At 39.3% G+C, this 72,089-nt stretch overlaps 1 protein-coding gene across 1 annotated transcript; it reads left to right on the plus strand.

Moving 5' to 3' along the window:
- Positions 1–13,736: 13,736 nt before the first annotated feature.
- dselb (dermatan sulfate epimerase like b) lies at positions 13,737–49,013 on the plus strand. Its single transcript, XM_085173075.1, has one exon. The coding sequence runs from the start codon at positions 21,371–21,373 to the stop codon at positions 25,025–25,027; it is 3,657 nt and encodes a 1,218-aa protein (XP_085029201.1). The 5' UTR covers positions 13,737–21,370; the 3' UTR covers positions 25,028–49,013.
- Positions 49,014–72,089: the final 23,076 nt, after the last annotated feature.

Here is a 72,089-nt window from a genome sequence, read left to right on the forward strand (position 1 = left end):
CCTTGGTGCAATATTTTACTTTAGAAATGAGTGTTGCTGCTGTTGAACAACACAGACTGCTGCAGTACTGAACAAAGCTTGACCCACAGCTTTACTGGTCAGGATGACATCCAGAAATATTCTAGATAATGGAATATTTTTGTCAGGGATAATGGGATTATGAGGGCCGATGCAACCTGGCAGGGTAGGATAAGCATTCATTGTAAAACTCATAGGTCTGGCACGGAAGGTTAATCCGCTGAAGTGTGAAGTCCGAGTTCAACTGAAGGATAGAGCTTTAGAAATCTTTATTCGCCTCCCCTACAAGTCCTTGTAATGCATCGAGGCATTGCACATAAACAAATTGAACAAGAGACATTACGCTGCATCAGAGCACTGCAAAGGACATAACACTCACTCTACAGCCTTGCACTTGCCTAATGATTGTCATGTCATCTTTCTCTCCTTAATATCCACCCTTTTTTTTTCTCTTTGCCAAGGCCATCCGAGTGAATGGTTTGGCAAACCCCCTAGGTGCTAGGATTCCTGTGCACCTACTGAGGGCCCCTGCTTGCTGCATATCCACTAAGCCTGTGGAAAATTACAAACACACACAAGGTCACTGTGGAGTCGAGCCAGCCTCCCACAGAGCCCATCTGATCCAGTCTGAAACGCAGCAATTACCACCCTCTGTGTGCCTCCGTGTGGGGCTGCAGCTATTTCATTATTTATTTGAACAAATAGGATTACGGTTGGTCTGCGGTGGATTGATTGTGACGAGGGATGAGAGGCTCCGGGGAGCTGGGTGCTGTGGCCTGGGTGCGCTGAGCCACTCTGCTGTGTCAAGCTCACGGCTGATCTCCTGTCTTGGTCTCAGCGACTCCTCCACTTTTCCTGGACAGTGGAGCGTCGCTGCGTTGACATATGCCATCCGCTCTACTGCATTCTCCCCAGCGATTGATGGGGAAATGTTTTGGCTGGTTTGCGTGTACCAATTCTAGGAAAATATACTTTTATGAGACCATAAAAAGCATCGATCTGTGATATCCTCTGCGGCATAGAACTCACATTTGACATAGCACATTCACACCGAAGTAATGAAGGCTCTCTTTAGGTGCTCTTAAAAAGATTGTCAGTCACAATGTGTGCATTTTAATTAGGTTTGAAATGAATTTGCATCTAAATAATGAGGGGCACGATAGAAGTTTGCAATTACTTCCAAATTAATTGGCTTAGAAGTGCAATTAAGTAAGCAGCGATTGAAATGGAAATATGAACAGTTGCAAAATACAGATTTGTTGGCTTTAGCAAATTGCACCCAACAGATTATTAGCAATATACCTGTCCAAACTGTAAGTGGACCTTATTTAGATCATTAAGGGATATGGTCTAAGAAGCAAAATAACATTCATCTAGTGTAATACTCAATTGTACACAATATTGTGGTATCTGAAATCAATTTTGTAAGGTTAAAAGAGCAAGCCTGAGAATAAACAAGAAAAACAGTTTTGGGAAACATTACCATCAGTGATCAGGTTGATTCAGTGCAGACTGTGTGGCCTCTGTAGCTAATAGCTCATCCCAGATGGAATCTGACCTGGCAGCTCCCCCCCAAAATACCCTCCTTTGAAGTGATGAAGCTTCAGGTCTCTGAGGTAGACTTATCTGCTTCTAGAGATTGATCGAAGGTAATTTTTTTGCCCCAAGAAAACCAAGGAGGAATGTGATAGATAGCTCAGCCCCACTATCTCCCTGATGGCGATATTAGTCCTGATTAAGACAAATGGGCCTTCTCTGCCTATCCATGCAAATGCGTGCTGCTGGTGCAATTTATCTGAGAATGTGAAATTGGAGAAACAAGGAAAGCATGCTTTCTTCACCTGATCTTTGCCTAGAAGTTTTTCTTGCTTGTATAAATCACAAAGGCTTCTACAATCATAATGGAGCCAATGAGGTATTCTTTATATATGAGTGGCCATGTCTCTGTGATTTGGATATTGAGGATTTGAGGCAGGGAAGGGCTGTTATCCTAGTATAAGCAACTCTGCAGGTACAGGGTGAAGAGAGCATTTAGTGGAGTCTCATCATAGGTGGGCCTAAGCTGCTCTAATTGATGTTGATTAATGAAATCAGCTGTAGAGAAGGCAGAAGGACAACCTTATCAAGCAGGAGGTTTGACCTCTGTGCTACAGAGCATCCTGACGAATAAAGAAAGACAAAAGATGTGCTACAGTAAGCATGATACATATGCTAAGTGAATGGAACTGCAAAACACAACAAAATGTGTTAATTGATGTTAAGTGCAATCGATACGCAACGTTAAAAATCACCCTCAGTTTGCACATTTTGCAAGAATATTGATATTGTTAATTACGCAGCAGTCTTTTTATCAGGGCTCGAAGCAAGAATAAATTTACTGCCTTAAATGTGTTATGGAAAAAACACATTGGATTAGATTAGGTTTGATTACAGATAGATTAAAGTGACTGATGATTACCTAAAAGCACAAACGTCGCCTATGAAAACATATATTAATACATTTTTACATTTCTAGCAGACTAATAGCACAGTGAACTGAAAACTGTTTCTTTTTCTCCACCAGAAAAGTCTGGCCCACTTACAATGACTTTTTACTGTGGAAATGTCTGTATTTAAATGTTATTAAAAATAATATCATTTTTTAATTATTAAAAATAATGCAATAATACACTTTACCTCTCTAATAGTTTAAAATATGTATTTTTATTTAGACAGAAATTATCCCTGTTGAGTCTCCATCTGTCATGTATTTAGAAAAATAATTACTTTCAATGAATTTATTAAGTCTGAAGACACTAATCACAATTATTGTTTATTGTTGCAGCCTCAGTGTAAGTATTTATTTAACTTAAATAAATAGTGAGTATATATTGGATGCTGTTAAGTACAGTGTCTGCATCACATTACATTAACTTCCTAATGGGCTGTAGACGTTAGCTGCTTAGATGCTCAGCCTGGGTGATGCCTGGAGCTGGAGAGTAGCACGCAGCCTGATGCTAGCATAGCTGTTATCACAACACATCATTTGTAGTGTCTGTCTGGGCAGCCAGCTCATAATATAAGCTATGTTTGTGCCACTGTGTGAGAAGGAATGATTGAATGGATGGATCATTTGCAAACTTTTTCAGATTATCATTAAAATCCCTGAGGCCTATGGACAGAACCGCTGCCTGGGTTGTGCTCTGGTTACCTCCCACACTCCGAAGAAATGCATGTTGTGTTAGCTAGTGATTTGTAATTGGTTGCAGATGTACATGTGAAGTGAACTGTAGTCTGTCTTCATGTATTATCCCTGCACTAGAGTGCTGACCCCATGAGAGTGTACCGATCCTTCAGTCCAATATTAGGAATGGTAGGCTCCAGTGAGCAAAGTTGAAAAAAGTGAGAAGAAGTGTTTACTATTTTATATCGCCCACCTAGTATTGTTACTCTTCAGTATGATCACGCTGGTACTTATTGTGACATATTTCAGAAAAGCTACAATGTAGTCTTAATTGTCACTTTAAAATGAAAATTGTATTCATATAGTGGAAAATGCAGGATGAATGAAGTTGAATTAATTTATAAAAAATGCAGGTATGATTCCCAAACAATTCCCGAAACCACCATAAGACTGACATTTGAAGTTTTGAGTGAAACGCTAATAAATATCCCTTTTTGTAAAAACCATAGTAACTCTGTTAAACTTTTGACATGACAACTTATCCCTGTTTATTTTTTCCCCAGTCTTATTAAAGAAAAAATACCTGCAAAACGAATTTTCTCAGTCTTTGTGCTAATTAGGAAATATAGGCGTGCTGCTATGCTAAGTAAGATGCGGTAAATGTGTTTGCTAGAACTAGCATGTTTTCATCGTCAATATCGTGTTGCCTTAAAGCGTGTTGTGACGCCTTACAAAATCTAGGCCATGTCCAAAGGTTTCTACACATCACTTCTGCTACATTTGTGACTAGGATATGACTAGTTAACACAAAAAAACATTATCTTTGAGTATGGCAACATGGTGAGTTAATTCAACATATCATGCGCCCTTTAAATAACTCTAAAAGGTAATGAATGTCTAATCCTTATAGTCAGTAAACAGATTTCTCCACTGTCAGCTCTCCTATCTACCCCTTGTTAGTCTTTTCTGTTACTGTTGTGACGTTTATTTTTGCCTGAGCTGTGTTCTTGGGATTAGTTAGCGGATTCCTAAATAGTTTAATTAGCCAAAATTGCTGAAACTCTCAGTGTAGAGGGCCATGCAAGTTTCAAAAGAGGTTAAAGCATTAAAATCATCAAATTGCGTATGTGACATTTCCATAAAACAGAATGCAGTGATGCACAAACTTTTAATTGTGCAGTGTTTAAAAATTCATTGTCAATGCAACCATTAGAACACCATCTTTGCGTATCGTACTAAAAAGCAGATCAGTAATGATAGTAAAGTATGAAGTTAAGTATGTGCAGGGATGTATTCAGACCTTTTGAAACAGTTATTGTCGGGTTGTTGGAAGCTGGGGATTGCAGGATCAGTGAACAAAACTGCTAAACTAATATTGAAAATTAAACCATCCCACGTTGTGGTGGAGAAATGCTGAATTCTTGTTTATTCTTATTTGAATATGATCTTCAAAATGGGAAGTTTTAAATTGTAGACTCTCATAATGTTGGAAACCGTTCCCTACACCTCATCAATAAGGCAGTTAAAATGACCTTGGTATCCCCAGTGGTAGCTGCAGCTCCAATGATATGAAAATATTCATAGCAAAATCCCAACTCGGCTTTATACATGTTAAAATTTTGTCCAACTTTTTCCTGTTCTGTGGTCTGGGGAGTTCTATCAGTGGAGCACTTTGACACATGATACTGTTACCCTGCTGAGTGGTGCAGAATTGAAGCTGCCAATCAAGAAGCAGGAGCCCGAAGCTAATCAATGCAAGCAGGCCATGATGTGTTTCTTTCTCTTTTTTTTCCTTGTCAAGGTTTGAGCAGACTGACAGCCTGTTGGATGCTTGGATTCACTCACCTCCTGCAGTGTGTGCAAATCACAGAGTTACTGTAACACATGTAAATTTCTCCTGCTGGCTCTATTTAAAAGGCCTTCGTGCTGTTGTTGCTAAGTTTACATAAAAAAGGGAAGTAAATGAGAAGCGTGTAGCCTAACAACAACACTGTCTGTCTAAACGGGACCAGGGGCTGTTTGTTTGACACGAAAACATTATTGCAGTGCTGTAATTTTAAAGTCTGAAATCAAGATTCATGCTTATTTTAATGACAAACTGTAAAGAAAAAGATGAATAGATTGAAATGATCAAATATGTCCAGAAGATTTACTGGAAAACCCCTTAAGTCAAACGAAAGACATGGCTAAAAGAGCGTTGTCCTTATTACAGACAGGCACAGATGGAAAGCAAAGCACCCCAAAACCACGGCGCTCACTTCAAAAATGCTTCACACTTGGGGGGAGATTTTGATGTTGGTGTGCAGTGCTATTTGCCATCCAATGAAGTTAACATTTTTCTTCACTATTCTAGTGAAAAATGTGCCATAAATGCAGTAAAACTATCCATCGGTCCTTCACAAACTGGAGCTCTTTAATTGCTAAACTGGGAAGAGTAGTTTTTATTTTTCCCCAATTGTAGGCATTTTGTTCTGTTGTGGATTGATGGACACCCAGGTGTTTAACAATGCCTTTGTAGCCTTTTCTAGCTTTGTTCATCTCTAAAATGAGGTTTCTAAGGTTCTGTGAATGTATTGATTAATTAATTTTAGGGGTTTCTGGAAACAGACTATGTGTGCCTCTGCAATCCACACTTCTATGTGTTCTTAATTGGAAAACCTATTGTTTGTCTAGTATTGCAACTTATGAAGGTTACATCCATGTCTGTACAGTGAAATAAAATTTACAACACAATTATGGTTAATATCTACCCTGCTGTCCCTCATAGCAATTGAATAATGGTTTTGGGGGGGAGGGGGGGTTCAAGATCTCTGTCTAAATAAATAAATAAATAAATAAATCTGGGTAAATTCCCCGATGATTAAACATGCAACTATCTTGCTGGTAATAACTGAAATGAGTAAAGAAAGTCAAAAGCCTGTTTATGCAAGATAATTCATAATTTTACTGGGTGGTTATGTTGGCTGGGTCTGATTATTCAGGGGGGGGGGGTCATAACCCCCCTAACCCCCCTGGAAATTACGCTCCTGGAGGGCAGTGTGAACTTGACCCAAAATCTTTTACATAGGAAATTTAAAAAAAAAAAACCTTTTATCATTTGTCCTATTCGAGAGTTGCGTGACTTTTAGTCAGGATTTGGCATACGAATTCTTGAAGCCAAAAACATGTTTTCTGAGGTCACAGACATCTCAGATCTTTAATCCAGCAGTCCCCAACCACCAGTCCGTGAGTCATTTGGTACCGGGCCGCGAGAGTTGAGGCTCGGGTGTGAAATTTATGGTTTTCAGGGTTTTTATGGTTAACTTGGTTTCCCTGGGTCTTTTCCCGTGTTGTCTGTCTTATTTTGAAAGAAATATTTATATTTACACGTTACCAGAGAGCATTAAGGGGCGGAGAGGAGGATGTTACTCTCAATGTTGTTGGCGCATTTCAGGAAGATGCTGCTAATAAAGTTACACAATTACACAGTGGATTCACATTTATCATTATGTTTACAAAATGCCACAGTTTTTGTCTTGGTCGTATCATTTTATTTTGCTGTATTTATTTGCAACACCTTAATGGAAATATTGGGGTAGGTGGGGTAGGGGTTGCATGGAGACTTTTTTCTTCTTTTTATTATTTGTTGTTGCCATACCACATAAAATTCTTTTAAAAAAAATCTTCATTTTCTTAAAGAAAACAAAGCAAGACAAAAACAATAATATACCCGAGCAATCTTGTTTTTGCTGTGATGCAAAAGTATATCTGTGTGTATGTCAGCGCACTGCAGCAAAAGTGTGAACAAAACAATATAACATTTTGTTTTATTTATTTGTTTGAGGAAATATATTACATTCTGTTCACCACTTTAAGGCACACGAGTTTAGAAATATCATTGACTTCATCCAATTCCTGATGGGAACTCTTGGCAGAGGATGGTTTTAATGTCAACAAGGCACAAGTGTTTGTCCCATGAAGAGCTCAGCAGTATTTGCCAGAGCGGTTTCAATAACAAGACCTGATGCAAATTGAGCATTTCTGCATCTCACTGTGAGTCTGACAATCTGTTCGAGGCACACTATCTCAGCCAGTGATATCCTAAATATGGAAGGCCAAGATTATGTTGCTAAATTATTACATAACTTGTAATTAGAACTAGTCCTGCTGCCAGAGAAGAGTAGATCCAAACCAAGGCAGAAAAACTGTCTATGGAAGTCATTTGCAGTACATATTACTGGTTGACACATTTATTTACTTGATGCTTTGTTGTATCAAGTCATAGCAAGTTACTTTAATGTTTAGCAAGAAACCTTTTTTTTTATGTGTTATTGCCATAATCTGCTTAAATTAAATTGGTGGTATTTTGCGACTGAATTAAGACATCCTCTTAAAAGTCAAACCACATCACCAAAGGATGTTCCCCGCAAGGGGAAAGTTTCTGTGTTTTTAAAAGAAACTTCAGAATTAATTAAAAATCACATCAGGAGATGTCAAGGGATTTACTTCAAGGCTCAGGAAGGCAGTTCTTTTTCTGGGGAGGCATCCTTCAGTGAAGACAAGCCTGTGTTCATAATTCCATTTTTCATCAAAGTGTGTTTTAATCTCAACATTCTCAGTATGCTGCAGACACATCTTTACAGGGAATCCACTGTCCTTATCACTTTTTGTTCCCTACCGGTCTTACCTAAGCAATTTTAAACCTAGAAAAATATTGATTTTCACCAACAAATTCAAAGACAAGACTGCTTACTGTGCATAATTATTTTTCAAATGCTCATAATTGGATGATTTAGCTGTTCGAGCATTAAGCATTTTAATGAACCCGTGCTGAGAACATCACTTGAAGAGCAACACGCTGTACTCTCGTGAAAACTTGCAGCAACAACTCATTGCAAGACAACATCGCGCTGCCTTTGGGTCAGGCTTGCAACCTAAACAAAGCGGGAAACATGATTGCTCAGCCTTACCAGAAAATTATGCAGGAAGCATTCAGCTCCTGGTCACTCCTAATGCTGACGCTCTTTGAAGTCTTTGTGGCCTGTAGTGCTGAATCTTCAGGCCAGGTCTCCAAGCGCTATTCTGTGTCTGCCAGGCAGGAAATCAGTCTGGCTGTCTGAGAATAAAGAGAGGCTGGAAACCTCATAGGATGGATGGAAATGAAAACAGGTCAGTGGCTTTCGTGTATTATCCTGAGTGTAAATGTGTGCTCTGTGTTCACAGTGACAAAGCTAACATTGCTGGTATGTAGCAGGTGAAATATTGAGCATTTTGATTTAGCGTATTAGCAGGCTTTTACTACTTGGCACTGCACTAATAATACAGCCTTTCCTGGTAGAAATGCCATTCATGTTTGGGCCAAATTTCATGGAAATCCATCCATTACCTGAAATATAGCACTGAAATACAAATAAATGGACCATCAATTTAGAGCAGATTCATCTAGAATGCCTTCACAGGATATGTGTAAACACGGACCTCCTGCAGGTGTGAAATGGGCAGCTGGTAACTATGAGGATTTATCCTCTGGGGATCATCACATTTTTGTTGAGATATTTCTTTCTGGGAAAATATATTGAACAGTCTCACACTGCCATTCAGGCAGTGGAGCAACTGTGCAAGCATTCTGAAAAGCAGGATGCAGAAGCGTGCATCGCTGCATGTGATGATACCCCTAAAAAAAGGTTGCAGAAAACCCAAGTTGAGATGTAAAGTCTCCGTAGCATGACTGTTCATCTACAGAATTATTTTCTGGAGGGGAAGATTATTTGTAAACCAATGATTTTGCCACCACTCAGAATGCGTTTGCTGTTGTAAGAATCCAGGAAATCAATGAGACATTTTGCTGTGAACTGCAGGTGAACTTGCACTTCAGTTGTTTATGGATTTTAATTAGGGCCAAATAGTCTCATGAATTTATGTAAAACTCTCATACACCACTCAGTGTACATCACAGATGGAGTTGGGGGAATAGGGCCAGAGGCGCAGGCTGCGGACGAGGTCTGCTCTGCTGCCAAAACATTACATGATGTGAAGTACACAGCTGCATAGTGCACAGTTATCTCTGCACTGCGTCTCATCTTTCAGTCCCTTTTCAGAGACTGTGCAGTTTCCCACTGGATGCTGCTGTGAGTGACACTAGAAACTGAGCAATTCCCATGCTTCACAGAGACACATCAGCCACAGAAGCTGACAAGATGTAGAACCCAAACTATGAGAAGCAGTTTGCCCATTGAATAATGTGCACCTAGGAGAACAGAGATTCTCCTCCAGACTCTTTGATGTGTTTGCTGTGAAAAGATGACTCTTGACAGCATTGGATTAAACCCCAAACTCTGTAAAAGTAATACAAAAAAAATGGGGAGAAAAAAAAAACGTAGCATCTCTGAAATTGTAATCTCAACCCGCAAAGACCTAAACCACAACACAGGCAGTTAATGATGTATCAGTCACAGTGGGATGCTTAATTTGGTACCCTCTGAGAAAATCACATGTCAATCTTTGAGGATTGGGAATTAGTTCACAGGGCTGTTTATTTGCTTTTGTACAGAGTCACTGTGTCAGGTTAACATACCATTTCTGTGTGGTTGTAGCGGTAAAAGTGTGTGGGGAGGAACAAAATCAGTTCTAGCAGAGTGGGCACTGTGTTTTGCAGCAGTGAAGAGAACTATTGCTAGCTTCAATGGGTTGTATGTTTGGTTCGTGCTGCTTTTAAATAGATTTTACAATCGTCTTCTCTTTTCCTGTCACCTCTCATAAAAGTGTGCTTTTTTAAAATTCAAATCATCCTCTGGGATGCCGAAATTAGCATCTTGAAATATTCATGCCTAGTTTCAGCACTTGTATTTTGCACCTCGGAGGAGCCGAACAGGTACTGTATCAACACAGCCCCTGTTTGTAAATTTTTCATGGGCGCTGTGGAGCTGAACTCAGATCAGTAACTCTTCAGTGTGCACAAATGACAGACGCAATAATATTCTCCCTTTATTGTCAAATTGGGTATCTATCAGAGCACAGTATCTTACAGTAGAAGTGTCCTTATGCTCATTGCTGATGTTTAAAGGCTCATTCCTGATCAGTAAAATTTGTGCTTTCTTTTTACACTTCACAGCTACCATATTTGAATTCTGGTATGATGATTCAAGTTGAAATCAAAAAGTTTTGTGAAGCAGAATAAAAACTAAAAACTTACCTGATTTAAATTCTGCCAAAGGCTTTTCCTTTAAGGTTGCTCGCTAGGAAACCTGTTCTCACCACTTGCGTATGTTCACCTGCAGAGATCAGCTTGTTCTGACCTGACTTCTATGTTTAGAATCATCACTACTGATCAGAGCAGGGTTACTGTCAGTAACCCTGCTCTGATCAACCCTGCTAACCCTGCTGGAGTGTTCAACCAGTGTTCCCCATCAGTCAGGCTTTCAATACAGAGTCCTACTGTAACTTCTCATATGCCCATATCTTATTCACAATGGAACAAAGAAAACATGAAAAATTAAACCAGAGATTTCCAACTATATGTTGGCACTACATGACCATATAACTATATGATAGGAGTCTGAAAAAAACTCAACACTCCTGGGACTTCTATGATGTATTTTTCATTTTTTGTTGCTCCAATCATTTTCAGTTGATGAATGGTTTGGACTGCAATCAGGCCAGATTGGCGCCCAGACTCATAATAGTATCATAATAGTATAATGGACTGTAATAGTTACAGTATGCAGTTTAGCATTGTGCTGAAATTTACAATGCCTTCCCTGGACGTCATGTGGATGGGAGCGTATGTTGCTCTAAAACCTGTACATGAATCTTTCAGGCAGGCAGCTTGTACATCTTTCAAGGAAGCTGCCAATTTCATAGTTTGTAATGTGCCACCATAACATGAGAGATGCTGGCTTTTGAACTGAGTGTGAATAACAAGCTGCATGTTCACTCTCCCTTTAGTCAATTTATGTTTTCCACATTGCCTCAGTCCATTTTAAATGAGCTTTGAACTTCCCTGTTCACATATGGCTCTGACTTCAGTAATTTATGGAAGTGTTTCTTAGTCCCTTCAGTGATTTCCATGATAGAATAATGCTTGTTTTAAGGGCCTGAGGATGATGGGCATCCAATATTGATTTTCAGCCTTGTGCCTTGAGCACAGAGACTTCTCCAGATCTGTTGATGATATTATGTACTGTAGATGATGAGCTGTCATCTGATTTGCATTTTTATGTTGTGGAACATTATTCTGATATTGCTCCACAGTTTTTAGATGCCATTTACAAAAAGACCTCTGCCTACTCTTACTTTTCCAACCTTTTGCTGGGCCCATCCCAATGTTTTTGAGGTGTGTTGGTGCTATCAAATTCAAAATGAGCTAATATATTTTATTAAATTTTACTTTTTCTCTGTTCAGACATGTGATATATTTTCTATGTTCTACTGTGAATAAAATAAGTGTTTATGAGATTTGCAAAACATTGAGAAAGTTTCAGAAGTATCAGGATGTTTGTAATGGTGTGATTTTTGCTAATTTGGTTAACAAACATTTTGATCACACTTTATGCATATTTGGAAATACCACTACTACATAATCTGATGACGCACAAATTATGAGCGTTCAGCCTATTAGATGGTTTGAAAACAAGCCACAACTTATCCAGATTGCTTGATTTACAACTTGGCCTGATTTGAGCTCAATATTGTGGCAAAACTGATTGTATGCTGCATCTCATCAACCAGTTCAAAAAGTACAAACACGACAAAGAGAACAAGACTGAAAAACTCACTTTTAGTTACAGAAGACAAAACTAACGATATATGTTCAAAAGCATATTTTGATCACTGAGATTTTGTGGAAGTAAACAGTTAGCGATGTGCTGATGATCTCTTACAGCGATAATCACTTACATCATTGGTAGGCTTATAGGAGTTCTTAACTGTGCCAAATCTTGTCCCCCAAAAGAAATATTTTTACCCCCGATGAAAGCTTTACCTAAAACTACTGTATGTGCCAATGTAAACAAAACAAACCTAATGAACATCTCTCTTCTTCTGCTAATACTACAGCTCCAAAAACATTTCACATTCCTCCCAGAAATGTAGAAAGCAATGAAAGCTGCAACTGCTGCATGTCGTACTTCAGTAAAGAACTACAAATGTGCTAATCTGAGAACATGTGCACCAGATAAATAACAGATGAATAAAACAATGTAACATACTTCAGTGGGCTGGAGCACTAAAATCTCTGCATTCTTTCTTTTAATGCGGAGAAGTACCGGAACTGTACTTATCAAAATGTTGTGATGTCATGAACCATCAATTTAGAAAAAATATATAATGAACAGCCTTAGATGTCTTAAGACAGAAAAGCCCAAATTCAACAATATGTCTCCATTTTCCACACTCCATCAGTCTGCTATCATTACAAAGAATTGCTGCCCTCATTAGTAAGAAAAAAAGGCCCAACACAGTTTCTTAGCTTCACCATTTACTTCATAATGTCAGATAAAATGATCGGTTGAAACAGCTGCAGACATTGCTGACATGATCTTTTTTTATTGCACACAACACAATTCTTTCTTGAAAAATACAGTGAAAAGTCAAAAACACCATGATATGACTGAATTGAGTTACATGACTTCTAATTAATAGAGTCCAAACTGTGAGCCAATTTAACTACAGCACTGTTCAGCTCGGTTCCTAATGGTTCAGTCACACTAGAGTGAAAATAGGACCACAATCTCCTTGCACCTATGAACTAGACAATGTAAGTTGCCTGATGACTGAAATCTTTGCTGTCAGACTGATAACACATTGCAATCAATGTCGACTTATCTACAATCTGGCTACGTTCACACTGCAGGCGAAAGCGCATCAAATCCGACTTTTTTGACCCTATGCGACCCATATCCGATCATGGTCTGACAGTGTGAACGGCACAAATCCGATATTTTCAAATCCGATCTGGGTCACTTTCGTATGTGGTACTGAATCCAATACATATCTGATGTTTTAGAAAGCGACTGCTGTTTGAACGGTCATGTCGCATTAAATCCGTCTTTTACGTCACTGACAAAAGACAGACGCCAATTATCAGCTCCGGAGAAGACATCGCGAACGCTTCCTGGCCATCCAGTGTAGATGTCAGTGAAACTGTTGGGAAGACAACGTTGTAGAAACGTGAACATTTTATTTGTACTGTATAATCTGCAGATTCTGACAGAAATCTGCAACTATCCTTTGAAGCACCGCTCCTCTAAAACAGCAATAAGGATAATTATTAGGTTATCTACATTATTATGTAAATAACAAAATAACTTAAAGCAAAAATTGGGAAACGTAAAGTCCGAAGTCTTTATATTAAGGGCCATCAGTCAAACAATATTGTTTGCTCTGGGTCTAAACAGAGCGTGTTGTGTGTTACATCTTCTTTTGCGCATGCGGGCCGCTTTGAGGGTTCACACTAGAGCGCGTTTGCTGTCACATTTTATTTGTAGTGTGAACAAGCAGACAAAAAAATTGAATTTGATCAAAAAATCGGAATTGAGCATTAGCACCTGCAGTGTGAACGTAGCCTCTGTCTCTTTGCCACAGGGAACTGGATTGAATCTCTGTTTCAAATCTATGACATTTTTTTGGATTCTCAAAGTAAGTTGTTAATGTGAATTTCTGTGTATGTAGATGGCAACATATGTCCAAATGACGGCAACAGATTTCCTATTTTGGCTGAGTTATCACACTTATCATCATAAACAGATCACATGTAATCGTCCACTTGATGCCATTCAATTACAAACTGAAAGCAGACTGATTCTGCTTTATTGCTCTTTAAGTGCCATCATGATGCACTATAGGCGCTTTGAAGACAGCAGCTGAGTGATTGCAGACCTGCTCCCTGTGTTTGAAGCAACCATTCCCAAAACACATGGTCACAGTAATTTTGGTGTCTTGACCAACATTTTTTTGTGTGACCGTTACACAAAGAACTGTGCTGGTGTTGAAAAATTGTTCCAATTTCTGATCAATGGGCTAATCTATTGTTTCCACACATTTTCCAATTTCATCTAATTTAAATTAACCACTTCTGAATTTTAAGATGACTGTAAAGACTAATAAATTTTGCAAGTTTAAAGACAGAATATCAATTTTAATATCACAACCATTGGTGTATAAATGTATGTTCTTTGAGTTGGATCTTTCTTCACAATACAGGTCAAAGCAGTCGAGCCAAACACGGGTGTACTTTATGTCAACTATGCATGTGCTGATGTATGCTCACTGCACAACATCTGTAAGCATAAGTGTGTACTTGGCATTTGCATCTGTCGGATTTTCTCACTAGTGAATGTGAGCTGCTAAATCGTGTTGCTTTCAGTTGATGGATGCCACGGAAGTGCACATATCACAAAGGATGTGCAAAGTGCGAAGAAAAAAAACCAATACCTGAGACAACTGAAAAACATGTGCAAACAGAAGTGACACAACTGATGTGCAAATTGAAAAGGGCGTAGGGAATGATTAAACAATATCCGCAAACAGAAACTACAACAGATGTCTTTCCACACTAAGCAGCAGGTATTAAGGCCATCAGACAGATGCAAACCCCAGTAAAAGGTAACAGTGCAGCAAAACCAGTTGAGAAAACAATGTAATGCACAGTATGCAAATGTATCTGAAAGAGCAATATTCATTAAAATCTTAAAGTGTTATTAGCAGCAAAATAACATCTACGAGGCACTTAAAACCCTAGAATTGCTAGCAGCGCCGCTCTTTACCTCATATTTGCACAGGTAAAATCCAGGTAAATTGGTTTTACAGCTTCATGAACATTGTTAAAAAAAAAAAAGAGCACATCAGAAAAATAGTTTCTGTTTTTGTCCATGTGCATGCTCTTTAAAATAATGAAAACCCTTCTGTCTTTCCCAAAGAACAACAGCATCTATCATTTCAGTTCTCAAATCTGTTATATTGACATTTAAATAATAACGCTATCGAGATGAGGCTCTGTTATTACACAGCACAAAGAGCGTAGGGTGGACGGATGAGTATAAAACAAGACAAAAAACAAAACAGACTTTAATGCGGGACATCACTTTTTCATTTTCAGATTCAAACCATTTTCAACTGACAATCAACTTTCTGAAAGAAAAAAAAATACTTTTCCTGAACCTTAACTGTGTATTTAGTATTGTAACCATGACAACAAGGAACCCTTGATGTTGAAAAGGATTAGGCTTCAACCCAAACTCCATCATGTGTTTGAAATCTAAACAGCAGGCTTGTAACTGTAATATTTATAGCAGTAAAGATTTTTATAGGTATCCACTAATCCACCATTTCTGTATCTAACCATGTGTGAAAAAAGGGCACAATCTACGTTTCCCCCCTTAATTATGGCTTTGAATAACTGGCATTGGAGCAGAGCATTACTTTTTGACCACCAAATTCTAATTTCCTCTCATAAACCACACAAATGTTTTTGTCAACGTTGATGAAATTCCCACTGACAATAATCAGATGATTGGAACAATATTGGCACATAATAAAATGTGTTTTTATTTCTGATTGCAGATATATAAACTCTACTGTACCCATTTAGGAAGCACGGACAAGCAATATAGTTTGTGATTTATGTTGGATGACCTGATTGATTCATCATGTTTGGTTCCTATTCTCTAGCTGAGACTAAAAATGACTCTAGAAGAACCCACAGAATGCAGAAGCTCTATAGTTTATTTAGAGGAAGACTATTGTGATTGACAGACAACTTGATAGAAAGTACTGAGGCCATCTTTGAAACTCAAACAGTTGGAGTTTTCCTTCTGCCTCTACCCACAGGACAGGATGCAGGACACAGGCATGCTGAGCTATCTGAGACTCTTGGGGGAAATTGAAATTCTCTGCAGGGAGAGAAATAAGGAAGTCTTTCAAGATCCTGGTTTGCACCTCCCTTTGCTCCCAGCATGACATATTTTTAATAAGGGCACTGCCTGTCAGCAGACACCACTCCTTTCAATATGTATGGCTGGAGGTTTGTTCAGCTTAAGCAAAGCCAAGATTTGCAAAGCTTCAAACAGACAGCATAAACAGCAGGAGAGTCACAGTAGGCATGGAGACACTAGTTGCCACTTGTCAATCAACAGTGCATTCAGGAGCCACGTTTGACGCAAACTTGGCTATCTACTATTCATCCCTTCTGATCTGACGCTGTAAAGAAACTCATGCTGAGCAACAACTTGAGGACCTCTTGCTCAACCTCGGTCCCAAGCAGCTGTGGATGAGAGTGATTAGAGTGTTAGTTTACTGTGGTTGACATCATTCAATCATTTCATCTCACTGAGGCGTCCTCTAATTAGGATGCCCAGCTGCATTCGTTCTCCCCAATACAAGTCAGGCGGAGAAGAATCCACAGGCGGCCTTGTGGTGATTAGAAGTTATTCCAGTTTGTTTTGGAGTATATCTTCAAAGAATGGTGGTTGTACGAAACAAGAAAATAAACCATTCCCCTGGCACAGAGCCCATTTGGAAGAGTGATTTTCCAGTGAAGACAGGACATAATGCATATGGAGGCAACCGAATGAAGCTCAGATTAGTCAAAAGTACTCTGCTGAGAAACATGGGAGGTTAAACAGATGGACAATTAATGGTGAAGTGAAAGTTTGGGTAGGCATACACCAGAAGGGTCCACTGCACACTACAAAAAAGTGTCTGTTTGGTCCCATTTTTGTTAGTATTAAGTAAAAGAAAAAAAAAAAAATCACCAATAAGTGCTCAACTTTCTGTGACCGCGCATACCGCTGACGACCATGAAATTGGTGTCAAAGGACTGCCCCGATTACTCCCAATACTCAGCGAGATAGAGCAACGAGTCAAACATATTGATAAGAGGCTTCTTTTGTTGGATATTTCTATGTGAGCAGATGATGGAATGCAGCAGAAATGTAGTGATGCCCTTAGGCTGACCTACAATTCAACTTGGACCTTTTTAATATACAATTGATAAAAACCACTAAAACTAGTCTAAGACTTTTTTAGCAGATACAGAAAATTAGAAAAGCGGGAGGGAGGAGGGAAGCATCATGTCTCTCAGAGTTCTTCTGTCGCCACTTAGGTAAGGCAGCAATTTTGCAATTGCAGAGGAAAACTGGAAGAAGACAGATCGGCCTTGACATCACAAAAGTGTAGCAAGATGTGGTTAGCACTTGTAGTCGGCTAAAACCCAGCTATACTTTGTCGAAGAAGGATTCCAGATAAAGGGACTGATTTCAGTGAAGGAAATGAATGCCTTTTAAATGCTGAAGAAGAAAAGGTGGTACCTTTAAGAGATTAGGTGGGTTTTTGTAAGATTGCTTTATTGGCTGCTGTCCTTTTTTTCCAGGTTGTAGTATTTCTGCATTTGTTTGTGTGGTCTTTGCAGCATTTATAAGCTAATACGGCAACTGTAAAAACACACTACTAAGCATTGCATTGGTGTTCTGGAATATTCTGAAGCCAATATTTGAGCTTACATCTGGGTGCTGTCTGACTGCCAGAAAGCGAAAAACAAAAGCATAGATTGCCACTGCAATGGAAATAAAGAGAAACCGTTATCTTTCAGAGATTTAATACAATTTTTGTGTGCCTATGGGACCTACGGTATGTCTCGGACTAAAAAAAAAAGACCTGGAATGATTACGATTCTAGGTTTATGGTTTCCATTTCTCCTCACTCCTCGCAGCAGAGAGAAAATCATGGTACAGGTGATCTGACTGCTGTGTTAGACATAATAGGCAGTCTGGGGTTTATTATATGACGATATCATTGCCTCGCCATAACAGGCAGCGTAGTTAGTGCTGATCATAAAGTAAAAAACCCTGCCAATTTTGTCTATCAATAAAGCCAAAATGCAATCCTCCTAAGAGTAACAACTGTGTCGTGTTATTTTTCCTTTCCAAAACAGAGCGTGACACTGCCTGACTCGCCTCTGCAGCAGAGAGGTGAGACACAACCATAAGCCCAACATAAACTTGATGAATACAAAATAAACGGCATACATTAATAACCATCTGTAGGCCTATATTAATCAGTGTGGGGGAGATTTCTGGCCACAGTGCTGAATACATAGCTACAAAAATCTCCAGAGCCATCACCGGTGACCTTTAGTATTACCACAATACTGGGGAATTCTACAATGGTTCCAGCCTGTTGCCATGGATATAAAAGGTGGTGTAGCCAAAAAGGCTTTATCTTCTACCAGTGAAATTTTGGGAAACTGTGGAGATATTGCACGCTACTTCTCTGCTCTCCGGAGTCAGGTTTCATTCTGATGGAATGAATAATCTGTGTTATGAAAATAAACCCCAGTCACCCGGCTTTTGCCAACAGATGCTTTTAACACTTTCTGTGCTGTAATAAAAACAGCCTCCAATGAACAAAGCTAGAAGTCTATTAACTGTGGTGGAGTATAATGCTTAAATGGCAAAGCTAAAAGGGTGAGCTGGTTCTGTGTTAGGGTGCTAAATCTTTTGACTATTTTTCTTTGGTAAAATCCTTTCATAAGCAGCATTTCATCTCTGAATCGTAAAGTGTCGCGCTTGTGGTTATGAAGCAGTCTGACTGACTTCAAAATGATCATTGGTTTTTATGTTTTGGCAGTTTTTTTGCAGCGCAGCTTTTCTCTGTAGAAGATTTTTGTCCTAAGAGAGATTGAAGTGTGTATTTCCTGTGGTGATGCCGATAAAGCCAACTTTGTGCCTGAAGCTTTCGAACTGTGGGGAGGGAAAAAAAAAGAAAAGAGGAAAACCATCATGCAACAGTGGTCCCTGTGGGACACAATGCTGCAGAGCACACGTGCAAGCTGCCTATGAGGAAAGTGATCTGTCGTTTAATGGAAATACTGCACGGAAATCTAATAAGGGATGAATGAGCTGATCAATGAGACCGTGGTGGGTTATGTTAGGGCAGGCAAATGTCACACATTTCTTGAAGGCGAGATGTTTTGGAGGCTATTGAAGGCCTTTCTGTTGCCTCAGGGGAGTCTTTTGCAGAGACATGCAATGAAGATTGAGGAGATTTTAGCCAAATTTCAAATGTAACCTTTACTGAGATGTTTTTCCATGATGTTTTCATTTGCTTATCATACACTTGCACTGAATTTTTACAAATACATGCATACATGTCAAATGGAAAAGAATGAAACAAGACTTGTCACGGTGACTTTATGTCAACTGTAATGATGATTTGTATGTTAAAAGCATAGTTTGACATTTGGGGGTGAAAATGCTCTTTTACTGAAACGTAAGTGTGTTCTCTGTTACTGCTGAAGTGTCTGTAAATTACATATGACGCTATTGTGCAGTGTTATAAGGTTGTTTGGAATAATGGATGGGAACGGAGGACAGGAGGGAACCCAGCATCAAATCAATCATCAGCAATAAACAAAAGGATCGACACTGACTATGAGTGGGATAAATGTCACCCCTGAAAGCATCAGCAAAGTGTTTTTGTTAATGTTTTATTCATAAAACATTCTCTAAACTTTCTCCTGTTTGTCCATCCTCCTGCACCACAACCTCTGCCACCTCTTTAACAGTGACTTTGACATACACTATTTATATATTAACGCATACTAAGAAATAGCCTCACCAACACAACCTGTAATTTCCAAAATTTTGTTGATAAAACGTTTTTTCCTGCATATTAAACAAAGCAAATATAGCAGAGAGCTGATTTTGCTCCATGGAGATGAAGTTGTGACTCTTGCCTCCACTTCTGGGCTACACATTATAGCTGCAACAGCCTTAAACTGAATGGACGAAAGCGAGCTCATTATCTGTGTTAATTCTCATCCTCTTTTACAAAAGAAATGGGGGCGGAAAGTATTTTACAAGTTGTCTAACTTTTCCTCTGAGGTGCTGTGAATTAAACTGTACGCCGACTGTTCCTTTCCATATCACTGTCTTTATTATTTTTGCAAATGCCAGATTAAATGACACAGTAAAAGAGTCGTGCAGATCACATTAAAGAGATACTAAAACGTGTTTTATCACCTGCTGCTGCCCTAATGTTAGGTAGAAACTTAACATCACTCAGGAATACGAAAATAAATAATAATGGAGTGAATATTAAGCCTCCCCACACTCTGTGAGAGATGAGATCGGGCTTCTGAAGTCACGGCTCCCTCTACAGTTTGTACAGTGGAAATTTTTCCATCCAGTGCAGGAAAACAATCAAACTGACTGTGCTGAACAGTCGGGAGGACACAACGGAGACGCGTCCGGGGATACACACATAATACACAGGCTCAGTTGTGTGCGTCTCAAACGCCAGCGGGAACACCAATATTCCCACAGATACGGCAGATTTCCACGTGGATTTTTTTTTCCATTCGGCGGGCTGATTCGCTGTTTTCTGCGGACAATCGGGGGAAAATGTCTCATTCTTTGAATACTTGAGGAGTGACGACAACTTTCCTCCTTTCGGACTTCACCCGCACTAATAGCAGAAGATAAAGCGCGAGGAGAGGAGAGGACTGCTTGTCAACAATGCAAACAGATCAATTACCCGATCAGGATTTGCAAAATTAAGGATTTGGCGTCTCTGCAGCGGAGGTACCAAGCAATGTTTGCAGCGGAGATGCGTTGTTTGCTGAGGTTCATGTCCGTGGATGTTGCGGCTCGGTCGGGCTGCACACGGAGCCTTTGGGTGGCTGTGATTGGACCGGACACAGACTGGGGCTGACTGATGTTTGTCCGAGAGGAAATGTTTTGGGGAGGAGATCAATATGAGTTACTGGCAAAGGGGGAGACGCCAGTCGTCGCGAGTGCCCATATTACTATGAAGACGAACGGCACCGTGCAGGCATAAGGATTTTTTTCTTGTATTTTAATTCAAAAACATAGCAGAAAGATCTTCTTACCATCAGAGATTTATTTATATTTATTTATGATGTGTTTTGCTGCCTTTGCAAACTGTTGCAAACATTGTTGTACTTGGATTTGGATAGTGCTTGCTTCTGCACGAAAGTTTTTTTTTTTTTTTAATCCTTCTTCTTGACTATCATGCCCAGGAATTTGATATTGCATCATATTGTCTTTTAAAATAAAAACGCCATGGACTTGTGCATCCCTAATATTTAAACGTAATCTGGACTTTCACTCTGAAAACTTATTTTTTCCGGGACATTGCAACACTTTTACTGAAGAAAACTGTCAGCTAATTACTTTTGAAATCCGGTAGTGTAAAATGTGCTCGCAAACACCTGGAAACATGGCTGGCAGCTGGGTTGTATATTCAGCTTTTTTACTACCATTGTTCGCAGTGGGCACAGCTTTCTCGGGGGTCTTCAACACCACAGACAGAGACGTTTTCACAGATGACTTGCTGCAGGTCAAGCTCACACAAGACAGAGCGAGTGAGCACTGGAAGCTCCAGTCTGCTGACTCCCATCCCAACCTATATTTTAACCAAGTGGATGTGTTACACTTGAGGCAAAGGTCCTCTACCACCCACAGTCACATATTTAAAGTCATCAGAGCTGCTGTGCTCACTATGTTGTCTAATGTTCCCTTTTACTTGCCCCCTGTGAAGCATGAGGAGTTTACAAGCAAGTGGAATGAGATTTATGGGAACAACCTGCCTCCCCTGGCTCTCTACTGCCTGTTGTGCCCAGAGGATTCTGCTGCTCTGCAGTTTCTTATCAAGTTTATGGATAGGATGGCCGAATATTCAGACTGGAAGGTAACCAGTGCACCGAACGATGAGGTGCCTATGGCGCACTCTCTCACTGGGTTTGCTACTGCTTATGACTTTATTTACTCTTACCTGGATCAGCGTAGAAAGGATTTATACCTCAAGAAAATTCGCGCTGAGACGGTGGAGCTGTATGAGCTCTCTAAGTACAGAGGATGGGGCAAACAGTATCTCCAAAATCATCAAACCACCAACATATTAGCCATCCTGACAGGTGCAATAGTGGTGGGGTCACATGACGACCCAGAGTCAATGATCTGGAAACAAGTGGCAGTTAACTATATGGAGAAAACAATGTTTCTTTTGAATCACGTTGTTGACGGCTCCCTGGATGAGGGAGTAGCCTACGGAAGCTACACAGCCAAGTCTATCGCCCAGTATGTCTTCTTAGCTCAGCGTCATTTCAACATAGACAACATGCAGAACAACTGGCTGCGGAGCCACTTTTGGTTTTATTATGCCACGCTGTTGCCGGGCTTTCAGAGAACAGTCGGCATTGCGGACTCAAACTACAACTGGTTTTATGGTCCAGAGAGCCAGCTCGTTTTCCTCGACACGTTCATCATGAAGAATGGAACGGGCAACTGGCTGGCTCAACAGATTAGAAAGCATCGGCCGAAGGACGGCCCCATGGGGCAGTCATCTGCCCAGCGCTGGGCTACACTTCACACAGAATACATCTGGTACAACTCCCACCTCACACCACAGCCTCCCCACGATTTTGGCAAAGCTAAAATGCATATTTTCTCAAACTGGGGTGTGGTTACATACGGAGCTGGGCTTCCCAATGGCCAGAGTAATACTTTTGTCTCCTTTAAGTCTGGCAGCCTGGGTGGCCGTGCAGTCTATGACATTGTCCATGACAAGCCTTACTCCTGGGTGGATGGCTGGAACAGCTTTAACCCTGGTCATGAGCACCCAGACCAGAACTCTTTTACTTTTGCTCCTAATGGGCAAGTATTTGTGTCTGAAGCACTTTATGGTCCAAAGTACAGCTACCTTAACAATGTTTTAGTGTTCGGTCCATCTCCTACCAGCCAGTGTAACAATCCATGGGAGGGTCAGTTGGGGGAGTGCGCTAAGTGGCTGCGCTGGACCGATGAAGGGGTGGGTGACGCTAGAGGTGAGGTGATTGCCGCTTCGTCACACAAGGATACGATGTTTGTGAGTGGGGAAGCCGCGCTGGCTTATTCACCTGCCATGAGACTAAAGAGTGTCTTCAGAGCTTTGGTTCTGCTCAACTCGCAGACTTTGCTAGTCCTTGACCATGTAGAAAAATGGGGTGATTCACCTATAAAGTCACTCAGTGCTTTTTTCCACAATCTCGACATTGACTTTAAATACGTTCCTTTCAGATTCATGGACAGATATAACGGCGCGATGATGGATGTGTGGGATGCTCATTATAAAATGTTCTGGTTTGACACTCAGGGCCACAGCCCTGAAACACGGCTACAGGAAGCAGAGCAGGCGGCTGAGTTTAAAAAGAGGTGGACGCAGTATATAAACGTTACTTTCCAAATGACAGGCCCGGTCAGCAGAGTGGCTTACGTGCTGCACGGACCGTATGTCAAAGTGTCCAACTGTAGATTTATAGATAACAGCAAAAATGGAGTGAGGCTTTCTTTAATCATTAATAACACAGAGAAGATTGTGTCCATTGCTACAAACTATAAAGACATCGGGGCAAGGTTGAGTTATTTGGGATTTGGAGGTCACAGTAAAGTTGAGGATAGATATCAAATCACCCGATACGGCCTTGGGACACAAATCCTCCCTAAACAAATCAGCAGTGATAATCAGCTGTTTGACTTTGGTTTCACAGTCAATGTAATAGCGGGGGTCGTTCTCTGTGTGGCGATAGGATTTTTGACCATGCAGAGAAAGTTTTATGTTTGCTTCAGCAGGCTGATGCGTTACGCACTCCTCACCGTGCTCATTCTGTGGATAGCCGAGCTGCTGTTTGTCTCTAACAGCTGCGATCAGCTTCTCTGTGGGGTAAAATGGAAAGGTGCGGGTGCCAAAAGCGAAGTAAACAAACAAATAAGATTGTACGAGCAGCACCGACTCCCCCTTCCCACTGTTGTCATAACGACCCTTCCCGGATCGGGATCGGAAATACTCAAGCACCTTTTTTACAATAGCTCAGACTTTGTTTATATAAGGGTCCCCACCGAGCATGTGGACATTCCTGAGACCGAGTTTGAGTTTGACACCCTGGTCGATGCCTGTGAATGGTCAAGGTCAGACGCCGTGAACGCACGGTTTAAGATTATCCAGGGCTGGCTGCATTCGCTAGTGCATAACACAAAGCTGCACTTGCAAAATATTCAGCTCGTAGAGGGCAGCAGGGTCAAGCAGACCCAGAGAGTCAGCGTCCCCAGGGACAGAAAGAAAAGATCCAGGAAGAGAGAACCAGCATCTGACCTGAAGGGCAAACTGAGGGCTAGTCTGGACAGAGATGCAGAGTATGTAAGGGAAATGAGAAGGCATGTTGCAGAGTACCCTAACGCCCGGGTGGTAATCAACATGCAGAGTGGAAGCTGGACACTCAAACTACCTTTCATTCAGGAGGTAGTGGGACTTTCCTTGAGGACAATATACTTGGTGAGAGACCCGAGAGCATGGATTTATCTCATGGTTTATAACAGCAAACCCAGCCTATACTCCCTTAAAAACATCCCACAGCACCTTTCCTTGATATTCAAGGAGGATGCTGTCAGGGATGGGTGCTCAGCTGTTGCGCCAGAGTTTAAAATGATCCAGAGGCTACTGTCCCGTTATGAGACAAATCCTGTTTTGATTCTGGCTCATTTGTGGCTGGCACACACCGCAGCCGCTCTGAGGGTCAGCGAGAGCCTTCCCGAGGAGTCCTTTCTCCGAGTGAGGTTTGAGGATGTGGTCAACTTCCCCCAGGAGACGGCAGAGACGATACACACATTTCTGGGGGTGCCTGTGTCACCCACAGCCCTCAATCAACTCATATTCACCACCTCTACAAACCTGTACAATCTAATGTATGAAGGAGACATCTCACCAGCCAACATTAACATATGGAGACAGAAAATGTCTCGAAAGGACCTTCGGCTGATAGAGGATGTGTGTGGAAGTGTGATGAAGAGGCTGGGTTACACTAGGTTTGCCAGTTAACCGCTGCTGGTCAGCTGATATTGAGCTGTCTTTGTTTACTGTAGCTGCCAGTTCTGTAATGTGTTCTTTTGTCTTTTTCTTTTTGCACTGAGCTGAAATTTCTAAAAAAGCAAGAAAACAATGTTAAAAGTTGAAGAAAAACTGTGCTGTCTCTCCGTCTGTCTTCAAGCTTTCTCCCTCAGTTGTATTTGTTTGGGTGTGTGTACAGTATTGTATCGACTACAGCGACAGATGTTTGTGAGGGAGGAATACGTTGCATTGGAACAGGTGGAAGGGAGCTCATTTTATTGTTCTTCTCCCTCTAAGCAGCCCTCTACAGTTACTTGTAGCGCTCCTTTTATCGACTGAAACTTTAGACCTGTCTTGTCTTACATACTGATGAATATCACTGAATTTCAACACGAATTTTATGTTACTACCCAACAACCGTGGTGTGAGAAAAAATGCTTTGTGCAAAATTCAAAGCTCTGGTTACTTGATTTTTTTTTTCTTTTTTTGGGAAGTGGCAGTACATTTATTGGTTTGGAACAGATATGTTATGAAGCTCATTAATAAGTTTTGAAGTTGTAGGAGACAGCTAATTTGGGTTGTCGTTTTCCTGTCTGAACTGTTGAGTGCTGTTTCCCTTTAAAACTGTATAAAAAAATGCTGCATTGTAAGGGGCTGAAAATGGAGAACAAGAAGATGACTGATGTTTTTTTTTTCTTACTCAAGTGATAGATTGTATTTTTGTTGTACGGGGGATTTTAGTTAGAAACTCAAAGATGTCACAGCAGTTTAGCACTTTCACAAAATCTGATTGTATGTGGGATTCAGTGCATTTTCCAGGGCTAACTTTACTGTATCTGCTTAATTATTATGGAAGCGTAAAATCTCTGAAGATATATAAAATATGTGTAGAAGAAAGAAAGTAAAGTATTTATGAGTTCTAAAGATATATATCCCAAAGGATCAGGAATGAATACCATTATTGTAACTCCCTTTAGCATTTATTGAATTAGATCTAAGGGATGTGCTTAATAGGGATCAAACTGGTAAAAAAAAAAAGAAACTGTCAGCCTTGACACATTTCTAGTCAAAGCAATTTCCAAAGCACCCCCTCAGCTAGTTATATTAATCTGCAAGATGCCGTTGCAGAGGCTTACTGTGTTTTATTGCTGTGATATATTCACTATAAAGGCCTGAAGGAAAAGCAAACAACACGCGTTTCTATTTCCAGTTGCAGTCACTCAGATAGCCAATCATATTTTAGGTTTTTGTCTTTAAAGAGTCCAGTGAGTCTTGCACTGAACACAGATGAATATGAAGTATAGGTAAAAAAAAAAAAAAAAAAAAATCAGAGACCATTTCTACTCTGTGATGTTATGCTCCTTGGCCTGGGTAAAAAAAAAAAAAAAAATGCTACTCAGTAACCTTTGATGCTGTCTTGCTTAGACATTTCTGTACTGTAAATGGATCACATGTAACATGCAGATGGTGCACTCGTTTCTAAGCTCGCCATCGCATCTGTACACAGAATACTCAGTGTTCATTTGGAAATATCCATCTTTCCTTGGCTAGAAGCAGTCCTGTTTGTTTTTTTTCTCTATGAACACTGAAACCCTTGACTGGCTGGAAAACCCGTTTGATGTTCGTGGTCTTTGAATGTGTAGACTTGGCAGACATGCTTTCACTTTGGTGTTGCAATCCTGTTACCAACTCTGTTTTGTATTTGCTTGTGGGGATATGGTTCCTTGTTTCTGTGGCCTTGAATTACAATCAGTTCTTTTTTGACAGTTTTCTTTTTCCGGAATCTGGAGCAGAAGGAGAAATTAATGTAACGAAAAAGAATAAATTCATAAATATATTGACAACCAGTCTTTGTTTAGGTGTAGTGTATTATTTTCCACAATGGCATAGGCCATGTGATTATAAGGCGTTTGTCCTCATTAGCTGCTTTTATACTCATGTTAAATTAGCTATTATCCTTCGCTACAAAAGACAGAACATAAATTTTAATTTGTACGTGCTCTCTTTCCGTATGATTACGGCTAACCTGCTAGTAATGTGTCTGTTTACGCAGACGCTTGTGCTGCCACATTTTTGCACTAGCACGATCTCCATTTTATTAGACACGGATGACAGAAGCCTAATTGCTTATATGGGTGATGTGCATGACGAGGAGGAACCAACAATTAAAAACATGTCAGGAAGTTCTAATGCCATGCTCTGACTGAAACTCCCTTAACAGGAGCAGGCTTCGAAAGAGCACATGCTGTGTCTTATGTCTCAGAATGGTGAGTCAGTCATTTCATTACTCATTTGTTCTTGATCCCTCCTGTAACACTCTAATGCTTGGCAGGGTCCTCTGTGCCTAATCCTTCCACGCAGAGGCACATTATTCACAGAAAAACCTCCGGCAAATGCTTTGGAAGGTTTCTACAAGTCTGGGCCTGCAGTCTCTGCTCGTAAAGTAGTTCCATTCGTTCTGAATGCAGGAGTAATCTTCCCCGTGTATGCATACGTGCTTAATAATTATTCAGGCGTCACAGAGCTGGGACATAACTAATAACTTCATTTCTTTTCTTAACCAGACAATTACTGGTGTCATTTAAAGAGAAGACAAGAGAATGATGCAAAACTAAACTCTACCTCTCTGACAAAAACAATGATTAAACCCAAATTTATAGAAATGATTATAAACTTTTGCAGCAAACTATGTTTTTCCTCTGTTTGCTCATGTTTCATCTTACAACCCCTTAGCTGTAATCACAAGTAGGGATGGGTATTGATAAGATTTTCACGATTCAGATTCCATTTTCGATTCTGTTTAACGATTCGATTCTTTATCGATTCTCTTATCGATTCTTTTTAAAAAAGGAGAACACTAAGGTCTAATAGCTTAGAACTTTGTTTTATATCTTCTCTTTGAACAAGATAGAAATTTAGGAGTAACATGGCCTTACAAACCCAACAGTGAGATCTTAAGAGATCCGCAGCCTACGGCTCTTCAATGGGGTGTCACAGGGTCCCCAGGAAAAAAAAATTGTAAATGTAAAATAATAAAATAAATATTCTTCTGTAGCAATAACAAAGTATAACATCAATTATTCTGTAGCAATTACACAAGAATATCCAGTAATGTCCCTGCCTACAATTAAACACATTCACTTACCGAAAATCATCTGCTGTGGCAAATGGGTGCAAACCTTTGACCACAAACTTAGTCACTGCTCGGTGACATTCGTCTATCCTGGCCTGAAAGGAGACGCTAACGGTAGACTGCAGTGAGAACTGCCAGCATCTGAGCCAGCCATACTCTGTCTGTCTCTCTCATCATGGTCACCTAAATGCACAGTAATGGCAGGTTTTGTAATAAGGCAGATCGCGCTAACATAATATGCACTGTTAGTTGATTATTTACCTGCCGCATTAACGGGAGAGGACGTGCAAACGTTACCGCTGCTGCTGGGTTGAGATTCACGAGTCCGGAGCGGAATTAAAAACACGACATTCATTTAAGGTCATCGTGTGTTTTGTGAGCAAATGCTTTTGTATATTTGTAGTGTTTCCTCCCTTAAATGAAATATCTACTTTGCAAGTATTGCAAGTTGCCCTGTTGTCATCCATTCTCGTAAAGCAAAACCAAACTTTTGAGTGTTTGAGCCGCTTAGGCGCCGTGTTTCCTGCCAGGTAAATGACGCTCCGCAACGTGGTGACGTCATTCGTGGCGACTGGAATCGATAAGGGAATCGTTTGCAAAAATGGCAAACAATTCCAAGGAATTGAAACAGTGGGAACCGGTTCTCAACAAGAACCGGTTTTCGATACCCATCCCTAATCACAAGGAGCCTAACCTGTATGTAGGGAACCACTTACCTTTCTTTCCTTGGAATAATAGTATTTTTACAGAGCCTGTATACTGCTCAATTTTTGTGTTTATTTTTATTAACTTATGCATTAATCCAGAAAACAAGTCTTAATATTTATTAATATGTACAGTTAGTAACTACTTAATGTAATCAATTGGAACTGAACTGAGAGCAACTGCAGAATTGATGACTATTAGAAAATCATCTTTCAATTAAAAGGGCCAGTACCCAAATGTGGCCACACTCTTACTTACTTCTAACCAGAAAGTGATCCAAATATATCAGGTTCACTACTTTGCTGACAGGATGGAATAGGAACCTTCTAATGTCACTGGATAAAAGGCTTTCAATTCTTGGTTCCCTCATACTAATAATGTCCTTTTGAGTGAGTATTGTAAAGGCATGTGGTTCAGGGACCCTCAAGGTTTAGACTGATAAAGATGAAATACCCAGTAAATATTCAAACCTCATTGAAAACCCGAATGAGTCGAATCCACCAGGAGTATGAGGGAGCGAGGAGAGTGGAACGTAGAGAAGCTTGCTTTTATTCTTGTGGGACAAATCTAGAAGTTATTATACCAAAGGTGGATTTAAGAAAGCAACAACAAAAAGACAAAAAGCATCTATAACACTTTCCCTCCGAGCTGGTTTATGGAAATAAAATAAAAAATAAAAAAATAGTCACAGCCTTCTTGTGAAGAGACAAAATCCCCAAGATCAATAACAACAACTAATAAACTCATGCGATGAAGGAGGAATATGGTTTCCAGATATTCATAGCAAGTCATTCTAAGATTGGACAATCCACCTAAAATAATGGTTTAAAAGAATAAAAATACCCCTGTTAGGCTTTTAGTGGAAAATTTTTATTATTATGCAAATTATGGACGAAACCCACAAAAACAGTGATTGGCAGCAGTAGAATATAGACCACAGTCACATGAAATGAGATTCAAAACATACAGTATTATATAGTGCAGGATTTATGTTTTCATCTAATGGAAATCTGTTATGACGCCTGAACTTTTTAAGGGCATAGACATGTGAAACAAGAGGAAGATAAACTAATCAGAGCTGTGGAGTGCAGTTTCAGCAATGTGTGGGTTGCTGTGATCTCCTAACTGACAGCATGTTCCAGACTAAATTACAATGTGGACTTGAGTTGCTTAAAGAGATGAACACAAGATAATGGATTGCTGCATGCAAAAATAGCACAATAGCATGGATGCAGAATATTGGAGATGATGTTAAAACATGAGGCCTGCACCCAACATCCAAATCCAGGTTGTTGGATGCAGAGAGGGGGGTATGCTGCTGTGCTTGATGTTGTACTATCTTTTTTGTTAAGCAGTTTTGGTTGGGTATCACTGGAAGCTAGTCGTGTATTCTTTATACATCGTAAAAAGCATGCTGAAACAATTCCAGATTGGATAACTGCTTTCTGTGAAACAGGCTGCCCTAATTCTTCCAGATGTGGATGAACCTGATGAGCCTAATGGACACTGGAACTTTATTAGATTTTGTCTTGAGAAAGCTTCAAAAAGATTCTGTATTATTGAATCTCTGTCTCTATTCTGGTGTCTTATTGTAAAGCTTTTTTATATCTGTAGAGCGAATGCAGATTATCATCACAGATTATCTTTGGACTTTTAACATAATGGCACAGAACATTAAGGAACCCTGCTTCTGCCTCGTATAGCTCGCACATCAAATGTAAGTCTGTATAGATAATCTCCACCAATTAAATTTAATGGAATCTTACAGACAGGATAAAAATAAAGTGATATGTCAGAGTGTTCTTCCATAGAATTCTTTTCTCATCTGAAAATAACACTGCAAACGCCTGCTGCTCGGAAAGACAAATACGCTTTATGAAAATCTTTTGATGTCTGATCACAAGAAGCAGATGATTTGCAGAACTAATTTAAGCTAGAAGGTTGCCTCCTAGATTATCTTTGATGTCTGATAACCAATACATAATCATTGCATGAAATAAGGTTTTATAGAGAAAATGATGAAAAGCTGCATTATAATCTAATTCCATGCACCAAGTTTGGTTAAGTGATCAAGCAGTTTTCTCACACTATTGGGTGTATGGAGGTTATCCAGATAGAAAAGGAGACTCAATTTCAGCGGAGTAGTCATACCCTCTCCTTTTCCGCCTTTATCTTTCGCTGCATCCAAATCCCAGGAGACCTTCTCCCTTGCCGGCAGCCATCGCTCCTGCCACTGCTCATTAATTAACCTTTGCTGCAGCCACCATCAGTCAGAGCAGCCTGATATTCTGGAGAAGAGTAATCATCGATACCATACAAGGCCTTTGTGCTGGGGAATTAGCTCGCTAATGGAGAGCAACACCATCATTGTTGAGAGTTTCAAAACTTCCATTTGAATGTGATGTGTGATTTGTTGTGAGTGTGTCCTTCAGATGTCAGCAGATTGGCTCTGAATGGCTTCACTGACTGTGTGTAAGCAGCTGGCTAAGCCTCTCTCCTATATTTAGTCATTTTCAGTGCAGTAAACAACGCCTGTAAGGTCCTCAGATCCTACTGTTCAAATATACCTGCTGATGACACTGCTGTGTTTGGACACTGGGACGTGGAGATCCCAGGAATTTCTGTTAATAAGAGTTGACTTGCAAGGAAATATGGCGCCCTGTCAATTTGCAGCTGTTGGCAAGTAATTTCTGTAGTGAAAATGGGATCTTCTGTGCCAATAAAGCACAGCAGCCACTGCTAATGAAGCCCAGTCTGCTCTTATAGCGCAGGGAAATCAGACCAGATGAGGCGTTTTGAATTTCACTTCAGGCAAATCTCGATACTGAGATACTCTCACAGTTGTATATCAAAACACTCCTCAAGGCTTTGCACAGTCCTAGCTGTCATTCTTTTCAGTTTGGCGGATACACGAATACCAGCTGAGTTTTTCAAAATTAACTGCAACAGGGACATTAATATAAAAGCTATGTTCCCAGAGAATTTATGCACAGTGTTTTGGTGTTTTGGCTAATTTCAAATGTATGTTCTTCCATTTGTTTATTGTGCAAACATCATTTTCTTGAGCCTTACACTCCACCGGTGGGAGTTTTAAGCTGCTATGACCATTCCTCTCCCTGAAAGTCAAATGAAAGTCTGTGGAAATTGAATTTTTTCTGCTTAGCAATATGAGGCGACTGAAAACGACTCAAGATTTTGCTTTGAGAAGTTTCTGACTTTTTGACTTTGAAAGTGAGACCCCTCGAAATAAACCAATATTCTGTCAGCTTAACCTGTCTCTCTTGACATTTTAGTTAATCCCCACTCTTGTTCTGTATATTATGGACAGTTTGCAGGGTAGACACAGCTCTCTACCCCTAGGAAAACGAGCCACTCTAGTATCGCTTTGAGTAGAGCTCCTCTCTTTCTCCTATTTCAACGCCTGTGGTTTGCTAGCTGTGCAGAAATGAGCAGAATGATGCGTAAGCTGGAAAAGGAGATAAAAGGGAGGGCAGAAAAAAACGAAATCGACTAAATGATTTAGCTGTGCTTTGACTAATGTAAGTTTACCAGTTATGTTATGGAGAGGGTTAGCCACTGTTTTCATGTAATGAGCTCTGTCTGTCTATTAAAGCAAAGGGTGGCCAAGCTGCAGCATTTAAAGCCTGGTGTTATTCTGAGGTGTAGGATTGAATCCAGCTGGCGCGCTGACAGACAGACAGGGGAGAGGCCCTTTTCCTGGATGACACACTCAGTAGTCCTTCATTACTGGGACCGAGAAACCATAACCCGGCTGTCAAAGTGCTGCCGCGGCCACCGCTCTCCTGAACCATGTCTAGTCGATGCATGACTGCCAAGCGGATCATTTTCATGTTTTATGTGATGCACAAAAGAACTGATAGGGAAGATAGCAAAAAAGACACAAATGCGTGGTTAAATATTTGTGGGGACATCCCATGCAGCCTTTTTGCATCAAGCATGAGTCATTGACCTCTAATTAGTGGGATTTATGTATTATGGAGCAATAACAGCGTCGGTGACATCGGTCATTGCATGCCTGGGAAATTAAAGCAGAGCAAAGGCTTGTTGCTAAGTCATTGGAAATGAAATAACTAATGCGGGAGTTGTAGCCCATATCCTTACTTACATATTCTCATCTCATAGTCTTTTGATAGAACAGAAATGGAAAACTAGTTCCCACAATAAAGAATTGACAGGAGACCCGATGGGGTAAGGAATTCATGCACTGTGAGCTTCAGCGATAAGCCAGTCATTATACTCCACACAGATTTTATATCATGCCCTTCCCATAACTATCCCACCCAGTGTGGCTATCTCTACGTCTGGAATCAGTCCAACACCACAAACTTGAAATTAGTTTTTGTCCCCTTGTGGTGTCTCTCCTTTCTTTCCTTCAAAAAGAAACTTCTCTTTCAAGAGGGCCTTACATTTCCTTGCAATCACACTATTGGCAATGTACAGCTTCTGACAACATGTTTTATTTTTAAAAGAGACATCTTGACACTGACAGGCGGCAGAAGCCGAGAGACATTCGTCAGTTTCTTCTCGTCCCCCGCGATTTTTAGCTGCAGAACAAGCCAGATGGTCAGATTCTCTGCTCATATGGTTATGTTCCTTAGAGATCACCATTTTTGGCCTGATTGAAAAAAAACATATAAAAGTGGGGAGATGTTAAGAAACGAAAACAGCTGAAGAAGGCCAGGACAGCAGTATCACTGCTTTGAAGAGAGTGTTTTTAAGGGGAAATGTGCCTCCGCCCTTACATAATTATTCACTGCAAAGCACAGTAACATTTTACTGTAAAAAAAAAAAAAACTCCAATTCATATTTCTCAGATGTCGAAGAGACAAAAGAAAACAAATGAACAGTCTTGTAAGAAATGATATTACAAGGTGTCATCTTTGCTGTTTTAAAATGCTGATGATTTGTAGGTTATAGTGCCTGTTAAAGTCTCATCTGTCTTCTGTCAGAGGATAGAAATACCACAAGACTGCAGGATGAACTCTTCTAACAACTGACGTTTTACTTTTTCAAATTTAAGAAGCCACTTACCTGTGCATACTACAGCAGTGCAGCAGATAACTTCACATTACAGGGAAATTGTTCACAGATGGATACAAGTTCCCTAATTGGCACATAATCCCTATTAGCCGTTTGAAAACTCACAATGGTGGCAATTTTCAATATGGCTGTCAACAAAAGCACTGAACTATCGTTTGTTGTTCAGGCAAAGTGAACTGGACTTGGTTTTTTGAATTATATTAGTGTCATTATATTCATGTTCAAATATGCAAAAGTCAACGTTAGTATTTGCACACTATTTGTTTCAATCACACTTCTAGAGCCCTTACACGCTGCACTGGTTTTCCAATTCTCACCCATGGCTCCCAAAAAGCTTGTTTAGTGTGGTTTGTGACATATAGAGGGGGTTGCCTACTATTCAGAAGTTTGGATGGTTTAATCTTCAGCTCTGTATGTTAAAGTGCCTTTGGGCAACATACTGAACCCTAAGTACCTCCAGATGTATCCTTCTGGGTTTGCAAGGGGCGGGGGGTGGATGCAGCTAGCACTTTTAAGAGTGGTAGGTGAGAGTAAAACAGTGTTACCATGGACTAAACTAGGACAGGTTGTAATATACATATATACATAAGTTATATGAGTTCGCCAATATAGCGAACTGCTGAGCAGCACAGCAAAAAGGTTTTAGGTCTGAATCAGTCCAAGTTATCAGGTTAACTAGTGATTCTAAAGTGGTTGTTGGTGTGAAGGGAAATAGTTACGTCTCCATGTGTTAGCCTGTTAATGACAATAACTGATGATAATAATTGAGCAGAGCCAAAGGTTAGGAAAAGGGAAATGGTTCTTCAAAATAAAGTTTTGCCTTACCGATACAGACAGGCACAGATTCTACTTTGATGTCAAGTTGTTTCAATCTCCAGGTTGTGTCACATTTTTCACAGTTTGACCTATGGCTTGGAGAGTAGCTGGGTAGTGTTTAAAGATAAGTCACTTTCATGCAAACATTGGGGTGACAACACCAATATGCTAGCAATCAAAAATCATGAGGAGATTTTTGCCAACCAGTTGTGGAACACAAACATTTTCCAATGGTAGATCACTAGGGGAAAAAAAAGGGAGGGTCACTCACCAGTACCTTGGCCTGTGTGAATTTGGCTTTAGAAACAGTTTTCCCATCAACTGCCTTAGACACGGGAAAAAAAAGTGCGTGTGTGAATGGGTAATTAAGGCATGAGTAGAAATCTTTACATAGGAACCAGTCCATTTAACATTTACATCTCCACAATAGCCAACAAGTTAATCACATGGGTAGCGGTCACATACAGTATCTCCAAAACCTCATAAAGGACTCTTCATGCACTGATTATATGAAAGTTATTGAATTGAAAGGGAATAAATTAGCACTGAATGTTACGTTTCCAAACCTAATTGCATGACCCATATCACTAAAGGGTGAAAGGCACTATGGCACTATGCAGCTGCAATTCATATCACATGTTTGGAGCAGCATGTAACACACATGTGCTTGCGATTATCTTGTTTTCCTTCAGACAAAGAAGCTCTGAGGATTTTTTTTAATTTATAAATTTGAGTTACCTGTAGCCAAACGAATAAAAATCAAAAGTAAAACCTCTGAAATGTATCCAGTTATTGTAGTTTTGTTTGTGGTAAAACTGCTTTTTCCTAAAATGGCCCAAAAGGAATATTTAGAAATTTTGAAAATTCAAGTGGGTAATGGGATTTTTCAAATGAATGGCTCCAGAGTGACGCACATCTAAATTCTGACACTTATATCCACTTTTGTGAGATTGTTTCAGTTATCTAGTGCACTAAAGAGAGGATTCACCGTCAGAGCCAAAGTAACCTGCTTAAGGGCCGAAGGGTGAAATTGCACTAGGGCCTCAGGGTCTGGTATGGACTTCAGCTTTCTGGCTTTTATGCTTTAATATTCTTAAAGCAAGGAAAGTTTCTCTGTCACATTTTTATGGATGGTAGTGTTCTCAGTATTCAGAGAGATTTTTCCATACATCCCCTATTTACATTGCCAAGCTCGGTAAGCTATAATCTAGATGAATAACAGCTGTTGTGTGCACCATGGCTCTTTTTTTTAAACACATAAAAACGATCAAATTGTTTTCAAATGTGAATCCTTATGTTAACCTGAAATGGCAGAAAATGCTACCACAAATGTTCAGCCTTTCCTCAGTCACTAACCATACATTATTCACGATCAACTACAGATTTCAGACAATAAATAGTCTCCAAGATGCTTTTGTTTCATATTTTGTCAGTGTTCATTGATTTCTAAACAGTGTATGTGGCATACTACTATTAATAATAATACTACTATTACTAATAATAGACTGTATATAAAAGGTGGGTATCACCACCTTTTATATACAGTCGTCCTGTAATGAAACTCTAGTCACTGGACTGACTGCAAAAGTGAAGAAAAACTGCACGCTGATATGGTAGCAACATCTTAATCATAAGGTAGGTCCATCCTAAAGCTTGATCATTGTCTTTGACTCGAGCAGTCAATCCAACTTAAAAACCAGAGACCACATTGTACTGAATACGACTTAAAACTAGCTACAGGGTTCTTAAAGCAATTGGGAACATGTTTACTGAGGTTACGCAGCAAGGGAGCTGAAAGCTGTTTTCCTGACTCATATCTTTTGCTTGCTAGTTATAATTAGCAGTTAAACACTGTGCAGTGTTAATGCAATCCACTTCTTTACAAAACACCCTCCATTTCTTTGGAATTTACAACATTTCCATCAAATAAACTAGATTTAAGATGTGACATTTTCCCCACACAAGAAATACAAATTTTATTTAATCTCCTTCAAACTTATGGGGCTTCTTAGTTTAAAGACTTGCGAGCGTGATCATAGTAAATTGCTTCTTGGAAGGCAAGTTTGATGCAAAGAAAATGGACTGCTTCCCAAATAGTGCAGATGTAAGTGCATTTCTGAAATACATCAACCCAAGAGACTGACTAGACGTGCATGCACATGTGGCTGTGTGCATTACAGATACTGCTAGCTAATGCCGACTTGAGTAGCCAGTAACTTTCAATTACAAGGGATGCTCTTTTGCAGTGGCAGGCATATTAAGAGGAAAATACCAAAACAAATTTTCTTTTATTGATCTCCTACTGTATCACTGAAATCAAAGAAAACTAGAACCTAATGGATGCTCACTGCCAGAAAGCTCTTTTTGAAGACTGAAGCTGGCCCACTTCATCTTATCACTTAATTATTTGGCAATGAACGCCAAAAACAAGCGCTCTCATACAACACCACACCTAATTACCCCGCACGATCAAAAGCCTTTCAGATCATAATGCTGCATGTACAAGGTTTATATTTTCATCATTCTTAACAGTTTCTTACCAGATTGTCTGTGTCATGTCTCAAATCAGGACCGCAATTTAAAACAAAATGTTATCAAACCGGACATTCTCCTCTGTCACAGCAAAGTTGGTTTTAATAATTCATGACTACTGACAAACTTCCTCTGGTCTCTTGAGTTCCTGCATTTTTAGCAACATGAAGTTTTCAGGGACTGCTAGGTGACGCAACTGCGCAGTGGCTTCCAGGGTGTTTGCTTATTGTCATTTGTACCCTTTCGCAAACACACTTTGACAGGTTTTGATTTGACTTGAAGGCACGGATGATGGCATTACTTTAATAACCATTCGTGGTCACTGCGGCTTTGCTCCAGAGCATTTACTATAACAGGAGTAATGTGTGGATGGTGTCCCTCTGGCTGGGCTGCCTCATTAAATGGCTGGAAAAGAGTGGCTGGCTGCAGGGGTGATGCATTATTGATGAGAGAGCTTGATTAATTGAAAATATCCTCCGCACCAGGGGAGGGTGTGTGCATGCGCGGGCGTTTATGTGTGTGTGCGCGCGGTTGGAGTAAGTGGCTTCATTTTGTGTGGACAACTTAATCAGTTGATGCATAGTGCATTTTCTGATTATTATTCTGGACAGGCGCTCACTGTCAAACATCTACTGTATGTGCACTCACAAACATGGGTGTTGTAAATGATATTGTGTCATGCTGCGTAAGCCACGTCCAGGTGGGAGTAATAGGCAATCTGCAGATTGTCAGTTAGTATTAAACAATAGAAGATATTTGCATTGGGACTAAGAACGTTGTTCATCCCCCTCAATGTTGGACTCCTGCACCTGCGACACCAGCTGAGTGCTGTAAATAAAAGATGAAGCTGTCAAGAGATGAGCAAAATGAATTAGCAAAAGTAATCACTTGCTAACAACACCGAAGAGGGTTTTGCAAGCTTTTGACTCAGAGGTTGGATCGGAAAACGAGGCTGAACCGGCGTCTTTTGCTCAAATGAGACAGTTTCTCCTCACAGAGACCAAAACTAATGATGCATTTGGGTGCCCTTCATCAACTCGTTAAGTCAGATATTTCTAAGTTAATTGCCCATCCATTGGTCTACACAGCCTAATAATACAAGCAATACACTGGATATGTTTCATAATCTGAGAATTTAAAATGCACTTCAATTCGAAACCGTCCCTCAAGACAAATATGACAATCCTAGAAAGAGATGAAATCTGTTAGGAGTCACTTCTACACTGGCTTTTTCATGTGTTTTGCTCCTAAGCTGCCAACCTAGAAGACTGAAATTTGTCCCTCATTGTGTTTTTCATTTATTTTGGCCTTAATTTGCAATTAACTTTTGTTTTCGTTTCCTTTTTCATTAACTTTATGCACTCAAAACTGCTTGCTCAGGTTTAGGAAACAATTATGGTTTGGGATAAAATAGTTCCCTTTTCTAACATTAACACAACAAGTAGAAAAAAGTGCACAGACACTACATTAAAATTTGACAGAGGGATCATTTACAAGCATCATCATGCAAGGAGTTGAGAGTAAGACCCACCTCACTGTAAACCTCGTGCAGCTTTGACAAAACAGCAGCAGGCTGTTTGAAGATTTGAAGTCCTTTTCTGTAAGAGTCGACAAACCACTAGCATAAAGTGTCTCCATCACTACAAGGTCGCCTACTTCTCATGACATGCGTTCTTCAAGTAAGAAGGTGACTGCATTTATTTGAAGTGCATACAAATTGCTTTGCATCTATGTAACCAAGTGAGGGAACAAGCATTTTATTCCATAAGTACATTTCTCAAGCCGTGTGAAGGTAATATGCATGCAGTTTATGTCATCAAAATCAACATCATATAAACAGCTGGCCACGGAGAGCATAGTGGATTCAGAATCGTAAAGCCTTGAGTGTGCTTCAAGAGCGTTACTCACATTATTCTTTCTTAAACACCCTTTTTTATCTTTTCCAGTTTCTTCATTGTCTGGACATGTCTAACATTTCTGTAACAAACAGGTCACAAATCATGGCTATTTCATACAGCCTGTGTACAAGTAAGAATGTTTTTACTGTTCTTGCTCTAAAGCCCTGTTTTTCTACCCTGCTAACAACTGCTTCAAACACTTTATGCATTCAGCTAAGTGCAGCTCTGTGAATACCTTACTGACTATCTTGTCTTTCACTCTAAGTGTGGCCTTCAGTCTTGTTCAAACACTTCATAACAACTGGTCAGGGGAAAAACTACAAGTGAATAGAGCAAAAATACATAAACTGTATATCACCAAGAAACTTCCCTAGTAGAATACTTATGCTATTTTTGTACTGTGCGCTTTGTGAAATCCTTCAATATGCACACAAAGTCCTATCTACAGTAGCTAAACAGTTATGTATACTTCCACAAATTAAGCTTCTGCATACGTTCAATAAGGAAGATCAGTAATCACTCATCTGCCTATTTTCCTTATTGTTCAACTGCTAGTCTGTTCATTACATCGCACAATTCACTTTCTCCACATCTCCACTTCACTCAAGTCAACCCAAGTGCTCCATCTAAGCCTCAATCTTCAACTGCAACACCACCAGTGACTACACTCTGGAGGTCCGGTCCCAAGTCCTGTCACGGCTGGGATTTCATTTCATCATGTTGGGTCACCGGAGTCTAATCACCAGCTACATATATCTTAATAATAGCAAACAAATAGCCCTCTCCTTATTGAGCTAAAATGTAAAATCTGGCAGGAAGATGGCTTGAAACACTTGTCTGATTTCCTTGACATTTTAGAGTCAAGCTCATTATGTGGAAATCTATGGTGAAATTGAAAATAAGTATTTTACCATATAAATATGTCTAAATAGTCTTTCTAGTTTATTTCATCCATTAGGACGATTATTTAATGTGCATGTTTTCTGAAATCCTTTTTCGTTTTCGTGCTCCTTTTGGGAGTCACCACAGAGGATCATCTTCCTCCATCTCACCCTATTCCTAGAATCCTCCCCATCACAAAATTCATGAATATTCTCTGTGGGTTTTCCTCTTGCTTGGCAGCTTTATCTTCTGTGCAATATACCTACTGTCCCGTGCACATGACCAAACACCCTCAGCCTTGCCTCCCTAACTTTGTCTCTAATCTGCTCATTTCTAATCCTATACCTCCTTGTCAGTCCTGACAAAAGTCTTAGTATATTCAACTCTGCCACATCCATTTCTGCCTTCGGTTTATCTGAAATAACAGAACAAATATGCCTTTCGGTGTGGAGTTGCAATACCAAGTCCAAATGCATGCACTTGGTGGGGTTAGGTAAGCTGGTGATTTTAAATCACTCATTGGTGTGGATGTAAGTGTGAATGGTAGTCTGGCTCTCTTTGTTAGCCCTGCTTTAGGCTGGTGACCTATCCACAGAGTAGCCCGCCTTCTCTCTATGGGCTAGGCTCCAGTCTGAATCGGAGGAGAATGGATGGTTGGATGGATATTTTATTCCTGCAACACTCTTGAAAAAAAAATGTTACAGAACCAAAATAAGACAAAATCTCAAAATTTACCACCACAAACAAAAAAAAAAACAGAAAACATTTTGCCAGTTCAGTATCAGCAAATCTTTTGGAATTGGACAGGCCTCCTCAGCCTGTTGTCCAGAAATGTGGGCTTTGGAGATTTAGCGTCCCCTCCATTATCTTGTTACCTCCCCATCCTTTGTCAACATGCAAATTTACTCAATTCTCCTCAGTGAAGTTTCATTAAGTCCCATCAAGGCTGCCATCAGGATTCTGTCTGAAGTCATGCCAGGGGAAATTACAAGCCCTCCTGGCAGCTACTAATAACGAATGACTTATATATAAACCCACATTAATTTGGAATTCATAAAGGCGGAATATATTACAGAGTGAGTCACTTTTAAAACGCTTAAAGGACATAAACTTGTTTTAGCCCTTAGTCTGATGAGACATTAACTGACTCAAATGTGGCCCTCATTGCATATTCAGCGATAGCAAATCGCCCACACATCAAGGCGTTACAAAGTGCACGTTAAACCTGGCATGAAGCACAGTCCTGAGGCAAGTACACTGCTGAAATATTTTGTGATATATAAAAGTACTGAATTACCACTTTGTCCATGGGTGCTGCAAATCAGCAAATTTCAAACTAAAAAGTAGCAAAGAGAAGTTGAAGGTATGGGCTGAAAAATGATGCTGGGTGCTTTTTCTCCAAATGCCTGGCTTCATGGCAGTAAATGTGGCATAATGAGTCCCTAAGCTAAGGCTGCAGTCGCACACGGTTTACATTTATGTTAAAGGTTGGAGTCTGTTCTCAGCTCTCTCTTGAGACATGACAGATAAACAGAAAAATATTACTATAGAAACAACACGCTGGACTCGTTTTGCTATTATGCCCGGGTGCTGAATGAATCACTATGTCTTAATGAAGAAAGCAGTTCCACATATTTACTTGCTTTGCAGATATTTCAGGTCAGAACCTCCTACACTGTCGCAAATTAACACACCGAGACCAGGTTTGTATAACTTAACAGCTTTTCTTTCTTTCAAGGACAAAATCAGGTAATGCTACAAATGTAGCTTATAGGCAAACATGTTGTTGTTGTGGAGTTAATCAACTCATCTTAAATGCCACAATGGGAATAATCCATTTTTCAGATCTTTTAAAAAATGCAAAAAATCCATGAAACCTCAAGCTGAGAAGAAAAACACTTTGCTTCTTGAGGCCAGCTCCGGTGCCCACGTAATGCAGTTCATCAACCATTCATCTGTGTCTGATTAAATTCCCCAGTGTCTGATCTTTCACACGTAGAAAATTATTTAAAAAAGTGACTGCCTTAGGCAATTCTTTCTTATGCTCACCCTCAATAAACATGAAGTAGTACTTTTGAGTAAAATGCAACCGAAATATATAAAATCAAAGGTTCATTTAATCAAATAATTAATCATCTTGTCAAATTTGATTTGGCCCAATTCCTTTACACTGTTAATTCCATTAAATTTAACATCATACAGTTTTGCATTGTAATTATGTAATAAAATCATGGAACATTTACACGTACATATAGTTAAATTAGATAACGTGAGCTTTTTCACGATTACGGTTGAAAAATCTAAATACTAGAAATGCATTAAACTATATGTAACTTTTGACCCTTTATGCATACGCTGGACACGAGTGTGATGACAGCAGAACTTTTATTTACAACTGTGGTTTTGTTCAGCACTGGGACACAGACACTCCTGCTCTCTGCTGTCACGTCCGCTCTCCTCCCTCTCCGACTGTCACTGTGAACATATAAAGAGTCATAATCACCTTCAGATCCCAGCACACCTGTTCACCCCGCCCCTGCGCTGCTCCGGGAGCTCACTGCGTCACCCCTCCCCTGCAGCTGGCCAGAGACCACACCCACACCACACTATATTTGAATGAAGAACACAAAGATTTCAGCTGATTTTAAAGGACATCTAAGATGTGAAAACAGAGGATATGGAATACTTTTGTTTTTGGTTGTAAAGGGAGATATCTTCAAAATTAAAAGCAGATATTAGTGTTTCTCATACACGGCTCTTTCTAACATGAAAAAAATCAAATGCCTACAATCTGCAAAGGGACTTTAAGAAATGATTTTATTTTATAATGTCAATAAACATTATATTTCAACACAACTTAAGTGGCTCAGCTTATGCTAATGTAGCATCACACCATGTTTACTGTAACAGCATTGTTTTATAGTGTTTGCAGTTTTTTTGTCCTACTATTTTAACATGCTGTCAATTGTTTGTGAATAGAAAACACAAAATACCAGAGGGTTACATGAGCCTGTGTGGTGCTACTGTAAACTCTATCAATTTATCAGATATTTATTAATATCTAGATACAATACAATACAATATAATAATGAAACGGTGAATCTATGGCCCCCTTTTGGTTTAGCCTGGAACATGTAGCAAAAATGTATTTTTGATCAGTGGTGTCAGGAGTAAATTCAGTAAATACATTTTTTAACAACTTTACCGTGTTTGCTATCCTACTCCTGTAAGCTTAACAACAATAGCCCTCATATGTGATCCTAACTCGGAAACACTAATTCACTACTTGACATTTTATTAGGAACCGACTTAGACCAACAGACCACGATTGCCCTCCTTACAGCCACACTCCCAGAAATTTGAATCTACAAAGAACAAATTAATCAAGATTAAATGATTATTATCAAACTCTTTTAAAATCTGCAAGATAATATTTTAGAATTTGTTTTTTTCTCTCTAAAACTAAAAATTCAAAAAACCTGCTACAGGTAAATTAACATTCATCACATGGTGAATGGACTGATTCTTATATAGCGCTTTTCTACTCAAAGTGCTCTATACAACATGCCTCATTCACACCCACTCATACAAGCACTTCTATACACAAGTGCAAACTGACCTGCATTCACACTCCGATGAACGCATCGGAGGGCAATTTGGGGTTAGTATCTTGCCCAAGGATACTTGACATGCAGGCTGGGGAAGCCAAGGATCGAACCACCGACCTTCCGATCAGTAGCTGATCTGCTCTATCTGAGGCACAGCCACCCTAACCCTGAACAGTCACATAATCTTGAACATTGCTTTCATGTCCTTCACACACTCGTCTTGTGTTCATGTAAAAAAAAGAAAAGAAGAAAAAGCCTGGAGCTGTTTGTAACTGCCCATCACATCACTGCACCACATTGTTTTGTCTCTTCGCCTGTGATGTGTCCTTTTAACCGACCTTTTCTCATCCGAGGACCACTGATTGTAGATAATAGCTTATTCCTGAAAAAAAAAATCAATCAGATTGCCTTTAAAGATTGTTGGCCCGCGTGTTTGCTGCTCGTAATGGTGTTTGGACTGCTCATATTAAATGAGTGTGGTCATATTAAATGAGAATTGTGGCCTATGACCGAAAACCCCTAGAATTCAATTTACAAACATTTGAGCATCAGGTAGTTAGATAAAGACCATCAATATGCTTTCCTCCTTGACACTTGATGTATTTTCGCTCAAGGACAGCTTAATGTGAACTGAGAGCAAGGGAACATTTTCAGTTTTCAATAAAGCCTGGATGATGTTGCTAATAGAATTCACTTCCTGTTACAAATGAGAGGCACGTAATTGGAAAATAATAATCCATGATAGTAAATTGGAATAATTTCAAGGTCTTGTAACCTAAAGGTGAACAATTCAGAAATTCATTTGAACTTTTTCTTCACTGCCCCTTGAATAATATGCCCCTTCATTCACAGTAGTGGGGAAACTGGAAGGAATGAAAATTAGATTTCTTGATTTGATGTCATTTTTGATCAAGGTTTCTCAGCCAGACTGATTGCAGTGCCAACGTTTGGCAGACATAATGTCAATATCAACCTGGTTTGCTGTGTTTTCTTTGGCTGCCGTGCCAATTTACTGTAGACTTTCATTAGTGTTATTGGCAAAGATGCTGGGTTAATGTTTGATGGAAAAAATTAAAGGGGTCATTTGCTATTTCAAGAAAACTCTCATTAGCAGAATCCAATATTTTGCAAGTGATGAACACAGAATATGCTGACTTTTATGCATCAGTCAGAGGAGTTGTATTTCAGCAGTATTTAAAGACATGCAGACATGGCAGTTTAGTTGATTTGCATGACCATTTACACAAGTTACTGTTCAATAATGTTACATGTGTTTTGTTTAATCATTTCGGAATTTATGCTTTCCATTTATTTTGTCATGTCTACATTTTAAAGCACTGTTCCCTTGTGAAACTGCCTTAAGTTAAAAAAAGAGCCTTTTGTTCAACTTCTATGTTCATAAGCGGGTAGTAAAAGTAAAACTTTATATCTATATATTTTTTAAAACAAATTGCTAAAAACATTAAAACCAAAATACATCCAGAAGCAAGTTTCAAAAGATTTTTTAGTACGGTAGATTTTTAAAAGAGAGTCGACAGATCTCTGATTCAGTGGGAGAGACTTCTGGAGTCTGGGGGCCACTGTTGAGCTCTGTCTCATTTAGTTCTCAGCCTTGTATGTTGCACAGCCAGCAGGCCATAACCACAGACCTTAGGGACTTGCTGGAGATGGAGTTCTAGTTCTCTGATATAAATTAGTGCTTGTCCATACAGAGTTCTAAAAGTCAGTCTTAGAGTGGATTCTGAAGTTAATGGGAAGTCAATACCACTGAATTAGTAAAGGTGTGACACATGAGTATGTACAATACTCAATCAGAAGTCTCTTAGCAGAATTCTGAAAAACCTGCAGATATTCCAGGAAAGCTAATTAAAGACAGGTCAACAGGGAATTACAATAATTCAGAGTGTGATAGAATAGAACTCAACTTGGCAGCATTTCTTAAGTGATAAAAGCAAGACTGAAGGAAATTAATGTGAGCATCCAGAGAGATTATTAAATGTCATGTTGCATAAAAGTGACAGTAAATCCCCTTAAAAACACTCAGAATTCAATGGAGAGGGAGCCAATATAACAACAACCATAGAGGCCCCAAAACAGTACCTTGCGGCACACCGGTGTGAAGTCACAACCTTTTCTAAATGCTTAATAATCAAAGGTAATTTATTCATGTCCTTGAATGTTTTGCTCCATATTTCAGTGTGTATATTTTCATCTTTAATAACTCTGATAAACACTGAGTTTAAACTGCACCAATTCATTCGTTAAAAGTTCCACTGAAATTCAAAAACATTCAAAAGAATGCATCCAAAATTTGAAAGATTCAAATGATGCATTTTATATAAATATTTTCTAAGGTTTAGTTGTCTTAAATATGTTCAGAGTCTTTCCGTCATATTTTGTAGAAACTGTCAGCAATCAACATATACTTGTTCACAACTTAACTTTACAATTGTGACAGCTTTCTAGAATTGTCTGGTCCTGTTACATGAGATTATCAGAAAGGTCATCTCACTCGGACAAGATCTGCATCAGCTGACAGGTGCTTAATGGCTTTTCAGGTTTATGTATCCATTCTGTCACTTTTTCTTAAACATACAGGGGCTGTGTAGAAGAAAATAAAGTTGTTTTTTTAAATTAGCTACTTTTAATTAACTAATTAACTAGTTTTTAATTAAAACTAACATATAGTATAACTAATATTTGAATACAAACTCCAAATTTATGGTTAGAATGGATGGCTTCAGGATGACCAGATATTAGTATAGCCAAAGTTAGACTGACAGAGTCTTCCACACTCTGTAGACAGACTATGCTTTATGATGCAGCACTGTATAGAATTAATGGAGCTTGAGTCAAATAATAGCAGAATAAAAGCAAATCATGCACCCACTGCATGGTATGGATGTATATTTTATGTGTATATTTCCCACTCGTATATGTGCAGCAGTATATCACTTTTTGCTCTGGTAAGACTTAGCTTAATCCTCCGTGTAAAGAACAGACTTTTAGTCAATCTTGTCTGAACATACATGTGTGAAGTGCAAAGTGGTGCAGACTTGCTGCAGTAACTCATAAACCACACTCGGAGAGTGCATCAGGCAGTTGGGCTTGTAAAACCTGCAGATCTACTTTGCTGTTTTTATTAGGTCTTTTAGATGGTAGGCTGTTTACTGAATGTCTGAAATGTCCTTTTATACACCCATTAGACTAGGGAGGGTAATGTAATCCGTAGGTTTACACAAGGACCTTGTCAGAAAAGCTGTGAATACATTAATGGAGCTGGAGGTTATGTTGGGGGCATTAAAAAAAAAAAACATAATTCCTGTAAGTGATGTTTTTCTGAAAGAGGCTTCTTCTCCTTTTCCCCATCCTTCTACTCTTCCTGATTCCAGGTGCAGAGCCAAAAAGTAAGATCAAAGTGGCTCCTCTCATCTTTCACTGTTTTTGATGATGCAAGTGCACATTGCCAGTGCTTTTGTTGTGCTCCAGTTTTGTGGCACCAGAGAGATAAGAAATTGGCAGACGGAAATATAGATGATTTTGCCTACTTAATGTGATAAGTTGAAACATCAACAACATCTCCTGTCTACTCCTCATGCTGTTAAGGTTGTCACTTACACAGGTGTCCTGTTGGGAAATATATCTGAACAAGAATATTGACTAGCTTCACAGTATGGTTTCTGCTAATGAATCTCAATGAGGTCCAGAGGAGTTCTTTAGTTTTTACAAAAATAACCAATGCAGTCTAGTTTTGTTTTTAATTAAGTCATTTTTTGCATTACATTCACTTAAAAAAAGTTAAGAGTTGTAATATATTGTAACTAAGTAAGTTGCAAGTCCTTCTAGTAATAGTAAACTAGTAACTACTGAAAAGTCACACATCAATGAATGCATCGGTTCAGCGTCTTGCCTAAGGAAACTTCGGCATGTGAACAGCAGCCAAGGATCAAATCACCAACCTCAGATTAGTAGATGACCTGCTTTACCTCCTGAGCTAAAGCTACCACATTAATATACACTCACAGTAACTCAATGCATTTAGGCATGTAGACATGTTCAAAATGCTGGAATTTCAGACTGAGAATAAGAATGGGGAAGAAAAGTGATTTCAATAACTTTAAATGTGCCATGTTTGCTGGTGGCAGAAGGGCTGTATTTCAGAAATTACTCATCTGCTGGGATTTTCCCAAAGAAAAATGTCTAAGGTTTAGAGATTACAGTCTGAAAGAGAGAAAATATCCAGTGAGCATCAGTTTTGCCTTGTATCAACAGTTCTGGTAATAATGTGGGGGATGCTTTCTTGGTGCACTTTTGGAGTAATTCAGCATCATTTAAATGTCACAACCTATTTAAGTATTTCTTGAACATGATAATGAGCTCACTCAAATGACCTCCACAGTCACCAGTTCTCACTCCAACAAAGCTCCTTTGGGATATGGTGGAACAAGAGATTTGGATCATGGATATGAAGCTATTGTGCTGCTATCATATAAGTAGGATCCAAAATCTCTGAGGAATGTTTCAGACACCTTTTTAAATCTATGCCATGAAGAATTAAGCTCTGAAACAAAAGAATGTTTCGAATCCAGTGCTAGGTGTACCTAATAAAGAGTCGACACGATCTATCTCTGAGCATATAAATTACATATATTATGATTGTTTGCCAGCTGACAATCATTACCTTTGGATTTCAACTTTCTAGCCTTGTATTTTTCTAACCGCTAGACAAGAATATTCAAACACACTTAAACTTGTTTTCTTGGATATTGACTCCTCTGCATGCAAAATTTCAGTAAAGTTTTATGTGGATCTGAAGATAATTCAAGTCTTCTTTCCCACAACAGCTCGAACAAGCAGTGCTCCTCTTGAATTCTGCAGAGGATCCTAACTCATTCCAAGTCAATATAATGTCCAGTACGGCTTGCTAAAATGGCCCATTTAACCTCCCCTCTAGAACTGCTAGGTCCTGTTAAACCATTCATAGTGATGCATTTTGTAGATGTAATTATGTTCCTCAAATTAAATAATTTACTCTGCACATTCCGGCCAACCAATCTGTAATTATTGCTGAACCCAGGTCGTATAATGTTTTAATCAGGCTGTGATATTGAACTGCTCAAGTTGTAATTAAAAAATGAGCAGGAATTAAGCACCACAATGTACGAGGGGCAGAATTGGCAGGACTGTCAAATACAAGAAAAAATGAGCACACCGGATCCCTCATTTGCAATGTAGATTACATTTTGGAGCAAAACAATAGGATTATTGAAATCAGAATCTGACCCAATGAATAAAACATGATAAGCTTAGAAAATAATGGCAAGTAGAAAATGGGCCAAATATATGTTCATGAATTCAGAAATGGGTGTTTATCATTGAGGAGGAAAAATGAGAAAGCAATACAAACAGGTTAACTCCAGGGTGCCTTGAATTTTAATAGTGCTTTCTAGTAGCTTTGGGGTAATATATACTGTAGTTGGGTTGCTGATTATTATGCACTTTTTTTTCCCCAAGTAAAACTAAAAACAAAGACAGAGACTCATGGGTGGAACATATGCTATTTACAGCAGCCCTGCCACTGGGATTGGCCTCAAAGTCCCTCATGCGCAGCACAAAGTTTGTCACCAAGGCGGTCGTCCAGGTGATGGAAAAGCAAGATACCCTCAGAGAACTCATAAGATGTCTCTAGGCAGCCTTACAGTGCCTTAGCAGTAACTCCTAGTTTTTCTAGCTTTTGATCCCTAATTTTCTTCGGGATTAATAAAGTATTCTGATCATCCCTGTGAAAGTGATAAATTAGTCAGGGGACACTAATGTTGGGCTCTTATTTGTACATTCAGCTCTGACTGAGTCCAAGACTGTTTGATCTGTGAAGTGAGGTGCTTGAGAAAGAGTTGTCAGCACTCAGAGAACGAGAGGGTATATAATGGAAACACTTGGCAGCTCTTCGCATAGAGGTTGATGTCAATGTCAAAAGTAAGATCCTGTGACAGACGTGATTAAATATTTAAAAGTGTTAGTGCAATTGGAGAGTGTTCCTTTGCAGTTGGGATACAGACTCTCTAAAGAGGCCTTGTGGACAAGAGCTGTTAATTTTCTCCTGCCACGTCTGCCATCGGCACACCCAGAGATCAAACGATTCACTTATCGTCTGCAAGTCCCCGATGCAAACACGAGCACAAGTTTTGTTTCTCGAGCTTGTTTTTTTAATTTCATCTCGCAGAAACTCAGTTGTTAATGTATCTCCAGATGGCATTTAATCATCACTGTGAACATGTCCGCAATAGATTGTTCTAATTAACTAGAATGTATGATTAACTTTTTGGATATCAGGATATTACAGCCATTTTCAGTGTAATCGATCAACTTTGATAGTCCCAGCATTTAAACAAGTTCATTTTAATGAGAATATATTTAATACCCAGTGCTGTACACCAGTACTGAAATACAGTTAGGGTGATAAGTATTTAGACAATGATATTTTTTTGTATTTTTACCGCAGTGGATTCCAGATGGAATTTAAGTGCAGACTTTCAGCTTTAATCCAAAGTTTAAAACAAACAAGTCATTTTTTTGAATGTTGTACTCATAAATCCGTGTAATTATGTCTTCCAACAAACTGATGTATTTTCATAAACTTTGACTTTCATGTATTAAAAATACATAGGAACAAGCACTAGTTTATGGAAGCTCTAATTTTGCACCGTTTGAATATAGTAGCTGAGATGGACATCGCCGTTCTGCCCAATCAGGCTTCATGTATGTGGCTAGAGACCAGAAGCATGCATTATATACCTTAGAAGTTACTTTACATTTAAAGATCACAAACAGAAGCCATCTATTTCCACTGTGGAAAGGAAAGAAGCCATCTATATCCAGTGTGAACAACTATCTGAACAGAGGTGGTGACACCAACTGTCTGTCATCTATAATCCAGTTTTGAGATCCCTTCCCTGACGCCTTAACGCTCACTCACATCTTGGGCCTTCTGACCTCAGGAAATCACATGATAGGGTGGGGCTAGGATTCACAGTGAGTTCACCCGAAACCTTGGCTGATTGTGACCTACACCTGTTTTCATACCTTATCAATAGGGGGTCCATGTCCCTCTTCGGGGGACACTCCCATTGTCCTTAAATCTGGGACTCTCCACCATTTGACCCTAGAACTGAAGAAGCTTCTCGGATGAGAGGTGAAACGTCTTCAAGCGACTTAAAGAAGTCCAGACGCTTTTCTTTCCAAGCTCCTTAGATCACAATGACCTGGATGACTGAGAAACTTCACAGACATCACAAACAGGTCTTTCAAACTATGACCATTAAACATTCGTACATGTATGTTTTTATTATTGTTTTCTTTTTGTCTTTCTCCTCCTTAAGCATTACTCACTCTCTTTCCTCATTTTCACCTGTCCACCAGCTTTCCGCCTTATCTCCTGAACTGAAGTCAGAGCTCTAACACACGAAAACAGGCATAATCGTGCTCGTTTAGTTCAAATTTTGTGCAATTACTTACGGTAATAGTAACAATTACAGAACAGAAGTGCACTTCAGTGTCTCACCGACTCATATCAGTCTCCTTTCACAAAGATTTACAACCTCCTACAGAGCGAATACACATGGACACTCAGAATACTGACACTGCAGTCCTATCGACAGTTGAGGTAAACAGCAGACTGACAGCCTACACTCACTCAGGCCAGCCAACCTTCCATTTGTTTTGCTCTTTAGTTCATCTGCTGATTTAGCAACTGTTTCGTCTCCTGACTCTCACACATCAATACACAATCAATCATTAATTATGTCAAATCAACACCTTTCAGTGTTTCCTTCTATGAATTAATTATTCCGTTCTTCCTTGTCCCATGCTCATCCACTAACAGCCCATATCCTAAAAAAAAGTGTGGTGAAGGTGTCCGCAAGGTTTTATGGCCTTTTCTATACACTTAGGTGATGCTTAACAACTAATGTAGAAATTCTCTCGACTGGTCAAAGTTAATTATACTTAATGTAACCAAAACAAGCTATTGACAACTTAAATACAAACATTTTAGTCTTCCAAAAAAAAAAAAAAAGAAAAAGAAAATGAAAGTGAAAGTGAAATTTTTTAAGTCTGTTTAGCCACACTCTGCGGTCCTTTGTGAAACAATAGCTTGGCTGTGAGAATGTAAACAGAGACAGTTTTCAGTTGCAATAAATAAAGAAACAGGACCGTTCTCACTTCTTACAGAGCTGCCTAATTGTCGTTTTAATCATGAGAAATGGAAAACCAAAGACTAAATCAGATATAATGAAATGAAACTGAGTAATGAATTCTTAAACTCTCCATGATTATCTTTGGCATGCTTCCAAAGCTTTCATTTGCAGACCCTCTGAAGCTGCAATAAAGTGCCTTTTATTTTCTTTTTACACGAGAACTTCTACTTTAGTAGTCCTGAGATAAATCACTGTTACAGAGAAGTTAGTTTAAATACACATACACACTAGACTTGTAGTCAAGACCGCCTAATCCGAGACCAAGACAAGACCAAGACCAGAGGGTATCGAGACCAAGACAAGACCAAGACCAGAGGGTATCGAGACCAAGACAAGACCAAGACCAGAGGGTATCAAGACCGAGACGAGACGAGACCAAGACCAAGACCAAGACCAAGACCGAGACAAAAAAAGTCTTTAAACTGCAGCCAGATGCTGCTTCGTTTACGGGTCTCGGGCATATTTATGTGTTTTTGCTTTCGCACAGCCCTCCTCACCGCTGTCTACTGTCTCACTCACTCACTGAAAGGACTGACGCATGCTCCACTTGACTGTTGCGTCTCTCACCCTCTCTGTTTTTCACATAATGATATTATCCTATATCCTCGCATGTGATTGGCCACAATATGGAGGGATTGGAGCGTAGCTGAGCCACTGTGTGAGAGCTGAGCAGCCAAAGGAAATTAAGTGGGGGTAGAAATGACTGAAAGATTATTAGGCTCTGTTTTGAGCTTTGTTCAAAAAAAGAATGACTTCATATATATATATATATATATATATATATATATAGTTTTTTAATTAAGCAGCAAGGCAGACTGTGTCTGTGTCTTGCCTGTATCAAGACACAGGGACTAAACCCCAATTCAACCAGATCCAGAACTGATCCAGAATTAAAACAGGACTACAACAGTAACCAAGACAGAACCAGAATCAGAACTAGATGATAGCAGCACTAAAAATCATCATAGACCTGCACTACACTTATTTTTTTAATTCTACCAAAGTACACTATTTAGATTCTGAAAAGTTTATATAATTATTCAGCCTTGTTGAGCAAACAAGCCTGCATAACTTAATAAATATAGAATTTTAAAAGTAACAAACGCTATCTAAAAAGATACAATAGGTACGAGATACATGTTCTGATGAGTTTTTGGCAACAACCATTTGACTAACTTGTGTGTCTCACCTGCTCTTGTTCCATCTCTGTTCTGTCGTCATTTTCGTCGTCTCTCTCCCTCTCTGTTCCTCTCTCTCCCTCTTTGTGCTGACAATCAAGCCAAACACAAATATACAGTTGAAACCAGATATTTACATACTCTTCAGATAAAAACACAAACACTTTTTAATTGTAACATCAAATCAGACTAAATGTTTATTTTTTTAGATTGATAAATATAAAAAACATATTTGTTAACTTTAAGAGTAAAGAGAGAAACTGTCTGTATTTCTTAATTGTAAATGGCACCAAATTGTATTCAAAATTGAGCCACACTTATGGAGCTCCACAATTCTTTTCCAGAATTCTTTTCCAGGTGTTTTGGTTGACAGCTCTTGATTTTTCAAAGAAACTTTCCCATTTCAAAGAAACAGGCTCTGTGTTTTGCCTTATATGCATCCACAGCTGTGCCACCAATTTACCCACATGGACTCTACTAACCAATCAGAAGCTTCTTAAGCTCAGAATAGAATCATCTGGAGTTTTCTTAATTAATCTTAATTAACAATAAACTTAGTGTATATGTACTCCTACATTTGATGAAAGTGATTAAAATAGACAGCTCCCTCTTTTATTCTGACATTTAACTAATTCAAAAGACATTGCAACATTTATTTATCTAAAACAAAAGTTTACTCTAAATTGATGTTAACAGTAAAAAAAAGGTTTATGTTTTCTCCCTAAAGTGTATGTAAATATCTGGTTTCAACTGTGAATATACTGCTGTGTATTGAAATTCCTCTTGTTTTGCATAGATATACTGAACATACAACAACACATACAAAGCATAATATATAAATAACATCTACCTGAGTTTTTCTTTGAAAGAAGCTCCTTATGTCCATTGTTGTGTTCATCAGTACACAACTGAAACCGATTTAGAGAGTTTGTTTAGCCGTGGAGGGTAACAACTGAAAATATGAGATGTAAAGCTAAGACTCTCTAAAAAAAAATCAGCATTGTCGTTCGGCTTTTTATTTATCCATTTGTTGATTCACTCGAAGAGTAAGTAACGCAACCAAGTGATCAGTTGATATCAATCTTTTGTGATACACCGTCATATTTACATTACTTCGTTCAGTACGAATGATTTCCGTTGGTACCTGGTCAAACTTAAGCTCTCCTCTGCAGCAAACTCGCAGGCAGCAGCTTCTCCCCCCTCGCTCACATGGGTGCTGTGCTCAGTCGCCTAGTGCCAAAGCTCGGATCATACCAAAATCAGGGGGAATTTAGGACGGTGCGCTCTGTGCTTCGTGTGTTGTTTTTGTTTTATACAGTTGTCAGTCAGGCATCTAACAAACAAATTACACTCCAAAAAACCCCATGCTTCAGAAAAAAATGACCCGGGCTTAAGCCCAGTAAGACACCCCCCGCTCCGCTGATGGTTGACTCCAAATCTCCCGAACACTATGTCGATTGAGAGCGCAAGACCGAGACAGCGAGACCCAAGACCGAGACCAAGACAAAAGTCCGTCGAGACCAAGACGAGACCAAGACCACGTAAAAGTGGTCTCGAGACCGGTCTCGAGACATCCAACTCTAATACACACCCAGCATGCATTATTTTTTCCTGTCTCCCAAGACTCACAACATCAAGTTCCATCTATATCTACTTTTTGTTCTTTTATTTAATGCTGATGAAATATTGTTTTGTTTTTTTATTGATGATGAATTGTTAGAAGAACTGCAGTCTCATTGATCAATAATACAACACAAAATCTTCAAAAGAGGAAGAAAAAATTGTTAAAGTAGAAATCTGATGTAACTTTCGAGTTGAATAATTTTTTATTTTTTTTATATGGAGTATTGAGGAATGGGAGATAAGCTGGGAGAGGTAATGTAGAAATCCCACAGGAAGGAGCTGGCCTGGAAGCCAAACCACCTCCGCAGATTGGATTAATATTGCATGGCCACTTGTGCAGGGCTGCCTCTCTTGAAGGAACACTGATTGCCTCATTCGCTCCCTCACATCCTTCAAAAGGGAAAGTTATCAAAATACTACAAAAGGGAGGCTGGTGATGAAAACAAAGCCTGCCTCATCCCTTGAAAAACATCAGTGACAAAAAGCTTTCAAATGACTCCTCTGAAAGGGACAACAACAAAGAGCAAGTGACAGCGAGCATTTATGCCCTATTTATCTTGTTCCAAAGGCAGGGCAAGAAAGATGTTTTTTTGCTGTTTTGTACACATGGTGTGTGTAATCGAAGTGAGGTTGCAAATCACTTTTTTTCAGATTGTAATTGTCTGGTAATTTGAGGAAATAACGGGTTTAACAAGGTTTGCTCACCGACGCAGTACCAGGAAGAGCTGCAGCCCGTGGAGTGCTACACGATTGTGCTTGCAGGTAATTGGCTTGAGATTTCACACATTTACTACGCTGTCATGTTTTTTTTGTTTGTTTTTTTCTGTGAGGCTAAACTTATATTGACATCTGTTGAACTGCTATTGACTCGTGATGAGAAACTTCAATAATCCGCAAAGTATTACATCGCTTTCAGTTTGAGTTTGAGGCGTTTGCTTGGATTTGGTGAAGAGATTCTGGCACATATTAAGATACATGGTGAATTTACACAGCTCCAAGGGTCACTTAAAAAGGCATTGTCTGGTAGACTAATATTTGTCAGCCTGAAGAGAGATTATGTGTGTAGGTGAATCACCAGCAGCAAAAATGAAGTAGCGCAGAAGCTGATTCGAACCAATACTGTGTATTTTTTTTCCTGTTTCTGCTCTAACACTGTTAACACCATGTTCTGACCTCCCTGCTTTATGACCCCGCATGGCCCAGAGGCATCCAGTGGATGATAGCAAGGAGTGAGCTGCAGTATTTGCCCACCCATTTGTCCTATTTTTCCCTCTATGCTGTTGCAACGTTTGATGAATGAGCCGGGCAGTTAGGACACCTTTCCCCTTTCTCCGTCACGCACAGTAACTGTGCTGTTAAAGCACGTGACTCTGACCAGAGGCTGTTTGTAACTGTGGACAGAACTCGGTCTCGACACACCGGATGAGAGTGTAATTATCCTGATCTACGGTGGCCCCTAGAGACAAAGCACGTACAAACTCCAAAACACTTGCAAACTCCAAAACACTTGCAAACTCCAAAACACATGCAAACTCCAAAACACTTGCAAACTCCAAAACACATGCAAACTCCAAAACACTTGCAAACTCCAAAACACATGCAAACTCCAAAACACTTGCAAACTCCAAAACACATGCAAACTCCAAAACACTTGTAAACCCCAAAGCACATGCAAATTCCAAAACACAACGGAAGTGCTCCAGGACGCTAGGGGCAGTGTTGAGCTTTTGTTACCTAGTAACTACACAAGCCAGGATGTACCAATGACCGGATTTGGGGTCTGCAGCCTTAAAGTCCACATTTTAAGGCCGATTACGTCACAGCGACACGACGAAGGCTGTCCCAATTCAAAGGCTGCTCGAAATGCGGCCCTCAAATGCGTCCTTAATTTCCCTGAATTTTAAGAATGGGTCGCTGCAGCCTTCATGGCCCAACATATCCCAGATTTCATAGCTCGCCTGTGGTGTGGATAATTTTGCCGAAAAAAACGGCTGAAGCGGAGCCGCCAAGAGTAAACTTTCAGAAGTAAGTACTGAATATTATGTCACTTATTTATGCGCAAATGTTTTTTATAATGAAGAACATTAAAACATTACTGTGGCCACATGTCGGGAAAGTTATGTGACATTAGCGATGTTTGTACTAACTTGTTTTAAAGCCTTTACTCCAAAATATACGCCGTTCAATAGTTGACTTTAATCTTACAGAGAATGTGATGATTTTATGGATAATTAAAGTCAGTCATATATCCACAAACACAACAGGCCTGAAAGTCAGTGATGCTGCTCGGTTTGCAGTCCTGAATATCACGGCACAAGCAGGATTCACTGCACTGTTAATGTTAGCTATGTTATATTGCTGCCACTGTTCGGTGGTGTAGAGCCAAACGGACTTTAAACGTGTGTTTGAACGAGCTGACGGTTCACTCGTTAAGCTGAAAGAAAGGTGCTTTAATCACAGGAGTCACACACGTGTCCACTGTACCATCCTGGGAACTCTTCTTGTTTCGTAATAACACAGTCCTCCTTCTTTTGTGCTGTTTTTGTAGCAGTGTATACACCTGAGGCTGTCACCTGTCTGTCTGTCCTGCACTCTCTCTCTTTTTCTTTCTCTCTGATTGTGTAATAAAAGTATGAACATGTATTTATAAGTTACATTTGTGTTTTAATCCTGCAGCTTATCACGCATTTGATTTCCATGTGTGACAACTGCAAGTGTCCAGAGTGAGGACAGACTGAGGGGACTCACTGCTGCACATCATCTGTGAGGCTTTGCACCCCTGATGATCCACAGGACTCAGCAGTGTGTGAGGAAGAGGAGGAGGAAGAGCCAGCAGCAGCTGACAGATGGAGAGAATAGACAGACTGTTCCCTGTTTTGTGAAGGACTGCTAGGAAAGTTTAACATAACTAATTGTCTGTCCTGAATCAGTCTTATTAGGTAATGTTCAAATAATTTTTATCATTCCAGTGTTTGCAGTGTGGGAGAAAGTACTCAGGGCCTTCAAGTTACACACTATGAAGGAAGAAACAAGTTTAATATTCAGAAACCTAAAGTATGTATCAGCAGCTGAATGGACCTAAAATAAATGTTTGTTTCAGTTCTATGAAGCTTTGAGTATTTTGGATTAGTAGCAGTGCTGTGTTTGTTGCATCATATTGCTGTAATTGTTTATATGCTTTATATATTCTGAGGTAAGTTGATCTATAGTGTTACATCATATTCTATAATGATGCTATGTGTTTGTATACTTTCTGCCCAGTTTGACCCATTTAGCAGAAGTCAGCCTGTTTAAGGCTCTGATATCTATTCTGTATGACTTAAAGCAGTTATGACATGGTCTGATTTTCTCACCCAATAAAGGAATATTCAATATATCAGTCTACTCTTCATTTTATCAGAAACAGTTATCACAGCTCATATAATTTCTTTTTACACACGTATGTAAGCCAATGAGCCAAATTTAGTAATGCCAACATACTGAAGGAACAACATTCTCTCTTATATATGATACACCTATATATGCACTGTCAAAGATACTTGTCTTTGAGTGAAGATTTAAGGTGATAAGACCTATAAATAACTGCAACTTGAATCTGTACTGTGGCTCAGTATTTGACACAGAGTTCATGTTCACTGCTGTAATAGCTAATAATGATTAATATAATAACTATAATATTGGCCATATTATATTTACATTACCAAAGTGATATGACTTTAGTCTCATGAACAACATTAGCTAATTGTTATTTACTAACTAATCTTAAATGACTGTTCAGTACAGAAATGAAGCCCAAAAATCATGTTTTACTGTCCTGTGGTCTCAACCTCAGATACTTATCAAATCACACAAAGCTCTTGTAGAAACAAACAAACAAATGAACAAAATATGTTTTCCTTCATTTCTGTCAAACAAAGTTGTATGACACGTTTCCAGCGGTTAGTATCATGGTTGCTAGGCAACCTGGGAAGCGCGACAGAGACTAGACCGTCCCATACAGACAAACTTACCGTTTATTTTGCAAATCGAGCTCAACACTGCCCCTAGCGTCCTGGAGCACTTCCGTTGTGTTTTGGAATTTGCATGTGCTTTGGGGTTTGCATGTGTTTTGGAGTTTGCAAGTGTTTTGGAGTTTGCATGTGTTTTGGCGTTTGCATGTGTTTTGGAGTTTGCAAGTGTTTTGGAGTTTGCATGTGTTTTGGAGTTTGCAAGTGTTTTGGAGTTTGTACGTGCTTTGTCTCTAGGGGCCACCGTACTGATCGGAGCCGATATTGTGAAATGAGTACAATGCATGATAAGATCTCAGACAGGGTAACACATTTGGACAGAGTAGATCCGGCTTGAGGAGCGACACATTTTTATTGTCACGGGTTCTGACAGATGTCATTTGTTTTCAAGTGTCATCATGAAGCTCAAGGTTTCTCCGAGCAGTGACTGATTATGTACTCAGCTGTGATAGCAAGAGCAAGAAGAGCTTAGCTCACACTTCCAACAAAAACCTGTTTTCATGAAGCATGTAATAAAACTTTGATAGAGTATCTGTCTGTTGCAGGTAAACAAATCAATGAATATGAGACAATCGATAAAGCAGTGAGCGATAGTAGCTCTGATAACTGCCACCCTCCGTTTAGCTCAGGTAACTACGTCTGCCTATCTCTGTATATTTGTTTATTTATGTTCTACGTGTCGACACTAAATTGAAATGTAGTCTCTATCCTGTGTACCTAAATAAGATTTAAGTCAATACTCATTTGCATCCTTTGCAAAAACAAAACAAAACAAAAAACTAATTTGCAAAGTAGTGTCAGCTTTGGTAATATGGCTTTTAAAAAATAGCATAATCAGAATAGCTACATGGATTGCAATTCTCACCAACTTGATCCATCTATTTTCTTGTCAGACAGAAATCTCACATATATAATTTTTTTTTTTTTTTTTGTTGGTTTGACAAAACAAAATTGGTTTTCTTTAGCTTCTTTGTGTGAGGCTTGATTTTCGTTTTCAACACAAAATAATACAATTTGAAATATTTGATTTCAAATTGTTGTTAGGTATTAAGAATAAGGGGATGGACATCTGATGAAAATCCAGATGTCTAAGGTATTATGTTACTATATTATTTGTGGATATGCAGAATAAACTACCATATGCAAAATATACTTGACATCTGCATGACTGTACAAAAGTTTTGAGTCACTGCTCATTTTTCAGGAAATAAGTGCAGTGATTCATCAAACATATGAAAACATATTTAGAAAAATATATAAGGCAAAAAAGCTTGAAATTCTGTATTTAGTTTTACCACCTTTACTCTTCAACACTGCATTAACTCTTTGTCAAGCTGATCCCCCACTCCTTTAGTAATGTTGATGTCCGGGCTCTGGGGAGACTGATTCCACTGTCAGCAGTACTTTTGCTGTACAGGCGGTGTGTTTGGAATCATTGTCATGCTGAAAAATGCCAATTAAATGCTTTTCAGATGATACTAGATGGTAAACTAAAGCCTAACTTTACTTTTCTGACATCATAGCTCCATCAAATTTGAAAACATCCCAAACACCACCAGCTGAAATTCAGCCCCAAACCATGACAGAACCGCCACTGTGTTGTACAGATGGCTGTAGACACTTACTGCTGTACCTCTCTCCTGACTTCCTTATATATATTGATGAAGATTTGAACCAAATTTGTCGCATTTGGATTCATCTCTCCATCGGGCCCATTGCCAGTGATTATCCGTTCAGTTTTTGTGTATGTTGCCATACCTCAACCTTTTCTCTCTGTTTTCTTTCCTTAAGAATTACTTTTTGAAAGCCACACTTCCACTGAGATCGTTGCTAATCAGGCTTCGGTGAACAACAGATGAAAGCAAAACCTTGAAAGGTCTTTAAAAGCCTGGAGAACTATTGGTCAAGACCACATCAAAATTTACAAAAGAGTCTGGCTACCTGGAAGGAAAACAAAAAAGAAAGGAGAGGTGGCTTCTGAGTTATGCACATTACTGTAAATGCTTTCCGCACTGACACAAACAACCTTGTTTTTTCCCACGAGAAAGCAGTGACATTAAAATGTTCATAATTACCTGTTTCACATATCAAAATTCCTGTTTGCTAGTCAAACATTTCACACTTGTGACTGTTGCGTTTGATCTTTCTCTATAAGCTTGGCTAAGACTCTGAATGTGCAGGATTATGGGCGGTTCCCATAATGGCATTAAGAGATGTTTTATGTAGTTGATTTCTTAAGCAAGGTGCTCAGGTCTTTAGGTTTGCATTTCTAAAAACAAAAAAAGAAGTTTTCACCTTTTTTTAAGGTGAGTTAAGAAGCAACAGAAAAGATGAAGACAGAAGACACTTTTCTTCAGACTCAGAAGTACAGATGTAAAACACTCGCCTTAAAGGTGAGAACAGAATCTGTTACTTTCATTTCAGCCTGGCTTTACACAGGGACAAAAATAATCGAATATAAACATGTAAATTGTGCAATTATCTGCACAAAGAAAAGCACAGAGACGCATTTCTGTGGATGTGCCAAAAAGCTCATTAAACCAGCAGCCTAATCAGACCCAGGAGACGTCAGCTTTGCTTCTGCTGTTTGCCTATCACCTCATTCATTATCGGACGGTTCTGCGACCACATGTTACAGCTGTGCTGCTGCCTCTCGCAGCGATAACAAGAAAGCAATGTCGCGGCCGACGCTGGATGCATTACACGGAGGAGTTTGTGCCTGACAACTGAAATGTCTTTCCCCTTACTTTCAAGTTACTTGCCAAAAAAATGTAAATGGACCACTAAAGGACTAATGCAGGCTCGCAGATCTCAATGGGATGTCAGCTTCATTAAGAAAGAAAGGATTTGCATAATTTGCTACAGTGGCGTGGAGTATGTATGTAGAAGTCAAGGAATACACAGAGGGGTTCTTAATTCATAATGAGCTTAGCCTAAAGACGTTTTTGAAATCTGAACAGGGGTGATTTTTGACATTAGCTAATGCTGTGGTGGAACAGGAATACAAATGAAGAAGTAATGAGAATGCGTTGGCTCACTCTAAGTATGGGTTTGAGTTTTAGTTGAAAGCCATTGCATCTAATGATGAGTGTAGGGACACACCTCATACATAGAGTATCTACATTTTACTGCAAGTGTAATAAAAACTGAAATAGTAGAACATTATGTGAAACAGAAAGAAAACAGATGTTTTCTGTTGGTGGACGAGATAAAAACAGAAAAACGTTCCTTCTAACAGAGTAAAAGTGGAGGATCTCTTATGCCCAATTACCAATCGATAACAGATTAACTTTGAATGGTATCTAGGAAATGGTGACCCTGGGATCTGTCTTGTTCTGCAGAATATTAGTTTCCAGGCAAGAACTTGGATTTTCTAAAAAATAAAAAAAAGGGCCTTTGAAGCTAATTAAATCTTGCCTTGGTGTGTGCGGGGCACAGCTGTAGACTCCTCTGCTTTGGGCAGAAAAGGCTGGGAGTCGCCTAGATCCATCCATCTTCATCCTTGTCAATTATGCCGTTAGTGGGCTGCACATCTTCATTTCCAATGTGGGCAATGTCTCAAAGTACTTCCCAAAGTCACAGTAATCCAATTATATTCTGGCATTCACTATGATACAGCCCATTAGAAAAGGCTTAATCAATGTGAGGTCTTCATTAAACTAATTTATGAATATTCATCCTGACACTCAATCTTATACTTTATGGGAACTTAAATCGAACCATTTCCCCCTCTGGCGTCATAACATAACCTGGCTTTAGTTTTAATGGTTGCTCTTTAAATTGAGGGTAATATATTGTATTAGTAAGGTAATATGAAGCACTCCCCGCTTTACACAATGTTTAATCCACTGATGATACTTCACAGTCAGGCCAAACACAAAAGGGAACTTTTAGATCTGTATGCTTTTGAACCTTGGCTGGTCCCATTTTGGTGTTTCCACATTTACTCTTCCAGGCACTGTGCATAAATAGCTAATTGCTCAATAACCCTCAAACTGGTTCTCTCAACAGAGAATAACAAGCAGCCAATAACTCACTGGAGTCCGAGTATCCGTTAAAAGTGCGTCCCCCTTTACCTTCGAGGAGACCAAACACACTGAGTGCCCTAAAAGCAGTCTCTGTTCCATAAAACGGAGAAGAAGCTGCCAATGTCCATTTCAACATAAATTACTAACTCACTGCATTTGGCAGTCCCGGGCATAATTAATAAACTATGACAACAATTTAAATAGTGCGTTTCCACAACACTGTATATAATCAACTGATTTTAGTTTGGCATTTTGAGAAAAACGTTCTTTCTCTACAATAAATATGAAGCTTCGGGCATCTTAGCAGGAATTCAAAAAAGAGCCTGTATGTAAAAGATGGAACACACTTGTAGACGTGAAAATGAAGCCTGTGTGGAGGTGCCTTAAACCTGCATTCACTCTAATGACAGAATAATTATTAAAATTACAATATAATAAGAATAATAATGAGAGTGATAGTGTTTACTATTACTACTACTAAGTCTATCAGAAAACGACTCTACAGCTCACTCAGCTGAATTTTAGCATTCAGTTTTCATTATTACAGATTGATGGTTATTTCTGTTAATGTTACTCCTCTGTACAATGTATTAAAGCAAGATATGAATTGCTGCATGGTTACAGCATGGTTGAAATGTAAAAGCAGCAATAGCCTAAACAGTAGCTACGAGGCTTCAAAAGAAGAAGGGTGATGTCATAATAGCTAATTCCATCTTTTATATGCAGTCTATGCCAAATTGGGAAATACAATTATTCTACCAGGGTCTCTAAAGCTCATGAAATATTTTATCTTCAATTCTTTACCCTTTATACAACCATGCATCAGTGTTATTTTGGCGAGCAGCATTTAAACTGGTATAAACTGTCTAATACAGTTAAATAACTCCAGCCGCAGATTGTAAAGCTCCTTAAAAAGTGAATTCCAGCAGCTCTGCTGTCTGTTCGATTTGTCTGCCACTGCAACTGTACTTTCTGATTAGTAATGTGAAATTGTGAAATGGAACCACTTAGTCTCCTCATTTGCATTTTCGGGCAAATTTTAAATGTCAGACATAATAAGTTCAACTCTGATGGTTTTAAAACACAGCTTATTATGCAAACTATGTTTGTTCCTCTCTCGGATCAGAGCCATCTTATTGAAACGAACATGTTGTATCCTTCCACTAAGCTGCCACGCCAATTAGAATTTATTTATTTTATGTGTGATCATTTGTGGCATTTTATTTCTTCTGAAATCCTTTAAAAGTGATGACAAGGAATTCATTTAAAGAGGATAAGAAAAAAACTGCAACGATTATGTGTAAAGAGGAGGCAATTTTCTGTTTCTTCCACTTCACATTACATGCATCACTTTAGAGCAATGCTGGCCATTTCCTTTGCTTGTCTTGAATCACATCCTACATGAAGCTTACAGACTGTAACAAAAATCACATATATAATAAAGTCTTACTGTCTAACCAAATAATAAATAAATGGTATAACTCCTCCCCACCCCCACCCCAAAACGAAAAAAAACCCACAACAGCAACAACAACAAATGACCTTTATTATTATATATCACAAGAAAAATAAAAACAATAACTTTGGCGTTTACATATTTCTTTCTGTCTGGTTTATTTTGTAGAGTTCGGCAGCATGTAAGAATGGTGATAAAATGTAGTTGCAAGCTTTGATTAGACTGGTTAAAAGGAATGAAAGGCAAGTCAACCTGTGAACAGTAAAACAGTAACAGCTCCACCTAGTGGCTGTAAGTCAGTAACACAATACCTATATAGCACCTAACTGGACTAAAGCAGTTATCGCCTTCTAATTCTACCTCTTGTGCTACAATAATATGGAGCTTGCTGATAGTGAGAGTCTTTGAGTCTGCCAGCCTGCATTATTATTCTGCAGACAGGTCCAGACGCACAGACACAGGGTTTTCCCATTTTGCAGACAGACCGTGAACACTTCCACTCAGTCTGATGGTATTTTTTGTATTTTTAAGAATTAAATATAGTTTCCAAAAATGACCCCATCATTTAAAGTCATTTTCTGCACAATTATTTTGCCAATTATTGTGGCAATTGTGACAAACATTTATTACAAGTCTATCTTTTTATGCATACAGGTGATGAGCGTTGAGTTTGCACTTGCACAAAACGTCCACAAGATGGCATTGCCATCAAACAGATAGTACCTGGTTGGTTTAAGTACAGTGTTCGGCGATATTATGTTGTGACACAAACATCTAGTTAATGACCTTTTGCTAACATTCCTGTTGAAACCAAAGCCATAATTGAAGGCAATAATTAAACTAATCCCATCCTTTCCTCTAATCTTTAAAGCAGAAAAAACACAGTTTCATGCAATGTGATTGTCACTTTATCTTAAAAGACTGAGCGATAAATGATGATGTTTGGAAAACCTTTACATGCTGACTTAGTAATTTCCAATTGCTGCAGGCGCTATATGTCTCTCTCTCTCTCTCTCTCTCTCTCTCTTGCTCATGAGTACCACTTTTACCTTACAAGTGAAAAAAGGAGGGCAAAAAAGCACAGACTCATCTCCTACACACTGTAAGTCTTATTACCGTAGTTAAGAGCATCCATCATACTGATAGGTCAATACACAATGAAAAGACCCAGAACAGTATTCAGAGCAAATTTGTCATTTGATGTGCCGGAGGAGGGGATATTGAAACCTTGGCTGCACATCATTCATTGATCTGAACAAGCTGCTGTGCAAAACATAGTATTATATCATTATTTGGGATAATATGGTCACCCTTTTTGCATTTCTGCAGACAAATCACTATCCTTATATTACTACAGATGCTACTGATCAATGGGCTTCTTTATTATCTCTTTCCCTCTGCTCATGAACAGCTTTTTTTGTGCCGGTAGACAGAGCAATGCAGAAAACAAGCTCCATGGGAGAGCATTTGGATCCTACTGTATACACGCTCTGGCCAGTTAGCTTCACTGTGGGTACCACTGGAATGTTTTCTCGAGGACAAGTGTAACCAGAAGGTTAGGCGAAACACTGAAAGTCATTAACTATCCCTTTATTTGATACTATATTCTGCTTCCATCAAAGAGCTCATGAGTGACAAGGACAAGAACTCACTGTGTTCATGTCTCATTCTGAACCATTTTCACCAATGTGATTTGCTTTTTTTTCTTTTTGGAAAAGGGGGGGTTGGGTTTGGGGGTGGTGACTGAATTGCAGATGTCAGTATAGTCATCACCTCTGCAGCTGAAAGGCGGGGAACAGACAAGGTTAAAGCTGTATTCGTTGGCGAAAAATGAAAGGCTGCTATATAAACCAGTGTGTTTATTAACATTTTAGGACTTGCTGTCCATCAGTTCTTCTACTGGACCATTGAATCATGTAATTTCTGTCAGGGGTGAAAGATGAGAGGCTAGCGAAGCGGGATGGCAGAGCTCACTGGTTTCACAAGCACTCAGGTAAGGGCTGTGGAAATACAGCCACTATAATCACCTCTTGTATGATAAGTGTAGAGAAATTGCTTGCTTGAGAGTCTTTCATTTCACATTCATTAGAAAGGTTCTTAAATTAATGATGCACTGACAACTATGGCTAGCGATAAGATGCAATAAACAAGCCAGGGATATTTATGACACTGAGGTAAAGTTTATCACCTACAGTGAAGCACATGTCACGTGCACCGGGCTCATGCACACATGACATACAGTAGGCACGGTTTACTGCCCCGGTCTCATACCGTAATTCAATTCAATGCAAAGCACTTCCAATGCACTACAAGCACCAGGTAGTACAGTATATTTCAGCAAGGCCTTTAAAGCTAACCTAACAACATGGTTTATTTGGCTAACTGAAGATATCAGCCTTTTAGATCTGTTTTGAATATTTGCTAACTTTTAAGCAGCCGTTTATTTTCAGAAAAACTGAACTTATTTAAACTTTCGGTCGCAGGACCGACATCATCACCTCATGAAGCTGTTGCACCAAAAGTGCTCGTCAGCACTTGCTTATTAACACATCCATCACACTACCACATCATTAGCATTCACGTAGATTCTTGTTTCTTGCAATCTGGGAAATGAAAGTCAAATGTTCGCTCCCTTCTCCATTCTGTTTATGTCTTCACTAACGCCTCAGGCGAAATACCCTCCCCTGGAGATTTGCAACTTAGGCCTATCTGCAATTCGCTTTCGGGGAGGCAGAGCATACAATTACTTAATTAATTAATAATTTAATCAACACAATAACCATTATGATGAATAATTCAGATAAAGTCATTTCTTTCCAACCCCAACCCAAAATTATAAGAGGTGTTTGATGTTTTTCAAACCACTTCAGCCTTCCAGTCATATCATACTGGGCCATCTGAACCACTTCATCTTCTTTTCTTGGTTTTTGTTAATGTGGCTACATTTTAATTCAGTTACAGAAAATTGCAGGGGCTGAAATAAAATCATTTTTTTTCATAAACATCCTTGTTAACCTGTTCTTAAGGTCTGGTGTAACAGACGAAACAACATAAGCATCTTGTTCAAGTGCAAAACAAAATTAAAGCAATAGCAATTAAAAGACGAGCCAGCAAATGTTGCAGAAAGCAATTAATGAAAAGAAGAATTTCATTCCAGAAGGCTCAGTAATCCACGCAATCAGAGCAGCAAAAAAGGAGAAACAAGTGACACAGAATTCCTCTAAAAAGTCATTAAGCTCGTCGAGTCAAACTTCACAAGCACATCTATCCATACATTCATTTCCTTCCACTTATCCCACTCATGATCACAGTTGGACTGGAGCCCAACAGTCACAGGGCCAAAGGTGGGCTACAACCCAGGACAGGTTGCCAGTCAGTTTCAGGGCTAACACAGAGAGACAGACAACCATTCACAGCCAATTAACGTAGCACCATGCATGTTTTTGGACTGCAGGAGGAGCAAAGAAAAGCATGTGTAGAACTTCAAACGCCACAGCCAGTGGATTCACACCCAAGACCTTCTTGCTGTGAGACAACAGTGCTAACCACTGCAACACTACGTGGTCCCGAAGACATTTATGACCTAGAAAAAACCTTATATTCAAGGCACATAATTGTAATAATGCTGAGAGCAATTTCAAGATCAAACACACGAAACACAAATCTCAGCCGTCGATTGACGCAGAACGCCTGCTTCTGGAGCCTGGTATGCGGCTCCTCTGATGACTTGTCCCAAGCAAGTTCAGCAAAGCCAGGATATCTGTCTGTTATCAGACTTCACTTACCCTAACATCACAAATCAGGGTCACACAATTGACATCAGCTCAATAAGCAAACCCAGAGTTTCCCAGTCTAGCTACAGTATGTTCACATGGAATGGGTGGGAGAATCTGACCAATCACAAACATGGGTAAGACCAATGGCATCAGAGTGACTATTATATAGACTACTATACAAAGGAAAATAAAGAGAATAAATTGAAGCAGTCAAAAAGATAATACAGGCGACACAGGGACTGTGTGTGTGTAAGATAAATATATCATTAAAATATTAAGATTGGAAAAGTGCTACTATATTATATACATAAACTCTTCTTTAAAGAAAGAAAACGCGATGATCCATCTGTCAAGTTAAGAGATATCACAGCTCTGATCTTTAAAAGGATGCTCATAAGAAAGTTTTAGCCTTTGTGTGTTTTCCTGATTAATAGTGTGAGCTAAAGTTTAAAGAGCATGTAAAAAACATAATTTAAACTTAGTAAATTTAAGTGCAACAAGTACAAAAACACATAGGCACCCTGCTGGAGATGCATATATTGATAGTAAAATGTTTGGAAATTGTTTGCAGTTAACAGCTGGAAAAACAAAACAATGAATTAATCAAATGTAGAACAATGTAGCTTCTAAGAATTCATATTTCTGATTGATGCTCATCAGAGGAGTGAAAATAATGAAAAAAAATCATTGCAAACCAATATAGGAAGAATCTTCCGGACACTGACTTTTTTTTTTCCTGGAGAGGACAGTGTATAGTGAGTTTGTACCTGTTCATCTCTCATCAACTCCAGAGCAGATTTGATCTGCAGCGTAAGTTACCATGGTGATGTACCTCAGTAAGAAGTGAGCCACTCTCATAATACTGAGGACCCCACGGTTAAACCTGTGCCTACCTCGATAAAGCCAAATCCTGCTCTGATGGCATTCACGAGTTGTTATCAAGCCCTCTGAGGTGTGGCGGACAGACCTGAAAACAAAGAGCGAGAGGAAACTGCCTTTCAGGGAGAGGCCAGAACTCAACTAACGTCCACGAAATAACCATTAGCAACCTTCCCAGTAAATGTCAACATGTAGCAATATGCAGTGTAAAAAGATTGTTATACTCTACACAAAAATTCTTTCTGATGTCATCAGGTTCAACTTTAAGAGATTGCAAATACTTTTTTCACAGGTTTTTTTTTTTGTTGCTTTTTCCAGATTTCTAAGTTAATCAGGAGACTCCAAGGAAACAATAACATTTCTGTTTATGAAAAAAAAAGACACGCTTGAATAGAGCTCTTTTTGAAACTGCAGGGCTGGTTGATATTTCAGCATCTTCAAAGTTGATTCAGTGTTAACACTTATTTAAGTATTTGAGTCCAAACAAACCTAAAAAAAAAAGCTGTAATTTCATAAACGATACATATTTGATATTTCCAGATTTTGCAAATAAAACTTGTTAAATACCCTTTCAGATTCAAGCACATTTCAAGTGTTTTCTTTCATGATGCAACCATGTCTAGTCAAAAGAAGTGGAAATAGACTGCAAAGTGCCTTCCTTAGCTGGATAAATGGAATCTGAAGTGAACATTATTAAATGTAACACAGACACTACAAGGATGTGGAGTGGCAGAGCTAACATTGTTATGCAAATCAAAAGTAGTCGCTATCAAAAGTACTAGGCGTACATGTAGCTTAAAACGATCAGAGATGTGAATAAGATGAGGGAGTGCGATGCATATGCAACTGCATGACACTGAAAGTGCAAGATGTGATTTTGAGTTTAGAATCAATACGCCTCTTTGTAGCTGTCCCTGGTATACACCCAACAAACAAACTTGATTTGCTCATGCCCTAAAATAATAATAATAATAATACATAATGCATCAGTGCATGCCACATGGATGATGCCAAGAGTACGTCCCACTTCATTAATTCATCCATAATGAGTTTTGCAGCATGTAGGAGCAACTACCTTAGAGGCAGCCCCAAGAGTCAGAGCTAATTAAATCAGAATCTTAAATCCCAATCTACACACATCTGCCTTTGTTTGCGGAGTAAAAAAGCACAAATGAGCTCCGCTCGCAGAAAATATACACGCTGTCTGTCTCAGAGACACAGATGTGGACAACCGAGGACGCACTTCTGCACAGCATTGGCACTCTTTTCTGTCCTCGAGTCCTCTCTTTCTCCACAAACTGCTGCAACCCTACGGATATACAAACCAGTAGGTGTCTCTGTAACACAAATAAATCCGCTATAATTAGGTAATCATTTTATTGAATTTCCACTGATTATGTGTGTGTGTGTGCGTGTGCGTGTGCGCTGAAAACACAACTTAACACAAAGTTCAAGTGTGATGCTCTTCGTCGATTTGTTTCTAAAAAGTGTGACTCACATCTCAAGTTTGCAGGAGCTAAAAAAAAAAGCCAGTATGGATCGTCTCGCTGCAGGTGCCCGAGCAAAACAGGGTTAATCTCCAGCTGTCTTTAGTCACCACAAAGACCTCAAGGATGCTGCCAGCAATGAAAGGACTGTGATTTGTGTGCAGTCCAACAATTGTTATTCTCTCCCAACTTATTAAGCAGTTGGAGCATCTCAGATACTCAGCATAGATGCTGCTTTCACACGTCCCATGATTTTCAGACAGGCCTGTAGAGAGGTGAAGGTTTTGGGGGGAGGGGTGAAATGCATCACATTGCATTCAGATTTTCTTTTACTATGGCCTCGTAAATTTTACATTTCTTTTGATTCAAGGCTTGCATATGTTGCACAACATCACATCAAACTCTATACATATGCATGTATGATGTTTATTGAATGAGCGAACTGCTTCGACACAATTGTAAGCAAAAATTTGGAGCGTCGTGTGCTTTAAATTTGTCTTTGCCAGCTCCCAGTGCCAAAGAGAATCGACGAGCAGGGTTAAGATTCCCATCTCACATGCTCTCAGCGAATACTTGAGCGCGGTTTATCTCTGTAAGAGGAGCTGTCTTTGAGACGACGAGTCGCTGTTTGAGTAACCTAGCGCAAACGTCACAAGTCATCATTAATCACGGGAATGTGTCATGCATCACACAGAGGTGGTTTGCCGCATCTGGTCTTTAGTCATATATCCTAATCATCACCACATCAGCGTTCCAAATCTGTCCAGGAATACATTATTCAAATTTAGTTCATTAGAAAAGTCATTTCAGGCGACAGTTAAGTCCACCTAAAACTTGGAGAACAGCCCTAATGACATTATGTTCCATTGTAATTCTCTGCTCCTGCAGTGTGGATATTGTACCCATTTACTATAATTCATAATGATAAATACATTCCCCAAATGTAAAGGGAGGCATGCGAAGTTAAGTGTCTTTTCATAGAGCCACTCTCAAAAAAAAGAAGTTTGTAATGTTTTAAAAAGTAGCTCCGCTATCTTTCTGGTCATTTGAAAGCCCTTAATGATACAGACACCATTAGCAAGATGAGCCCCCTCCTCCCGCCACTGAAATAAATAAATAAAACGTCCTTGTTATTGTTTTTCCTTCTACTACAATTTAATCATCATTATTTCCAGTATGATCGCTTTCTCAGACATTCCAGGATGCGGTGTGTACTTTATATCAGCCTCTTATATAACTGCATGACAAATCAATCAGAAAATTGTTGTTTTGATTGTTTTGACCGATAGCCACCTTGAGCCCCGGAGGATCCAAACAACTAAATAACTACAACACACCGTAAAATAGCTGAAATAGAAAAGCAGGAATTTCCAACTGCGCCAATATGGCTTAAGGTATGTTTCTATTTCATTGCTGTAATGTTATTTTAAGCTTGCAATCTTACTATTTTATATTTTATAGTTTTGTAAAAACATCAGTTGAGGTTTCCGTTGACCTTGAGTCGCTGTAGACGGAATCACAGTGTAACTTCTTTTGGTATTATAGGTGTTTTCTCACTGCGAAACTATGTATTCTAGACAAATGCACCCAAAGCTATACATCCTGCCTCGAGGATTAGCCAGACTTACGCTGCGGAATGCTTACCAGAGACAACGCATGATCCATTTGTCTGCGGAGAAAGTCGTCACCTTTCCCTGAACTAATCTCACATGGCTGCAACAACAAGTCT

Source organism: Neolamprologus multifasciatus, chromosome 9, assembly GCF_963576455.1.
Source record: "Neolamprologus multifasciatus chromosome 9, fNeoMul1.2, whole genome shotgun sequence".
NCBI classification, from domain to species: domain Eukaryota; kingdom Metazoa; phylum Chordata; class Actinopteri; order Cichliformes; family Cichlidae; genus Neolamprologus; species Neolamprologus multifasciatus.

Coding starts and splice junctions, on each gene's coding strand:
- dselb (XM_085173075.1), top strand. CDS start 21,371: ATGTGCTCGCAAACACCTGGAAACATGGCTGGCAGCTGGGTTGTATAT.